General features: G+C 50.2%; 2 protein-coding genes and 1 pseudogene across 3 annotated transcripts; 2 read left to right on the forward strand and 1 right to left on the reverse strand.

The window, feature by feature from the left end:
• Positions 1-18: 18 nt before the first annotated feature.
• LOC143955165 (basement membrane-specific heparan sulfate proteoglycan core protein-like) lies at positions 19-25430 on the forward strand (the record flags this gene model as incomplete). Its single annotated transcript, XM_077465258.1, is given in 16 exon segments — positions 19-110; positions 344-443; positions 531-640; positions 1603-1711; positions 1795-1893; positions 2020-2241; positions 4241-4485; positions 5259-5430; positions 6974-7096; positions 8869-8922; positions 9340-9415; positions 11726-11804; positions 15201-15271; positions 17807-17890; positions 19914-20017; positions 24423-25430. Coding segments are annotated over 16 exon segments (1913 nt in total), but the record flags the coding sequence as incomplete, so codon positions are not given.
• Positions 25431-28342: 2912 nt separating this feature from the next.
• Positions 28343-45778, reverse strand: LDLRAD2 (low density lipoprotein receptor class A domain containing 2). The gene is made up of 5 exons (XM_077465259.1): positions 45188-45778; positions 32708-33181; positions 31208-31372; positions 30213-30371; positions 28343-29394 (listed from the first exon to the last, which is right to left on the reverse strand). The coding sequence occupies exons 1-5, from the start codon at positions 45279-45281 to the stop codon at positions 29153-29155; spliced, it is 1134 nt and encodes a 377-aa protein (XP_077321385.1). The 5' UTR covers positions 45282-45778; the 3' UTR covers positions 28343-29152.
• An 8359-nt stretch (positions 45779-54137) lies between these two features.
• On the forward strand, positions 54138-63916 carry LOC143955164 (ubiquitin carboxyl-terminal hydrolase 48 pseudogene; annotated as a pseudogene). The gene is given in 3 exon segments (XR_013269786.1): positions 54138-54354; positions 63356-63476; positions 63759-63916. The product of XR_013269786.1 is annotated as a ubiquitin carboxyl-terminal hydrolase 48 pseudogene (transcript).
• Positions 63917-64325: the final 409 nt, after the last annotated feature.

Here is a 64325-nt window from a genome sequence, read left to right on the forward strand (position 1 = left end):
ATCCTATACCTCTTAGTCTGGGCGAATTCCATACCATAACCCTCTACAGGAACCTCAACCAAGGATCACTTGTGGTGGACAACCAAACTCCCGTCAATGGAACGTCTCAGGTAACATCATAAAACACAATGTGAACTCCCAATCCGCCACAATGTGAACTCCCAATCCCCACAATGTGAACTCCCAATCCGCCACAATGTGAACTCCCAATCCGCCACAATGTGAACTCCCAATCCGCCACAATGTGAACTCCCAATCCGCCACAATGCCATACTTCTCCTGGTAATGTCTTGTTGGTTTCTCTGGAAATGGATCGTTCTGATTGGATATTCTGCACTTTCAGGGTAAATTCCAGGGTCTGGACTTGAACGAGGAGATTTACCTAGGAGGTTATCCTAATTACGAGGTTGTTTCTAAGACTGGCTTGGGCAAAGGCTTTATTGGTAACTAGAAATCCATCCAATGGTCATATTTGCCACCCTCTGGCTAATGGTCTCTCCCTCACGTGCGCCCTTATTTCTCCCTCGCAGGCTGTGTCCGGCAGCTCATTCTTCAGGGAGAAGAGGTCATCTTCAAGGATCTGGATCTGATCACCACTGGCATCTCTAACTGCCGAACTTGTAGAGACCGACCTTGCAAGGTACGACCAAAGGCAAAGAGCCAGGCCTGCCCAATTAAATCACTGTAACTGATAATAAGTGCGGCTCATATACTTACCACCAACTCGGTGTAAACCAACACATTAAAGGATGAGGCTATCTTCAGAAACATGTTAGATGTTACACCTGTATTTCGGGTAAGACGTACACCATGGTCCAGCTCCTACCCTCCTCCCCCCGATTCCTTTTCTTTATGACAGCATGAGGGGGATCCTCTCCCCGCAGCTGCTGTCACATTTAAAATAGGCACGGCTGTGCGAGGCTCCGCCTGCACTGCAGCATCATTTATTCACTGGGATCTAAAGGCTAAAAGTTTTTTTACCTTCATACATTCTATGCAGGTAAGAAAACCTCCTCTGTGCAGCACCAGCACCCCCCACCCCCCCCCTCAATACTTACAGTACCTGAATCCCATCTTGATCCCTCCTCATTGGCTAAGACAGCAGTGGGAGCTATTGGCTCCCGCTGTTGTCAATCACAGCCAGTGAGTAGAGAGGGGGGCAGGGCCAAACCGTGGCTCTGTGTTTGAATGGACACTTAGAGCCGCGGCTCGGGAATGAGCCTGCTTGGGTGCCCCCATTGCCAGCTGCTTGCTCTGAGGGCACTTGACAGGAGCCAGGAGCGACGGTGACGGACCTGAGAAGAGGAGGATGCAGGCTGCTCTGTGCAAAACCATTACAGAGGAGGTGAGTATGAAATGTTTGTTATTAGGAAATAAAAAGCCTTTAATATCACTTTAAAGCTACAACCTATTTTACAGGATGTATCGGTTTGTGGTGTGGTTTGGCCCATCATTGTGCGGTCCTTTGGTTGAATCTGATTCTCCTGTTGAGCTGTCTTTGGCCTTGAAGTGTTTTTCATCCTCACTCTTGTTTAGTACCTGAAGCTCTTAACAAGTCTTCTCAGTCACTTTCCTCCTGACGATGTCCGTTCCATCTTCTAGAACCGTGGAATCTGTCGGGATTCAGAGAGCAGCAGTTATGTGTGTGAATGTCTTCCTGGCTTTGCCGGCAGTAACTGTGAGCACTCCCGGGCCTTGCACTGCCACCCAGGTACTTCCTGTGAAATGAAAAGTCACGCTTTGTACTTCCAGCGCTACATGGCCCCTCTCAGCACTTTCCACTTTTCCCCACAGATGCCTGTGGACCTGAAGCTACTTGCATCAATCAAGCTGATGGGTTGGGGTACACCTGCCGCTGCCAACTGGGCAAATCTGGAGACAAATGCATGGATGGTATGTGACTTGCTGGCCCAATGCAGACACTCATCATCAATGTATTGTACATAGAAAGCTACAAGGCTTCGTCTGTTAGAAATGAACGATTAGCTTTGCCATAAAGATGTCCACTCTTCCCAACAGGAGTCATGGTGAACACCCCGTCCTTCAATGGAGAAACCTCTTACATCTCCTACCCACCCCTCACCAACATCCATAATGACCTGCGGGTGGATCTGGAGTTTAAGCCCCTCTCCCCAGATGGTCTCATCTTCTTCAGTGCCGGAAAAGGAGCTCCTGTGGAAGACTTTGTGTCTCTGGCCATGGCCCAAGGCCATCTGGAGTTCCGCTATGAGCTAGGATCAGGTAAGCACTCGGGCTGGATAATATGCAAGGATAATAATCTGTTCTTTATTATTTACAAGGCGCTCTGGTAACATAGAGGGGTTTATTGGGTTAAGGAAAGTCACAACGTAATAATGACGGTCAGAAGTACTAGAGCCAAGCTGACTGGGAAAAGACACATTCCCACCGCGGCAAAAACAGATGTTCAGCACAGACCAAACCCATGTTCCATCTTGGACCATTCCCCCATGCCTCAATGAGTGTGGAAGACAGTATATGGTATACAGACCAAACCCCACCCTGGACCATTCCCCCATGCCTCATTGAGTGTAATGTACAGTATATGGTATACAGACCAAACCCATATCCCGGACCATTCCCCCATGCCTCATTGAGTGTAATGTACAGTATATGGTATACAGACCAAACCCCATCCCGGACCATTCCCCCATGCCTCAATGAGTGTAATGTACAGTATATGGTATACAGACCAAACCCATATCCCGGACCATTCCCCCATGCCTCATTGAGTGTAATGTACAGTATATGGTATACAGACCAAACCCCATCCCGGACCATTCCCCCATGCCTCATTGAGTGTAATGTACAGTATATGGTATACAGACCAAAACCATATCCCATCCCGGACCATTCCCCTATGCCTCAATGAGTGTGGAAGACAGTATATGGTATACAGACCAAACCCATATCCCATCCCAGACCATTCCCCCATGCCTCATTGAGTGTAATGTACAGTATATGGTATACAGACCAAACCCCATCCCGGACCATTCCCCCATGCCTCATTGAGTGTAATGTACAGTATATGGTATACAGACCAAACCCCATCACAGACCATTCCCCGATGCCTCATTGAGTGTAATGTACAGTATATGGTATACAGACCCAACCCATATCCCATCCCGGACCATTCCCCCATGCCTCATTGAGTGTCATGTACAGTATATGGTATACAGACCAAACCCCATCCCAGACCATTCCCCGATGCCTCATTGAGTGTAATGTACAGTATATGGTATACAGACCAAACCCCATCCCTGGAACCATTCCCCGATGCCTCATTGAGTGTAATGTACAGTATATGGTATACAGACCAAACCCCATCACAGACCATTCCCCGATGCCTCATTGAGTGTAATGTACAGTATATGGTATACAGACCAAACCCATATCCCATCCTGGACCATTCCCCCATGCCTCATTGAGTCTAATGTACAGTATATGGTATACAGACCAAACCCATATCCCGGACCATTCCCCCAGTGCATCATTGAGTGTAATGTACAGTATATGGTATACAGACCAAACCCCATCCCGGACCATTCCCCAGTGCCTCATTGAATCTAGTGTACAGTACATATTATACAGACCAAAACCATGTCCCACCCCAGACCATTCCACCACGCCTCATCAAGTCTAGTGTACAGTACATATTATATAGACCAAAAGATGTCCCACCCGGACCATTCCCCCATGCCTCTGAGTCTAATGTACAGTATATGGTATACAGACCATATCCCACCCCAGACCATTCCCCCATGCCTCATTGAGTGTAGTGTACAATACATGGTATACAGACCAAACCCATATATGATCCTGGACCATTCCCTTATGCCGCATCGAGTATTGTGGACAGTATATGGTATACAAAGACACTGCATTGGGGAAACTTTACACAGGAATACATCAAGGCTGGTTTAAAATGAATAACACAAAACAACACAGTAGTGGGACAGCGTTCCCTCCAACTGGACCGCAACATGTGAAAGAAATCATAAGGAGAACAACTCCCGGCCTGAACAAGAGAGAGAAATCATCTCAGATTAGACTGAGGACAGGGAATGTGGCCGGGTCACCAGTGGGAGGGTCACCAGTGGGAGGGTCACCAGTGGGAGGGTCACCGGTGGGAGGGTCACCAGTGGGAGATTCCGTTCAGCATTCACTAAGTATCATAGTTATATGATGGGGATCGGTAACCTTTCTCTGGTTTTGTCTTTAGGTTTAGCAATCCTAAGAAGTGCCGACCCCATCCCCCTCGGACAATGGCACAAGGCGTCTGCAGAGAGAGTCAATAAGGACGGAACTCTCCAGGTTAATGGCGGTCCACCGGTGAAGAGGTCTTCTCCAGGGAAAAGTCAAGGCCTCAACTTGAAGACACAGATGTACCTCGGGGGTGTGGACAGCACTGCGGAGCTTCCATCTGCGGTCAACGTCACTCAGCCGTACCAGGGCTGCATCGGAGAGGTGGGTTCCCTGACCACGCCGGGCGCTTCCATCAAATGGCAAAACTACGCGTTTCTAGATACAATGTCAGAAGATGATTAGACACTGATTGATTAGAAGATGATTGTTAGAAGGTGATTGATTAGAAGATGATTGATTAGAAGATGATTAGACACTGATTGATTAGAAGATGATTGTTAGAAGGTGATTGATTAGAAGATGATTAGAAGATGATTGATTAGAAGATGATTGATTAGAAGATGATTGATTAGAAGATGATTAGAAGATGATTAGAAGATGATTGATTAGATGATGATTAGAAGATGATTGATTAGAAGATGATTGATTAGAAGATGATTATAAGATGATTGATTATAAGATGATTGATTAGAAGATGATTGATTAGAAGATTATAAGATGATTGATTAGAAGATGATTATAAGACGATTGATTTGAAGGTGATTGATTAGAAGATGATTAGAAGATGATTGATTAGAAGATGATTGGAAGCTGCCAGTTCAGAGATGACTTTCAGTGTACTTTGTAGCCAATGAGAAGTTACTTTGCGAAGTAACCGATTTGATTTCTGATAACATGGCATATTGGAAGAGGTGACATATTTCACCATGATAGTATTTTTATTGTCGGGATCACAGCAGTAGTATATAAAGTCTCAGTAAGGTATCCCCGATTGCCATGATAGGGGTAGTCCACATTACGGTTTACGATCAGTTGTAGTTGATTAGGTTCAGGTTGGAGTTGGATCTCTGAACTAACGTCTTTGTTTTATTTAGGTTTCCATCAATAACAAGAAGGTGGACATCTCTTACAGTTTCCTAGAAAGCCATGCAATCAGTCAGTGCTATGACAGCTCTCCGTGTGACCGCATGCCATGCCTGCATGGGGGAAGATGTATGCCCACCGGGGAGTACGAGTACCAATGCCTGTGCCGTGATGGCTTCAAAGGTGCACATAAATTCTCTTCTATCATGAACGAATCCTAATGGTGTCTAATGCCGTGTGCACACGACCAGACTTTTCGAGGGACTAGGTCCGGCGGTCTTTCCGACGGAGTTTCGGCGGAGTTCTGACAGACTTTCCGAATGAGTGGACTTGGCCACTGTAACGGCTCCCCTAATATAAAGGGGGTTAACGCCGTTTACGATGTTCCTAGGCACACATCCACTCGCTACCAATATCCACAGCTAAACGACCCTTTCCTATAGGAGCCGACCCCTCTGGCAAAAAGACGAGACGCACTCTGTCTCTTCTGTAGTAGGAATGTCTTTATTAAAGAGCAACATTGTAACTTTATACACAATTCAAGGCACATGCTTTAACATGAACAAGGGCCCAGCTCCACCCACACATCCCAAGACTCAACACCTCATCCTGACGTCTGCTAGGCTTCAAACGATCCCACCCAATACACATCTTTTCACAAAGGGTTGGCAGCCAGTCTGTCTGGCACTTTACAATACACAGAAGGACAGACTTAAATGAACAATAGAAATGCAAAACAACTTAATTCCTCACAGCAATGATACTTAACCTCCATGTACAGTATACATCCAATCTATATACAATGTATATACAGCCTTGAATATGGCTATCACAGACCATATCGGGGGATTCTTTTATTCACCCTGTGTCCAAAGTGACCCCACTGTCACAGCCACACACAATCACACCAAAGTCCGACGGATTGGAACGTGATGACGCACGACCGGACTAGAATAAGGAAGTTCATAGCCAGTAGCCAATAGCTGCCCTAGCGTCGGTTTTTGTCCGTCGGACCAGCACACACACGAGCGGATTTCTCGTTCCGGTGGAAAAATTGGAAACATGTTCTATTTCTAAAGTCCACCGGATTTTCGGCAAGCAAAGGTCCGATGGAGCCCCACACAAGATCGAATTGTCCGACGGACTCGTTCCGTTGGACCTTTGCTGTCAAAAAGTGCGGTCGTGTGTACGCGGCATTCTTGGGTATAAGGTTTTCCTCCTAGTTACCAATCCACTTCTCCCTTTGTATTCTCATATTTGATATAGAAGGTAGCCGATTCGGACACCTCGTAGGCGTCTCCTCTATGGCTGCCATTGGCTTGTATAGTCCAGCTACACTTTGCACATGGAGTGTATGACCAACAATCCATACATGACCCATCTTTGTAGCAGTGAAATAATAAGCTGTCGGTAGGGTAGTATTTTCAGAATATGAGAAACCCCTCAGAAAAGAATAAAATAGATCCCCCCCAGACATGGGGAACCTTGAAAAATCCATGCAGGCCGAGTCTTAGGGGGTATAGAATCCGGACGAGATGAGGAACCTTACCCAACCAAGTTTCATCATCAACATCAATCCAGGAAAGTCCTCCTTGGGGCTTCTAAAGGTTTTTCAGGTAGTCTGAACCCCGATGTGAGCCGAGGAGGAGACTTCATTGGCTAAATATGGGTCTTGGTGTCTCAGGCCAGAAGCTGACCACAAATGGTGATGTTTTCCATCTTTCAGGCGATCGATGTGAATCTCACGAAGATCGATGTCAGATACAAAATCCTTGTATAAATGGGGGCACCTGCAAGGACAACCGATGTCACTGCCCAGAGGGCTTCTCTGGAACATACTGCGAAGCAGGTGAGAACCCGGGAAGGACGTTCGCTCTGAGGGAAGGTGGGGGCCATACATGCTGGGATTTCACAGGCACTGCAACTGACACCAGTACGGCTTGCTGCAATCTGGCGGCATTGGCCTCCTTAATGAGCAGTGTATGTGCCGGCTGCTTCTCACACGTTTGTCTCTGCAATCACCGTTCCCTCTATGTGGCGCCATACTCTGAACACGCATATCGCGCTTGTGGTAACCGGCGGAGTTCTCATCTTGTGGTGTTGTGGATGAAGATTGGCTCTGTGTATGGCACTTGCCTCTGGGGGGCCCCATACCTAGTGGCCGGCCTGATGCATTCTGAATACAGGAGGTTGTCCGCTGGGCATGGTGGCCATTCAGAGAATGATTTCCATTTTTGAGTAAAAGCAAAATGTTCCGATTGGTTGAGATGGGGCTATGACATCATGCTCTCCACCTTGTCCAATCAGAGAATGCTTTTTATTCATTCAGAAAGTGGAAAGCGTTCTCTGAATGGCAAATTGTGCGAAGCAGCCGACGACCTGTTATGACAACGAATGCGGCCGGCCGCTCAGCACAGGACCCGGAAGCAAGTGGAGATCACTGTAGTAGCAATGTAGTAGCGGTGTCCAGTTCAGTGATTTCAAGCTTCCAGGAACATTGGTCTAGTGGGGTATACCTTGTTATATTACCCCAAGCTTGACCAATGTAATTATGTATAAAATATACCGTGCCTGGAATCCATCTTTAATGGTTGCCCCCCTTACAGCCCCTTCATGAAGTTCATTGTCTATTCATAGTACCCCCAGCAGACTCCAGTAAAGTGTCGCTTGTATTCTGGAGTCTTCTCTGAGATCTCGGCCAAATATGATGCAGAACATTCTCCACAGGGGCTCATGGGAAGGGTGCCAATATGAAGAGAAGTCTTGTATTGTCCTCTACTTCTGCCAAGGGGGTAGATTTTGCACCCCTAGGTGGTTGTGATACGTGGGGGGTGGTAGTCCCAGCCATCTCATGGTGCCCCATATGAAGAGAAGTCTTGTATTGTCCTCTACCTCTGCCAAGGGGGTAGATTTTGCACCCCTAGGTGGTTGTGATACGTGGGGGGTGGTAGTCCCAGCCATCTCATGGTGCCCCATATGAAGAGAAGTCTTGTATTGTCCTCTACCTCTGCCAAAGGGGTAGATTTTGCACCCCTAGGTGGTTGTGATACTTGGGAGGTGGTAGTCCCGGTCATCTCATGGTGCCCCATATGAAGAGAAGTCTTGTATTGTCCTCTACCTCTGCCAAGGGGGTAGATTTTGCACCCCTAGGTGGTTGTGATACGTGGGGGGTGGTATTCATGGCCATCTCTTGGTGCCCCATATGAAGAGAAGTCTTGTATTGTCCTCTACCTCTGCCAAGGGGGTAGATTTTGTACCCCTAGGTGGTTGTGATACGTGGGGGGTGGTATTCATGGCCATCTCTTGGTGCCCCATATGAAGAGAAGTCTTGTATTGTCCTCTACCTCTGCCAAGGGGGTAGATTTTGCACCCCTAGGTGGTTGTGATACGTGGGGGGGTGGTAGTCTTGGCCATCTCTTGGTGCCCCATATGAAGAGAAGTCTTGTATTGTCCTCTACCTCTGCCAAGGGGGTAGATTTTGCACCCCTAGGTGGTTGTGATATGCGGGGGGTGGCGGGGGGGTGGTAGTCCCGGAGATCTCATGGTGCCCGCTCTGTGCTCTGTAGATTAGCAGCTTTGCCAAGTCCGTGTGTTAACAAGCTTATTTGCACATTTGTACAGGAGCAGCTTCTACACACCTGGAGGACGGAGTTCACGAAGGGAGTGGGGGGAACGGTATTGTATCCCCAATTTATTTTATCTTCTTTTATTTCTTGGGAGAGGGCGCTGTCTGCAATCATTCTGTAATACGGCGGGAATGGGTGGAGGGGGGCAGAGGGGGGCGATGGGTATTTTCAGGGAGTCATTGTACCAGTGACACTCTGGCCATGATGAGGGACTCGGTGGAATGTTCCATTGTTTCTATGTAACTTCACCCAATAATCAGACCCCGACCTCCACACAACCCCCATATATCAGCCTCTCCCTCTGCTAACATCTCTCCTGGACCAGTTGTGTTTCTTCCTTCCATCTCGGGGTGACGGTCCCTCGCCTTTAAACCTTTCCACATGGAGCCCCCCAGTGATTGGGTCATCAAGGTCCCATGTCGCCATTTCCACCGATCTCTCACTTTCCATGTTTTGTCTTCTATAGATGCCCCGGGAGTCTACGGCTCCTACTTCTCCGATGACTCTTACATCGCTCTACCCAGGCAGATGTTCCCTCGCAGGTAAGTGGCCCCCCGCCTGTCCCCCTCTACAAAGCATGTTGTCTTCACATACAGATCCCGGGGCTCCACCAGATTCCGGGGCTCCACCAGATCCCGGGGCTCCACCAGATCCCGGAACTCCACCAGATCCTGGGGCTCCACCAGATCCCGGAACTCCACCAGATCCCGGGGCTCCACCAGATCCCGGGGCTCCACCAGATTCCGGGGCTCCACCAGATCATGGGGCTCCACCAGATCACGGGGCTCCACCAGATCCCGGGGCCCCACCAGATCCCAGGGCTCCACCAGATCCCGTGGCTCCACCAGATTCTGGGTCTCCACCAGATCCCGGTGAGGGCCATTTACACTTCACTTCGACTCCAACATTAAAGTGCCGACCTCTTCAGTGTCCTTGTCTGATGTGTTCCTGATGCTTTGCTGAGGCTTTTCAAGCTCTAAGAAGCTTGGCAAATGCCCCGTCTGTGTGTGTGGATTTTCAATTTGTTTTAAAGGGGCACAGTAGAACCCCAGCTCACTAGGACCCCCACTCAGCAGATCCCCAGCTCATTAATACTTCTTCTGTTCGGCAGATCCCCAGGTCATTAATACTTCTTCTGTTCGGCAGATCCCCAGGTCATTAGTATCCCCACTCGGCAGATCCCCAGCTCATTAGGACCCCCACTCAGCAGATCCCCAGGTCATTAGAACCCCCACTCAGCAGATCCCCAGCTCATTAATACTCCTGTTCGGCAGATCCCCAGGTCATTAGGACCTCCATTCAGCAGATCCCCAAGTCATTAGTACCACCACTTGGCAGATCCCCAGGTCATTAATACTCCTGTTCGGCAGATCCCCAGGTCATTTGTACCCCCACTCGCCAGATTCCCAGGTTATTAATACCCCCGCTTAGCATATGACCAGCTCATTAATACTCACGTTCAGCAGATCCCCAGGTCATTAATACCCCCACTCGGCAGATCCCCAGGTCATTAATACCCCCACTCGGCAGATCCCCAGGTCATTAATACCCCCACTCGGCAGATCCCCAGGTCATTAATACCCCCACTCGGCAGATCCCCAGGTCATTAATACCCCCGCTCGGCAGATCCCCGAGTCATTAATACTCCCATTCTGCAGATCCCCAGGTCATTAGTACCCCCACTCAGCAGATCCCCAGCTCATTAATACTCTCGTTTGGCAGATCCCCAGCTCATTAGTACACTTGTTCAGCATATCCCCCGTTTCAGTACTCTAGTGCAGCAGATCCCCTGCTCAGTAGTACCACCTAGCTCTGCTGATCCCCCATTCAGTAGTAACCCCTAGCTCTGCTGATCCCCCCCCTCTGTCTCTCTCTCCAGTTCTTGCTCACCTCCCGCTATATAGCTCTGACACTGTGCACCACCTGTGACATTGCCAGCTTCTCCTGCTCCGGTCCCCCAGCTCTGCTGATCCTCTGCCGCTCGGTCCTTTCTCTACAGTCCCCGCTCACCTTCTGTTATAGTGTTCCCATGTTGCACACCACGCGCGCTATCTGCAGACCAACATCTTTCCGGTTCATTTGTTGGTTTCCCAGGGCATCCTGGGATCTCTCATGCCTCCAAAGCTAAGCGAAGGCAACGCTGAATAAAAGCCTCTCAAAAGCTTCAGGGTCTGTTAGCTAGTAATGTCACAGACTTCTATGGAGGCTTTGGAGATGCTTTGAAGCACCTAGAAAGTGACACGGGGGATAATTATTGAAGCGAAGGCAAACGCACCATGTGGCCAGGACTGCAGGGTGACCATTTTATTTATTTAATGACAGGAGCTTTGATTGGTGGGATTCAGGGCGCTTTATAAGTGGGTTTCCAATGGCACATTGTGAAGTGAGTGTGACCGACCCCCGAGGGTTCAGAATACTCTTCAGGAACGGCTTCTTATGCTATGGAAACATTTGTCATGATGGAGATTTTCTGAGAAAAATATGGTCAGAAAGATTAGGCGGTCCTTCCATGCAATCTCTAATGCCCCCCCCCCTGTGCAGTTCCAGGAAAGTCTATGGCGCCATCTGGTGGTGGAGTACAACAATGCAGCCCCTCCAGTTACACATACAAACCTATGGCCATATTACATGCGGCAGCTCCTTCATTAATATGCAGAACCATAGGGGCCCCTCGCTGAGGCTTACTGTGGGGGAGGGGATTAAATGGCAATATCCAGGTGGTTGCTCTTCTTTAACTCTAATGTCATATCATCATAAAACGTTTGTCTCTTTATATTGTTCTCATTATTATTCCACTCACATGTAGACGTATTTGTAGATCAGGAATGCGACTAAAATCCAATCTATTTCAGCCGACCAGACGCACCGGAGACCATCGAGCTGGAGATCCGAACAGCGTCCACCGACGGCGTCATCTTCTGGCAGGGAATGGTAAGTTTTTTTAATTTCTTTTTGTTACTTTGTAACATGGATAGGCAGGCAATCACCGGCTCTTTATAGGATAGGCAGCATGCTCAACGTTCCATCATGGGGGCTCAACGTTCCATCATGGGGGCTCAACGTTCCATCATGGGGGCTCAACGTTCCATCATGGGGGCTCAACATTCCATCATGGGGGCTCAACGTTCCATCATGGGGGCTCAACGTTCCATCATGGGGGCTCAACGTTCTATCATGGGGGCTCAAAGTTCCATCATGGGGGCTCAAAGTTCCATCATGGGGGCTCAACGTTCCATCATGGGGGCTCAACGTTCCATCATGGGGGCTCAACGTTCCATCATGGGGGCTCAACATTCCGTCATGGGGGCTCAACGTTCCGTCATGGGGGCTCAACGTTCCGTCATGGGGGCTCAACGTTCCGTCATGGGGGCGCAACATTCCGTCATGGCGGCTCAACGTTCCGTCATGGGGGCTCAACGTTCCATCATGGGGGCTCAACGTTCCATCATGGGGGCTCAACGTTCCATCATGGGGGCGCAACGTTCCATCATGGGGGCGCAACGTTCCATCATGGGGGCTCAACGTTCCATCATGGGGGCTCAACCTGTGGCCATCCAACTGTCGCAGAACTACAAGTCCCATGAGGCCTTGCAAAGCTGTCGGTTAAACAAGAAGTATGACTTCCAAAGGCCGAGTCATGATGGGACCCATGTTTAGGGTGGGGCGCATGCTCAGGCGTATGTTCTCCCCTCCCCCCCCCCCCCCCCCGATCCACCAAACTGAACTTGGCTTTCATAGAAGCTTCCATTACAGATCCTCTTCTCTTCTCCTCCATCTATATTTATCCCAACCCCCCCCCCCCCCCACGTTTGTACTCAGGTACTGTCAGCAATGTGTCTGCAATAAGAACTGTCTGCATTGCTGTAGAGGAGCAAGTCCTATCCCTACTTCCAGTCTCCATATTATATGCCAGTGAGGGGGGGGAGGGGGTTGAAGTTCCTCTGAATCGTTTTGGGGGAGACCCAGATTCTGGATGTTCTGTCCTTTGGTTGCGGCGGAGCTCGTCTTGTTGGCGATGGGCAGCGCCATTTTGTTGGTTTGGTATGCAGAGCGATGTTCTCCATTGTCCATAAGGAAGGATAGAAGCTTCTGAGCCAGGTGAAGTATACAGATGAGGAGTCGCTTCTTATATGTTTGTTCCGGGTCAGTACCTGAAAACACATGGAAGTAGTGGAGAGACACGCCTCATCCACGCAGCAGTACATTACAAGGAAGAGACACGCCACATCCACGCCGCAGTACATTACATGGGAGAGACACGCCTCATCCACGCAGCAGTACAATGCAAGGGAGAGACACGCCTCATCCACGCAGCAGTACATTACATGGGAGAGACACGCCACATCCACGCAGCAGTACATTACAAGGAAGAGACACGCCACATCCACGCCGCAGTACATTACATGGGAGAGACACGCCTCATCCACGCAGCAGTACAATGCAAGGGAGAGACACGCCACATCCACGCAGCAGTACATTACATGGGAGAGACACGCCACATCCACGCAGCAGTACATTACATGGGAGAGACACGCCTCATCCACGCAGCAGTACATTACATGGGGGAGACACGCCACATCCACGCAGCAGTACATTACATGGGAGAGACACGCCACATCCACGCAGCAGTACATTACAAGGGAGAGACACGCCACATCCACGCAGCAGTACATTACAAGGGAGAGACACGCCACATCCACGCAGCAGTACTTTACAAGGAAGAGACACGCCACATCCACGCAGCAGTACATTACATGGGAGAGACACGCCTCATCCACGCAGCAGTACATTACATGGGAGAGACACGCCACATCCACGCAGCAGTACATTACATGGGAGAGACACGCCTCATCCACGCAGCAGTACATTACATGGGAGAGACACGCCACATCCACGCAGCAGTACATTACAAGGAAGAGACACGCCACATCCACGCAGCAGTACATTAGAAGGAAGAGACACGCCACATCCACGCAGCAGTACATTACATGGGAGAGACACGCCACATCCACGCAGCAGTACATTACATGGGAGAGACACGCCACATCCACGCAGCAGTACATTACATGGGAGAGACACGCCTCATCCACGCAGCAGTACATTACATGGGGGAGACACGCCACATCCACGCAGCAGTACATTACATGGGAGAGACACGCCACATCCACGCAGCAGTACATTACAAGGGAGAGACACGCCACATCCACGCAGCAGTACATTACAAGGGAGAGACACGCCACATCCACGCAGCAGTACTTTACAAGGAAGAGACACGCCACATCCACGCAGCAGTACATTACATGGGAGAGACACGACACATCCACACAGCAGTACAATACAAGGGGGAGACACGCCTCATCCACGCAGCAGTACAATACAAGGGGGAGACACGCCTAATCCACGCAGCAGTACAATACAAGGGAGAGACTCGCCACATCCACGCAGGAGTACAATACAAGGGAGAGACACGCCACATCCACGCAGCAGTACATTACAAGGGAGAGACACGCCACATCCACGCAGCAGTACATTACAAGGGAGAGACACGCCACATCCACGCAGCAGTACTTTACAAGGAAGAGACACGCCACATCCACGCAGCAGTACATTACATGGGAGAGACACGCCACATCCACACAGCAGTACATTACATGGGAGAGACACGCCACATCCACACAGCAGTACAATACAAGGGGGAGACACGCCACATCCACGCAGCAGTACAATACAAGGGGGAGACACGCCTCATCCACGCAGCAGTACAATACATGGGATAGACAGGTGCATCTGCGCTGCAGTACAAGTCAAAGGAGAGACACGTCACATCCGTGTAGTAGTACAATAGAAGCTGCCATCAATATAACTGGCTGCATGCTGCCATGATTAAAGCCTCTATTTCCATCTCTCATCATGTCCCCCCCCCAACCCCCCCCCAGGAAGCCAATACCAACTAATCAGGTACTTCAGTCTTTTTATGGGTCAATAATACTGACCAATCAAAGCTCGCTGCTCCTAAACAATGGCTTATGTAATGAGGCCAAGTGCACCAACACATACAAGCCAATCAGAAGTCAGAAGACTGCAATGCACTGAGTTTCCGCACCACCTCCCCTCCTTGCATGGCCTCATTACATAATCCTGAGGACACGATTCTGTGCATAATAGTCTCCCCCCCCCCGACTGCAGGACTAACACCCCTCTATGTGGGACATCTCCCGGCTCCCGTGTCTGTAGGAATATGCAGAACTGGCCAATAGGAAGTGTTCAGTCCCTTCTCCTGAGTCCCAGGTGTCTCTTCAGATGGTTGAGTCAATGTTTGTCTTGCAGGAGGTAAGAGAAGAAGGCCGGGAGAGGGATTTCATCAGTCTGGGCCTGAAGGACGGTCACCTCCTCTTCAGGTAAGAACTACCATGACCCTCGTTCTATGAATGGTCCTCATGTGGAGGAAGAAATAGTTGGCTGCACACCGAGAGGACAAGAAAGTCCCTTCATTCCTTTTCAATAAAACGTGATGTAACACCACAGGATAGCAGCAAATACGGGTACAGGCAGACGCGTTTCACCCAGTCACACTGTGCTTCTTCATCACCCCGCCGTGTTCCACCGACCTTCCTTAAATAGGACCTCCCCCTGTGTGATAGGACCTCCCCCTGTGTGATAGGACCTCCCTCCGTGTGATAGGACCTCCCTCCGTGTGATAGGACCTCCCCCGTGTGATAGGACCTCCCCCCGTGTGATAGGACCTCCCCCTGTGTGATAGGACCTCCCCCCGTGTGATAGGACCTCCCCCGTGTGATAGGACCTCCCCCGTGTGATAGGACCTCCCCCCGTGTGATAGGACCTCCCCTGTGTGATAGGACGACCTCCCCCTGTGTGATAGGACTTCCTCCCCGTGTGTGATAGGACCTCCTCCCCGTGTGATAGGACCTCCTCCCTGTGTGATAGGACCTCCTCCCCGTGTGATAGGACCTCCTCCCTGTGTGATAGGACCTCCCCCCATGTGATAGGGCCTTCCCCTGTGTGATAGGACCTCCCCCATGTGATAGGACCTCCCCCATGTGATAGGACCTCCCTCCGTTTGTTAGGACCTCTCCCATGTGATAGGACCTCCCCCCATGTGATAGGACCTCCCTCCGTTTGATAGGACCTCCCCCTGTGTGATAGGACTTCCCTTCGTGTGATAGAACCTGCCACATGTGATAGGACTTCCCCCATGTGATAGGACTTCCCCCGTGTGATAGGACTTCCCCCCTGTGTGATAGGACCTACCCCCGTGTGATAGGACCTCCTCCCGTGTGATAGGACTTCCCCCCTGTGTGATAGGACCTCCTCCGTGTGATAGGACCTCCCCTGTGTGATAGGACTTCCCCCATGTGATAGGACCTCCCTCCGTTTGTTAGGACCTCTCCCGTGTGATAGGACCTCCCCCCATGTGATAGGACCTCCCTCCGTTTGATAGGACCTCCCCCTGTGTGATAGGACTTCCCTTCGTGTGATAGAACCTGCCACATGTGATAGGACTTCCCCCATGTGATAGGACTTCCCCCGTGTGATAGGACTTCCCCCCTGTGTGATAGGACCTACCCCCGTGTGATAGGACCTCCTCCCATGTGATAGGACTTCCCCCCATGTGATAGGACTTCCCCCCTGTGTGATAGGACCTCCCTCCGTGTGATAGGACCTCCCTCCGTGTGATAGGACTTCCCCCATGTGATAGGACCTCCCTTTCCATGTGATAGGACCTCCCCCATGTGATAGGACCTCCCCGTGTGATAGGACCTCCCCCTGTGTGATAGGAAGGACCTCCCCCTGTATGATAGGAAGGACCTCCCCCGTGTGATAGGACCTCCCCCTGTGTGATAGGAAGGACCTCCCCCTGTGTGATAGGAAGGACCTCCCCATGTGTGATAGGAACTCCGCCTGTGTGATAGCACCTCCCCCGTGTGATAGAACCTCCCCACATGTTATAAGACCTCCTCCCATGTGATAGGACCTCCCCCATGTGATAGGACCACTGGCCTCATTCAAAGTCCCATTCCTATCTCCCTTTTTCTCTAGTTTATATATATATATATATATATATACGGTATGTGTAGGGATGGAGGCTTGTTTGGTGTATAGTTCCAGGCTGGGACGGGTCGCTCTCTGTATACATTATAACACAGCAGTTGGGCCTTTGTGCAATCAGTGCTCCGATCCAGAGAGCCGTTCTAGCATTACATAATTCAGACTTCAGAGTGGAATCCACCATCCCCCCATGTATAGGAAAGGAGGAAGGGCGACCCTCCAATAGTGACAGATTGCTTTTAAAAGATTTATTTCAAAACTTGGGCAATCATGAAATGTGAGCCGAGGCATGCACACATGGGGGGAGTCCTTTCCCCAACTCACCTGGAATCACTCACCTGGAATCACTCACCTGGAATCACTCACCTGGAATCACTCGGAATCACTGACCTGGAATCGCCTGGAATCACCTGGAATCCCCTGGGGCGGAGTTCCCTTCTCCTATTGTTTGTATTGGCTCAGCTCCGGTGCTGCCCCACCCATGAGGGCCATTACAAAGTGCAGGAAAGGAGAAGGGTTGTCCATAGCGGACTCCTCCCACCCATCCATGCACATTGCTGTGAGATCTCCTCAGAGAATGTCAGTTCCCCGAAGTAGCATCTCCAAATAGACACCCGCCGGTCCCATGAAGACCCCCCACCACCACTCCTGAAGGGGACTGGCGGGGTCGGACTCCAGGGGATGTGGTACTGTTGGTGCAATGAAAAGCTTTGGTCAGTCTGAAGCCTCTTCTAATCCTTTCATTTATTTTTTACCTAAAACACAAATACTGAAATCTGATTGGTTGTTAGGGACCACCTATATCTGCATTGCTGTGTTGCCAGTCCTTGGGGTTTAATACCACTCTGGTCTTTTCTACTCCTTAGTTATCAGCTGGGCAGCGGAGAAGCCAAAATTATGACAGAAGATCCAATCAATGATGGTGAATGGCACAAAGTCACCGCCATCCGGTAAGTGGAGGCAACTTTCATGATGACATTACCCCACTGAGCACTCCGGGATAGCCGATCTCAGGACCACAGCCAAGCTGTATGTGTCTCTATAGTCTTCACAAGGTATCCGAACACTGCCCACTCCCCTTCTAGTAATACAGACCCCTATATATCCCTCAACATCTGTCTGTAATACACAGACCCCTATATATCCCCCAACATCTGTCTGTAATACAGACCCCTATATATCCCTCAACATCTGTCTGTAATACAGACCCCTATATATCCCTCAACATCTGTCTGTAATACACAGACCCCTATATATCCCCCAACATCTGTCTGTAATACAGACCCCTATATATCCCTCAACATCTGTCTGTAATACACACCCCTATATATCCCTCAACATCCGTCATTAATACAGACCCCTATACATCCCTCAACATCTGTCTGTAATACAGACCCCTATATATCCCCCAACATCTGTCTGTAATACAGACCCCTATACATCCCTCAACATCTGTCTGTAATACAGACCCCTATATATCCCTCAACATCTGTCTGTAATACAGACCCCTATATATCCCTCAACATCTGTCTGTAATACACAGACCCCTATATATCCCCCAGCATCTGTCTGTAATACAGACCCCTATATATCCCCCAACATCTGTCTGTAATACAGACCCCTATATATCCCCCAACATCTGTCTGTAATACAGACCCCTATATATCCCCCAACATCTGTCTGTAATACAGCCCCCTATATATCCCCCAACATCTGTCTGTAATACAGCCCCCTATATATCCCCCAACATCTGTCTGTAATACAGCCCCCTATATATCCCCCAACATCTGTCTGTAATACAGACCCCTATATATCCCTCAACATCTGTCTGTAATACAGACCCCTATATATCCCTCAACATCCGTCATTAATACAGACCCCTATATATCCCCCAACATCTGTCTGTAATACAGACCTCTATATATCCCCCAACATCTGTCTGTAATACAGACCCCTATATATCCCCCAACATCTGTCTGTAATACAGCCCCCTATATATCCCCCAACATTTGTCTGTAATACAGACCCTTATATATCCCTCAACATCTGTCTGTAATACACAGACCCCTATATATCCCCCAACATCTGTCTGTAATACAGACCCCTATATATCCCTCAACATCTGTCTGTAATACAGACCCCTATATATCCCCCAACATCCATCAGTAATATCGGGCCCTATACTGTATGTCTCACAACGTCCGTCATTAATACAGACCCCTATATATCTCACAACGTCCCTCATTAATACAGACCCCTATATATCTCACAACCTCCATCATTAATACAGACCCCTATATATCTCACAATGTCCTTTATTAATACAGACCCCTATATATCTCACAACGTCCGTCATTAATACAGACCCCTATATATCTCACAACCTCCGTCATTAATACCAGGCCCTATATATCTCACAATGTCCGTCATTAATACAGACCCCTATATATCTCACAACATCCGTCAGTAATACAGACCCCTATATATCTTGCAACATTCGTCCCCTATATATCTCACAACATCTGTCATTAATACAGACCCCTATATATCTCACAACGTCAGATAGTGATACCAGGCCCTATACTGTATGTCTCACATTGTCAGTCAGTAATACAGACCCCTGCACCACCCAATGACCATCTCACCTCTAGTAATACAGACCCCTGCACCACCCAATGACCATCTCACCTCTAGTAATACAGACCCCTGCACCACCCAATGACCATCTCACCTCTAGTAATACAGACCCCTGCACCACCCAATGACCATCTCACCTCTAGTAATACAGACCCCTGCACCACCCAATGGCCATCTCACCTCTGGTAATACAGACTGCTGTGCATTACGGTTCAATCAGATCTTGACTTTTATCACTACTGAAGTCTGGAATAAACACGGCTGCCTCCTCAGGAACAGCAGACCCTTCCTCCAGATACATAGCTGTGAGGTATAACCCACCTTTCTTCTCCACAGGGAAGGAAAGTCCGGATCCATACAGGTGGATGGTGAGGAAGTCGTCTCTGGAAGTTCACCCGGTAAAAACATCATGGTGGATACCAAGGCAAGCATTTACATTGGTAAGTTCTCCATGACCGATCACCAGACCATCAATTCCTTCTCTACCTATAACATTACAGACCAGGGCCTCACCCTGCCCCACGATTCTGTGGGAGGATCATTCTCCATGTAGACAGGCACAATCCACGTATCCTTTCATCCTCCATGTAGACAGGCACAATCCACGTATCCTTTCATCCTCCATGTAGACAGGCACAATCCACGTATCCTTTCATCCTCCATGTAGACAGGCACAATCCACGTATCATTTCATCCTCCATGTAGACGGTCACAATCCACGTATCATTTCATCCTCCATGTAGACAGGTACAATCCACGTATCCTTTCATCCTCCATGTAGATAGGCACAATCCACGTATCATTTCATTCTCCATGTAGACGGTCACAATCCACGTATCATTTCATCCTCCATGTAGACAGGCACAATCCACGTATCCTTTCATCCTCCATGTAGACAGGCACAATCCACGTATCATTTCATCCTCCATGTAGACAGGCACAATCCACGTATCCTTTCATCCTCCATGTAGACAGGCACAATCCACGTATCATTTCATCCTCCATGTAGACGGTCACAATCCACGTATCCTTTCATCCTCCATGTAGACAGGCACAATCCACGTATCCTTTCATCCTCCATGTAGACAGGCACAATCCACGTATCATTTCATCCTCCATGTAGACAGGCACAATCCACGTATCCTTTCATCCTCCATGTAGACAGGCACAATCCACGTATCATTTCATCCTCCATGTAGACGGTCACAATCCACGTATCCTTTCATTCTCCATGTAGACAGGCACAATCCACGTATCATTTCATCCTCCATGTAGACAGGCACAATCCACGTATCATTTCATCCTCCATGTAGACAGGCACAATCCACGTATCCTTTCATCCTCCATGTAGACAGGCACAATCCACGTATCATTTCATCCTCCATGTAGACAGGCACAATCCACGTATCCTTTCATCCTCCATGTAGACAGGCACAATCCACGTATCATTTCATCCTCCATGTAGACAGGCACAATCCACGTATCCTTTCATTCTCCATGTAGACAGGCACAATCCACGTATCATTTCATCCTCCATGTAGATAGGCACAATCCACGTATCCTTTCATCCTCCATGTAGACAGGCACAATCCACGTATCCTTTCATCCTCCATGTAGACGGTCACAATCCACGTATCCTTTCATTCTCCATGTAGACAGGCACAATCCACGTATCCTTTCATTCTCCATGTAGACAGGCACAATCCACGTATCATTTCATTCTCCATGTAGACAGGCACAATCCACGTATCATTTCATCCTCCATGTAGACAGGCACAATCCACGTATCATTTCATTCTCCATGTAGACAGGCACAATCCACGTATCCTTTCATCCTCCATGTAGACAGGCACAATCCACGTATCCTTTCATCCTCCATGTAGACAGGCACAATCCACGTATCCTTTCATCCTCCATGTAGATAGGCACAATCCACGTATCATTTCATCCTCCATGTAGACAGGCACAATCCACGTATCCTTTCATCCTCCATGTAGACAGGCACAATCCACGTATCCTTTCATCCTCCATGTAGACAGGCACAATCCACGTATCCTTTCATTCTCCATGTAGACAGGCACAATCCACGTATCATTTCATCCTCCATGTAGATAGGCACAATCCACGTATCATTTCATCCTCCATGTAGATAGGCACAATCCACGTATCCTTTCATCCTCCATGTAGACAGGCACAATCCACGTATCATTTCATCCTCCATGTAGACAGGCACAATCCACGTATCCTTTCATCCTCCATGTAGATAGGCACAATCCACGTATCATTTCATCCTCCATGTAGACAGGCACAATCCACGTATCCTTTCATCCTCCATGTAGACAGGAACAATCCACGTATCCTTTCATCCTCCATGTAGATAGGCACAATCCACGTATCCTTTCATCCTCCATGTAGACAGGCACAATCCACGTATCATTTCATCCTCCATGTAGACAGGCACAATCCACGTATCCTTTCATTCTCCATGTAGACAGGCACAATCCACGTATCATTTCATCCTCCATGTAGACAGGCACAATCCACGTATCCTTTCATCCTCCATTTAGACAGGCACAATCCACGTATCCTTTCATCCTCCATGTAGACAGGCACAATCCACGTATCCTTTCATCCTCCATGTAGACGGTCACAATCCACGTATCCTTTCATTCTCCATGTAGACAGGCACAATCCACGTATCATTTCATCCTCCATGTAGACAGGCACAATCCACGTATCCTTTCATTCTCCATGTAGACAGGCACAATCCACGTATCATTTCATCCTCCATGTAGACAGGCACAATCCACGTATCATTTCATTCTCCATGTAGACAGGCACAATCCATGTATCCTTTCATCCTCCATGTAGATAGGCACAATCCACGTATCATTTCATCCTCCATGTAGACAGGCACAATCCACGTATCCTTTCATCCTCCATGTAGACAGGCACAATCCACGTATCCTTTCATCCTCCATGTAGACAGGCACAATCCACGTATCCTTTCATTCTCCATGTAGATAGGCACAATCCACGTATCATTTCATCCTCCATGTAGACAGGCACAATCCACGTATCCTTTCATCCTCCATGTAGATAGGCACAATCCACGTATCATTTCATCCTCCATGTAGACAGGCACAATCCACGTATCCTTTCATCCTCCATTTAGACAGGCACAATCCACGTATACTTTCATCCTCCATGTAGACAGGCACAATCCACGTATCCTTTCATTCTCCATGTAGACAGGCACAATCCACGTATCCTTTCATTCTCCATGTAGACAGGCACAATCCACGTATCATTTCATCCTCCATGTAGACAGGCACAATCCACGTATCCTTTCATCCTCCATGTAGACAGGCACAATCCACGTATCCTTTCATCCTCCATGTAGATAGGCACAATCCACGTATCCTTTCATCCTCCATGTAGACAGGCACAATCCACGTATCCTTTCATCCTCCATGTAGACAGGCACAATCCACGTATCCTTTCATCCTCCATATAGATAGGCACAATCCACGTATCATTTCATTCTCCATGTAGACAGGCACAATCCACGTATCCTTTCATCCTCCATGTAGATAGGCACAATCCACGTATCCTTTCATCCTCCATGTAGACAGGCACAATCCACGTATCATTTCATCCTCCATGTAGACAGGCACAATCCACGTATCCTTTCATCCTCCATGTAGATAGGCACAATCCACGTATCCTTTCATCCTCCATGTAGACAGGCACAATCTACGTATCCTTTCATCCTCCATGTAGACAGGCACAATCCACGTATCCTTTCATCCTCCATGTAGATAGGCACAATCCACGTATCCTTTCATCCTCCATGTAGACAGGCACAATCTACGTATCCTTTCATCCTCCATGTAGATAGGCACAATCCACGTATCCTTTCATCCTCCCACTGTGATGCCAAAGCTCCACATGTAATGGTGTTACTCCAATAAACAATACAACACCAGACCATTTATTTGAATGATAGAATCTGGGTGCACACACCACCTCCTCATAAAAGGTTGGAACAGAGAGAAAATATCTCTCATGTTTTTAATTATTGCCCACCACATCCAAAACTTAACAAAGTGGCTAGAGTGGTGACACTGTCACTTCTCCCATAAAAATCCTCCTTCCATGTCACATGGTGGTCAGTGAGGAGGCCCAGTAATAGCCCCTCTTACATTGATGGACAGTGGAAAGCTCTTCTTACATTGGTGGTCAGGGGGGATCCCCAGTAACATCATCTCTCACAAAGGTGGTCAGTGGTGATCTCCAGTAACATCCCCTCTCTCACACTGGTGGTCGGTGGGGAGCACCTCCTAAACATTGATGGTCATTAAGTCCCTTATTGTAGTATTAGTAAGTAACCCCATTGCCACCATCATGTCCCTTGTCAGAATCCCCCCCCCGCCCCGCCCCAATATACAGAGTGCCTGCTGATCCGCCTTGGTGACATCACATACAAGCACCCGGGATGGGCATAAGAGGAGGATTGTGGGGACCAATACCCCAGAACAGGTAGCTATGTTCCAGCACTGCTTCCTTGCTCCACTCTACGTATGTAAGAAATAACCTGTGATGAAGGGTTGGCATGGCAGGGATATGATCTGCCCATATCATAGTGCTGATGGAAGGGTAGATGATGACTGACCCCCTATTGTAGAGAACACAAGGGCCATGCAATGAGTATGTCTCTGGTATAAATAAATGCCACAATACATAGTCAGTGAACGAACCTTCTGCCCAGACAGTAACCATATAAAGGAGAACTCCTCCTGTCTTACCTGTACAACGTCTGACTTCCTTCTCTTCTTGCGGCAGGCGGGGCCCCCGAAGTGCAGCAGATGACGGCTGGAAAGTTCTTGAATGGAATCACTGGATGTATCAAGAACCTGGTGATCCTGAATGCAAGACCCTCCGACCAGCTCCACCAGCCCATCGACTTGAAGCACAGTGCTGAGTCAGGTCATAACACCAAAGAGTGCCCCTCGTAGGCAGAGACTGTGCCCCCCCCAGCCCCGCCCCCCTCCACTGGCCGCGCCAGGGCAATCCACAGACTATTCTTTATTGTTCTTCAAGAGACAATGACAAACCGAGAATCATTGTAAATGGTGCTTCTGCTGCTACCAAAAAACGAAACCAGAGGTGGTGCTAAAGAAAAAAAGTATTTGGATTGCGCATCTTTGTATTACCTACACCGGATTTTCTTCTTTTTAATTATTATTATTATTATTATTGTTATTTTTTTTTAATGTCTTCAGATTTCCACGTGTTTTACAGCTGGATGAAGGAAATATGTATGTATTGAAACAGATGTATGTTTTTTAAAAAGAACCCCTAACCAAACCCCCCCCCCCCCAAAAGCTAACAAAACCACGCTGTATGTTTAATGTCAGCTGTGCCGGAAGACCCCTTTATTCTGTATATAGGAATGGCCACTCGCTGGACAGCGGCTGAAGCCCCAGACCAGGTCTTGGTCCGGTAGTGTTGGCCCCATGTTCTCTTTGGCTGAGATTTGGGATATGTGGTCTGGAGAGGGTTCCAGAATGTTCAGGTTGGAGGAGAAGGTGCCCCGGGGGGCTTCATCCCTCGTTCTCAGAGCCCTCATAGGCAGAGACCGGGCGAAATTAAAGGGGACAATCGGTCCTCTTTGGAAAGGGGTCTGCACTATTCTTCTTATACATCTCATTAGGTCTACTGCCGGCAGCTGGCTTCTTACTTGGAACCATATTTATGTTATTTAGCTAACAGACACGAGTGTATTATAAAGGTGCATCGACTCTTAGTTCAAGTCAGATACAAGATTTCCAATAAAATCATTCCTCTCCATCGGTCTTTTGTTGCCCTCTTTCTATCATCTCTATTCATACAAGGATGTTGGCAAACCCCTTCTTAACGTTTGAGGGACCAACATAGAGACAGACACCGGGGGGGGGGGGGGGGGCCCCTTGTCAGGAGCTGCCCCATTGACTTTCTGTTATCCTGTGAAGATGTACCAGGACACATTTGACCCCCCCACCTACATGAGACTCCATAGCTGAATAGATCACCAGGCTTACAATCTGTAGGGTAATGAGTGGTTTTAACCTTCGACCTAAGAGTGTATGCACCTTTCTGAGCGGGACAAGTGCTGCACACCTGTATGGGAATAGAGATGGTTCCCGGGATTTGGCAGGAACCAATCCTGGGCTCCCATGTTTAGAATTTAAGGACGATAGACTACTGATGACTCCACAGCACTCTAGTGTGAATAGGGACTGCTATACTGCATATAGGATGTGGAGGAGGGATCAACCACTGACAGGGGGGGGGGGCATTGGGGAGGTCGCAGGTCAGCTGACATAGACAAAGGACAAGCTGTGGTCCTCCTAGAATTTAGTAGTTCAGACACTAGTTTCCTCACCTTCATTAGATATAAAGTCAACAAGGTAGAAACCTAAGACTCCATCCTAAACCAGACCGAGCGTAATGGAGGGGAGCGAGCACACCACCAGGATGGGCCGCATCTACACCAGTCCATCTGTATCCCAGTAATAGATTTACATATTATGGCACAGTAATATGCATGCAGTCTGGTTTGTACAACAGAACTCCAATTCCCTCAGAACCAGCATGTCAGACGGCTGACCCCTTCCATCCCTTCCACTCCACCAGCTATCACCCCGGCCGGATCTCATTACCTGACAACTTCACAGCTGAATGGTTTGGAAACATTTTCCAGAAACATTGATGAGGGTTACATTGGTGCAGTTATGTAACACACAAATTGCAGATATTACTGCCCCCCCCCCCCTTCTTAAATTAACAAGTCTTACCACCAGCCCCCCCCCCCCCCCTGGATGTGGTGACACTATTTGTTTCATCCCATTATGATTTGGTTTAGAAAGCTGAAAATACACAACCAGCCAGAGCAACCATTCTCAACCAATAACCTCAGAGGGACCCTTCAAATTATTTTCAGCCCTTTGGGAACCCCTGCTAAAACCAATTCATTGGTGGTCAATATGAAGAATGTCCCTCACGTTGGCGGTCGGTGGGAAGAATGTCCCTCACATTGGCGGTTGGTGGGAAGAATGTCCCTTACATTGGCAGTCAGGGGGAAGAATGTCCCTTACATTGGCGGTCAGGGGGAAGAATGTCCCTTACGTTGGTTCTTGGGAAGAATGTCCCTTACGTTGGCGGTCAGTGGGAAGAATGTCCCTTACATTGGCAGTCGGTGGGAAGAATGATCCTTACATTGCTCTTTGGGAAGAATGTCCCTTACGTTAGGGGGTCAGTGGGAAGAATGTCCCTTACGTTGGCGGTCAGTGGAGGTCCCTTACCTATTACCTTACATTGGAGGTCCCTTACCTCTTTGGGAAGAAAGACCCTTTACGTTAGGGGTCATTGGGAAGAATGTCCCTTACGTTGGCGGTCATTGGGAAGAATGTCCCTTATGTTGGCGGTCATTGGGAAGAAAGACCCTTTACGTTAGGGGTTATTGGGAAGAATGTCCCTTACGTTGGCGGTCATTGGGAAGAATGTCCCTTATGTTGGCGGTCATTGGGAAGAATGTCCCTTACGTTAGGGGTCAGTGGGAAGAATGTCCCTTATGTTGGCGGTCAGTGGGAAGAGTAACCTTTACATTGGCAGTAAGTGGGAAGAATTCCCCTATACGTTGGCGGACGGTGGGAAGAATGACCTTTACGTTGGTCTTTGGGAAGAATGTCCCTTATGTTGGCGGCTGGTGAGAAGAATGTCCCTTACGTTGGTCTTTGGGAGGACTATTTCTTATGTTGGTGGTCGGTGGAAAGAATGACGTTTACGTTGGCAGTAAGTGGGAAGAATGCTCCTTACATTGGTGGTCAGTGGGAAGAATGACCCTTACGTTGGCGGTCATTGGGAAGAATGACCCTTTCATTGGCAGTAAGTGGGAAGAATGCCCCTCATGTTGGCGGTTGGTGGGAAGAATGTTCCTTCCAATGGTTGTCATGAATACCCCCTTTACAGATTGCTACCCCCTACAGACTAATAAAAAGATCACTGGTATCATGCAGCTTGCTCTGCCAAGTGGCATGGGCTCCAGAACCAGGCAGGCACCATCAGATGTGAGGTCAATCAGCCAAAACTCACAGAAACCCTAACAACCTCTAGAGGAACTTTGGCAGAGAATGGCTCATCTGAACTACAGCTTACAAGCAAAGACATTCATAGATGTGGGGCCCATTCACAGCTAATTACAAAAATAAATTCTGATGGTCCACAAGGCTGACTGGAGATTAGAGATGGACAGGCCTTGCTCATCTATATAGTATTTACTGGCAGCTACCCAACATACAGAGTGTCAGGAAGGGGCTGTATATGAATGGTACATTTTCTATATAGTTTGTAGTAAATGAACGGACTGCCGACCTTTCACCCCACTATACCAGAGGGGATATCATTGTGGGCTCACAGGAACCAAATATAAACCTTTTTTCATTTTCTAACCTGCACTGAGTGGTGACAATGAGGACCACAGACACCTATACACCATGGCCTATGTGGCTGGGTATAGAGTACACAGAGGGGCCTATTTATTGCTTCCTAGTTCCTGACAATGGAGGGGGGGAGGGGGTTAGGCTTCCCAGCACTTAGTTCTGTCATCACTTTGCCTCGAGTTTCACAACTAACCAATAAACCACAAGTTGTAACACCGAATGTCGCGTGGTCTCGTGATGTCACAGGCACAACACAGCAAACCAATAATCATGCAGGCTCCATGAAGGTGTATATTCTATATTTACAGAAGAAACAATTTGTACACAAAGCTAATAAATATAAAAGGCCAGGTGGATGCCATCATCTTGTTGTCTGACAAGTCAGAGATCCGTGTCTGATGATAATCTGAGTGATTGTGATTGGATAGAGGTAGACGTGTGCTCACAATCTCCAGCAAGAGTTCCCACTTCTCCATGTGAGCCACTAAGTGTTTCCGACAGAACAGGACCCGGGAACAAGCCATGTTTTGGTAATCATATGGCACGGGAACCGGGAACAAGCCATGTTTTGGTAATCATATGGCACGGGAACCGGGAACAAGCCATGTTTTGGTAATCATATGGCACGGGAACCGGGAACAAGCCATGTTTTGGTCCATCTTATGGCACAGGAATTGGGAACGGGCCATGTTGGGTCATTAAAATTTGGCACAGGAATTGGGAACAGGCCATGCTGGGTGGAACACATGGCACAGGAATTGGGAACAGGCCATGCTGGGTCCATCACATAGCAAAGGAAATGGGAACAAGCCATGTTTTGGTCCATCTTATTGCACAGAAATTGGGAACAGGCCATGTTGGGTCCATAATTTGGCACATGAATTGGGAACAGGCCATGCCGGGTTGGTCACATGGCGCAGAATTGGGAAGAGGCCATGTTGGGTCCATAATGTGGCACAGGAATTGGGAACGGGCCATGTTGGGTTGGTCACATGGCACAGGAACTGGGAACGGGCCATGTTGGGTCCATCATATGGCGCAGAATTGGGAACGGGCCATGTTGGTCCAGTCACGTGGCACAGAGGTGAATGATCACACGGGCACAGTCGATGCCGTGCTCTGAGGCGTCACTTTACTAGGCCGACTTTTGTCCCTCAGAAGGCAGCTGCGTGTGCAGAGGTGGCAGGAGGCGCAGAAAGAGTTACAGCAAGGGATGAAGCGGCAGACGCTGATCCTCCATATAAACCAGCCCGGTGACCAGCAACACCAAAATAAGAGAGCCACGCCGACCACTAAGCCCAGGATGACGTACAAGTAGAGGAACGATCTTCTTTCTGAAACAAGAATACATGAAAGAGGGTTGATTACCATTAAGTACACCACATTCCCCACACTACGCACAGCACTGTGTATACAAGGGTAATGTACGGGGGGGGGATGTTTCACAAAAGAGGAAATATTGTTATGCCAAAGAGGACCACAAACATGAGACAACCCATCCATGCTCTGTGTGACGTCAGGATCCAGAGAACAGCTCATGTGGGGAGGACACTATAGACAGGAGACACCCAAGAACATTCCTCCTCTGTGCTCCCCAAACCCGGAGTACATTAAGTATGCAAATACTGACTTTACTCCAAGTCTGATCTGAGCCACCCCCCTCCCTCCTGGATCCCTTAATGCAGGTTGCTATGATGGTCTGTGGGATGAAGGGTGGCGTGTAAGAGCTCCAACTATCGCCTCCAATCACGTCATACTGGAGAAGCCTGAACTCACACATTGCCCCCTTATATCAGTTCCCCTGTATCCAGTGCCGAGACAAGGTCATCCAGCGTCCAGGGCAAAGACGCCAAATTGGGCCCCCCTTTCCCTTAGGGTTAGGGTCAGGGTGCCCCCTACCCCTGCAATAAACCATTGCGCCAGGGGCAGCCTCCCCTCCTGCCCACCCCTTGTCCCGGCCCTGCCTGTATCTTCTCCTGACAAGGTCACCTGAAAGCCACGGGTAGCCTCGTCTGTAGAACACACAGGTTCCCCTGACCTGATAGAAGTCTATGGGGACAGAGACAGACAATCCATCCATAAGGCTGGCATTATGTGTCTATCCTCTCTCTAGAGAACACCTATAGGATAGAGGAGAGGGTGAGGGGGGTACCTGTGTTTGATCCATGAGGCTGGACACTTTCTGGAAGAAGCAGTTTGCGGTTCCCGTCCCTCCCGCAGCTCAGGTTAGAAGAGGAGGTGGCCTGCAGGACGGTGGAAGTGGCTGGGCTGGTGGCCATGGCCTCTATGGGGGTCCTGGATTCCACCATTCCTGCAAAGTACAATCATACAACACACAGCTATCAGTGGCTTTCTAGGTAGAAGCACATGGTGTAATAAATATGTATGGTGTCCTGAATGATGTCCCCGGAGTCAGGACAAACCAAGATGAAGCTGGCCGGACAGAAATGAACTTTCCATGACTGAATATTCTATGTATCCCATCAATGGATGCAGAACTGACCAATGATATGGTGGGAAGTGACATCATAGGGGTCTTTGACCTGACTCGGTGACACTGAAGGTATAAATGGCAGGCATTACAGGTACATAAAACCAAACGTAACAGAAACACCATGGGGTGGATGTACTGAAGCTCCATTTACACTCGTACAACGTGTATTAGGTGCTGGGTATGGGGTCATGGTGGCCTGTGCTGGGTATGGGGTCATGGCGGCCTGTGCTGGGTATGGGGTCATGGCGGCCTGTGCTGGGTATGGGGTCATGGCGGCCTGTGCTGGTTATGGGGTCATGGCGGCCTGTGCTGGTTATGGGGTCATGGCGGCCTGTGCTGGGTATGGGGTCATGGCGGCCTGTGCTGGGTATGGGGTCATGGCGGCCTGTGCTGAGTATGGGGTCATGGCGGCCTGTGCTGGGTATGGGGTCATGGCGGCCTGTGCTGGGTATGGGGTCATGGCGGCCTGTGCTGGGTATGGGGTCATGGCGGCCTGTGCTGGTTATGGGGTCATGGCGGCCTGTGCTGGTTATGGGGTCATGGCGGCCTGTGCTGGTTATGGGGTCATGGCGGCCTGTGCTGGGCATGGGGTCATGGCGGCCACTTGGATCCCAATCAGACATGGATACTGGAATTAGAGGCGGAGCACTTACCCCTCCCCCCGTCTCGCTGGCAGTTTGCGGGAGGACTGGCGGACTGGTCGCTGCCGTCACCGCAGTTATCGATGTCCCGTTCATCACACACCAGGCTGGAGGGGATACACTTCCCATTGTGGCAGTAGAAGTACGGCTCCGGTCTGCACTCGGAGGTGTTGAATCCTGCGGGGAGGGGGAAGGGGGGAAGGATAGGTTATAAGGAGGGGAGTCCGGGGGGGGGCTTCACCAATATCTATGATTAGTCCTGGTATACCCCCTTCCACGTCCCGGAGCAACGCTGCACTTGGTGGTTATGCCGGCGTCGCCCCAGTACTGTTTTTTTTTTAGAGCAGGCGGTCGGCTTTTTCGTAATATAAATCCTAACCATTAACTAACCTACCCCCCCTTCCCCCACCACCACCTCCCGCGGCTTCCTTGGGCTCTCCCATTCCACCAGAAGACCAGAGCGACCAGCTGGCACCCCCACCTGACAAATCCCGGATCGGCTGTCTGCTATGGTAACCCAGAAGCGATGACCTGACATCACCTGCGGTTTCCCCGGATGTCAATGGCGCCATTTTCACCGTGTAGCGCTCGCTTTTGTTCCGGTGTCCTGTCAGAAAGCCGCTACCCATCAGAATATGCAACCGAAGCGACCATCTTGGGACACCCGCGCTCGTCCTCGTTAGAAGTTGGCAAGCGGACATCTTGCTTTTCACATTCATTTTTACCAGTAAACTCAGCTTATACGGCGACATACAAGGATTTAGAAGTCCATAACCCCGTTTTACGTTTAATTGTAAAATCAGCGGTGTTCTGTCACATTAGCAAACAGGTGAGATCAGCAGGCTCACCGCTGCTTTTATAATTCAACATCAAAACAGTGTGACGGATTTCTAAATCCTGTATTTGACCAGATAAGCTGAGTTTACTGTTCAAAATAACTGTGGAAAGCAAGACTGCCGTGGGTGTAGCAAGATGTCCGCTTGCCGACTTCTAACTCTCGGCTTACTGCGGACGAGTGCGGGGTGTACCAAGATGACCACAACGCAACGTCGATTCGGTTCCATATTCTGATGGGTAGCAGCTTTCTGATGGAACACCAGAGTTTCATCAGATTTGGGGACCCATCAGAATTTGTAATGGAAGTGATGTTCTGTCACCGCCATCTTGCTACACCCAGCACTCATCCACAGAAAGGATACACCGAGAAGGGGGCAAGCGGCCATCTTGTTACACCCACCGGAGTTTTGCATTTCACACTTATTTTTAACAGTAAACTGAGCTTATCTAGTGAAATACAGGATTCAGAAATCTGTCGGGCTGTTTCCATGTTGAATTATAAAAGCAGCGGTGTTCTGTCTGATTAGTAACCTGTGAGATCAGCAGGCTCGCCACCGCTTTTAAAATTCAACATCTAAACAGTCCGACAGGTTTCTAAATTCTACAGAAACAGGCTTCCTCTTCTCTGATTGTAAAGTATGAAATCCCCCCGGGGGGGGGGGGGGGGGTCCTTACCGATCCGGAAGGAGGTGAAGTCTCCCACAAAGTCCACTCTGGGTTGCTGGCCCCGGGTGACCAGGCGAAGGGTCAGGTAGTTGCCGGTGGACAGGACCGGCCGGGGGAGGGTCTTTCCACATAGCGGGGTGCCCAGAGGTTCCGCATGGAGGTCTTTTCCGTCATAGAACTGGACGTAGGAGCCGGCATTACAGGGGTCACTGACAGATCCAGGGGGGCCGGGGGTCTCCAGAGAGGGCGGAGCGTGGGCACTGCTGTTCTGCCCCGGGCTCCTCATATTGGACATTCGCAGGAGGCTGTACACCAGGAAGAACCGGAACTGGAACTGGACCTTGTCCTTCGGAGTGGCAGCTTCCATGGTGAGCCGGCAGTCCGTCCCCACCGACACAAAGTAATATTTCCTGGAGTCCGCGTGAGAATTCACTATCATCCCGTCCCCTTTAATTATCTGACCGCAGAAATCCACCATATTCCCTGCCAGAGAGAAAGGAAACCGGTCATACCTGCACCACAGGAGCTTACACTCTAATGTCCCCTCCCCCACAGTCACACACTATTATTATTATACATTTATATAGCTCTGACATATACCTCAGCGCTGTACAGAGATCACTGAGCCAATCACATCTGTCTCTGTACCAGAGGAGATTACACTCTAATGTCCCCTCCCCCACAGTCACACACTATTATTATTATACATTTATATAGCTCTGACATATACCGCAGTGCTGTACCGAGATCACTGAGCCAATCACATCAGTCTCTGTACCAGAGGAGATTACACTCTAATGTCCCCTCCCCCCACAGTCACATCAGTCTCTGTACAGAGGAGCTTACACTCTAATGTCCCCTCTCCCCACAGTCACATCAGTCTCTGTACAGAGGAGCTTACACTCTAATGTCCCCTCCCCCCACAGTCACATCAGTCTCTGTACAGAGGAGCTTACACTCTAATGTCCCCTTCCCCCACAGTCACATCAGTCTCTGTACAGAGGAGCTTACACTCTAATGTCCCCTTCCCCCACAGTCACATCAGTCTCTGTACAGAGGAGCTTACACTCTAATGTCCCCCCCCACAGTCACATCAGTCTCTGTACAGAGGAGCTTACACTCTAATGTCCCCTCCCCCACAGTTACATCAGTCTCTGTACAGAGGAGCTTACACTCTAATGTCCCCTCCCCCCACAGTCACATCAGTCTCTGTACAGAGGAGCTTACACTCTAATGTCCCCTCCCCCACAGTCACATCAGTCTCTGTACAGAGGAGCTTACACTCTAATGTCCCCTCCCCCACAGTCACATCAGTCTCTGTACAGAGGAGCTTACACTCTAATGTCCCCTCCCCCCACAGTCACATCAGTCTCTGTACAGAGGAGCTTACACTCTAATGTCCCCTCCACCGCACAGTCACATCAGTCTCTGTACAGAGGAGCTTACACTCTAATGTCCCCTCCCCCCACAATCACATCAGTCTCTGTACAGAGGAGCTTACACTCTAATGTCCCCTCCCCCCACAGTCACATCAGTCTCTGTACAGAGGAGCTTACACTCTAATGTCCCCTCCCCCCACAATCACATCAGTCTCTGTACAGAGGAGCTTACACTCTAATGTCCCCTCCCCCCACAGTCACACACTATTATTATTATACATTTACAGTATCTGACAAAAGTGAGTACACCCCTCAGTCACATTTTATCCAGATACACCACATCCACAGACATTTCCTTATTAAAGCAGGTGAGTGTTGGAGACTGTTGAGGTGGAGATCACGTCTGGTGAAAGATCTTGAATGTCATCAGTGGAGATGATATCCTATGGTTGAAGGGAGAGAGGTGTACAGGATGCAAAGAGCTTTTAGTAGGCCAAGTGAAAGACTAATTTAGTTTGGTGACAAGCCTACCTATCGTCTGAGGCCATGGCTTTGAGGTTATGCTGATATCGTCACCAGCAAAGAGTCGTGAGTTCAAATCCTCAGAGGACCACCCTTCAGACTTCTTTATTGAACATGTATGCAGCAGTTAAGATTGTACCCAGTGGTTCAAGAGAATGGCCGGGTAAAACTCAATTTTTTGCAGATGGGAATTATTTATCAGAGGGGAATATTTATCCACTAGTCACATGGTATTCCATGAAATTAAAGGTGTAATTCTGAGGCACCACTTCCATCTGAGGCACCACTTCCATCTGAGGCAGTAGCTTTGTATGTAAGACACTGCACTAGCGAGTAACACAGTTGTAAGTTCAAATCCCTAGGTGACCGTCCTTTCAGATTCATTTATGAAACTTATGGACTTATCCTTTCCTATTAATCACTATGGATTATTGAACAGTTGCGTGCTCCGTGGTTCATGGCAGTGGACATTTGAAAGTACAGTTTTACTAAATTGGAATTTCCCGTAGAGTGTAGACCAAGTGGCAGACTAGTCTAGGGTCTGATGTTTGCAATTTAGTAAAATATTCAAATATTAAGCTCCTAGTCGTGTGCTATTTCATGATATTAAAGCTCTCGTTTTAATCCACACCCCCCCACTATGACGATGGTCCGGCATGTATGTCGCTGATCTCACAAACCACGAGGATGCAGGTTCAAATCCTCCAGCAGCCGCCTCTTCATTATTCATTTATTGAAGTTAGGAAATCCGAAGAAGCCCATAATAACCAATAAACTTTCAGACTAGGTATTATTACCTTGTGGTTGCTTTAGGTTATTGTACTTTGCAAGCAGCAATGAAGATAATGATTCAGGTAACGTATTCTTGAAAATAGAGTTTTATCAGATTGGAATATCCTTTGGAAGGTTAACTGGGCGATTCATTTTTGTTAGATGATGGCAATTTAGTACAATATTTGAACTTTAATACACTGATCATATTTTATGTCCTGATATTACAACTCTGGTTTGGGGGACAACCCCCTCATCTGAGACTATAGCCTTGCAGGTATGTGGGTTGATCTCTCAAACAACGTGGCTGTGAGTTCAAATCCAGAGGTGGTCAGCTTTCCAGATTTATTTATTAAAGTTGTACAAACTGCTGAAACCAATAGCAACCAATCTTCTTTTGAATCCTCTGCATATCGGTTGCTATGGGTTACTACACTTTGCAGGGTGAATCTTGGTTGAATTTAGGGTGTATAAGCACTGCTGGCAGACTTGTACATCCAGGTCTGTGGTGCAGTATGTAGGGCAACGTGTGTGGAATTTGAAGGCCGTGGGTTTGATTCCCAAAGCAGACCAAACCGGTGTCTACTCAGAGCTGTTTGGGGTGGAACAGCATCTTGGTGGCAAAGAGGTGTCCCTGTGTGATGAGAGGTCGAGGAGCAGACCTTCTCACTATGTAACAAGCAACCATGTGAATGAAGCCTCCATAAGATCCAGCCATGTGACCTTGGCACCACAATGAAATGCATTCCAGCTATGTAACCATCAAGTGGGCAACCTTGACCATGAATGAAGTCTCAACACCATGAGCACCAGCCATGTAACCATCAAGTGGGCAACCTTGACCATGAATGAAGTCTCAACACCATGAGCACCAGCCATGTAACCATCAAGTGGGTGACCTTGGCACCATGTAAGCAATGCCTCGGTGAAAAGCATTCCAGCCATGTAGTGGGTGACCTTGACACCATGTGAAAGAAGCCTCAATGGACCATCAAATGGGTGTCCATGAAAGCTTGGGAACAAAGGGGTACTTGAAGAAAGAAAGCACAGGAGTGGGTACAATGGGTGGTGGAAGAAGCTCAAAGATTACCAAGGAAACCAATTTTTTTTTTTGACACTTTAGCAATGAATCTCACATTTTTTAACAACATGCCCTTCTCCTTCACAGTATTCCTGCCCCAGGTCTTGGTATCACAGGCTCACTCAAGTCCAACCAATGGTGGTCCGCACCACCAACTTAATCAAGTCCTGACCACTTCATTGCAGTACAATTTCATCCACACAACCCCCAAGGTCTTGGGGCTATCTTTGCTCACTCATGGGAATCGAACCTACAGCCCTCTGATTCAACCATTCAGGAGCTTACATGCTGCGCCACGGAACCTGCAGACAGCAGAAGAAGTTGCTAATGCCCCTATATCATGGATCTACACTCTCTAAGCCTTTGAAACCTAAAACTAGGAGCAGATCAGAGATTCAAACCAAGAAATCCAGGGCTGGCCACATTCCACAGCAGCACACCAACACCACGCACCACACCAACACCACGCACCACAGGCTCTAGCCGACAATGCGGCTTCTCTGCGGAACTATATACTGAAGATAACAGGATGAGAACAACAGAAACAAATTTAGTGGCCCACAAAACACTTTATAGTTACCACATAAAATTCGAACTAAGAAAACCAGGGCTTTCAGCATTCAACAGCAACACACCAACACCACGCGCCACACCACGCCAACACCACGCGCCACAGGCTCTGCCCAGCAATCCAGCTTCTCTGTAGAACTATATACCAAATACGACATTGATGAGAACAATTGAAAAACATTTGGTGGCTCGTGAAACACAGAAGTGGGGTATCCTGCATGAAGATTTGAACACACGACCTTTAAGCTACAAGACAAGCGCTCTACAGATTGAGCTACAACAAGAGCGCACAGTCATATGTTCTGGAGACCTTCCTATATTCCGGGACGTCATAAATGCCGCACTCATTTTATTGGGCACATATCAGTGCTGGGTTAGAGATTCACTAAGGTAAGGGTTACAGCCTCCAAAATTAGACGCCAGTGGTGACCACCATTTCTTTTTATTCTGCCAGGTTATCTTTATGGGTACAGGATCAGTTAGAAGGCATCTACATGGGCATTGGCTGCAAAGCACATCCAGAAGCTGAGTTGATTTTGGCCAACCAGACTGAGTTTCTATTGCTCCCCTGGCAGAAAGCTATTGGCACAAGTGCCGAGCCCAGGCCAATAAATGTACCGTATGTGACGTTCAGATGAACACAGCACTCTGCAATGTCTGAGGAACATATAGGCTATCCAATCTGACGCTCTGTGCTTTGCAAGCGCTGAGAAGTTAACCCCTTCAATATCCGGCACTTTAACCCCCTTCCTGCCCAGGCCAATTTTTAGTTTTCAGAGATGTCACACTTTGAATGACAATTGCGCGGTCATGTGACAATGTACCCATATGACATTTTTTTTTCTGGGTGGGATGAACAGAAAATCGTCCCTTCAGATCATACCTGTAAGCCCCCCCCTGGAGTGTGTCCCCCCAGATCATACTTGTAAGCTCCCCTGGAGTGTGTCCCCCCAGAACATACCTGTAAGCCCCCCGGAGTGGGATAAACAGGAAAGTGTCCCCTCAGATCATACCTGTAAGCCCCCCCCTGGAGTGTGTCCCCTCAGATCATACTTGTAAGCTCCCCTGGAGTGTGTCCCCCCAGAACATACCTGTAAGCCCCCCCAGAGTGTGTCCCCCCAGATCATACTTGTAAGCTCCCCTGGAGTGTGTCCCCTCAGATCATACCTGTAAGCCCCCCGGAGTGAGATGAACAGGAAAGTGTCCCCCCAGATCATACCTTTAAGCCTCACTGGAGTGGGATGAATAGGAAATTGCCCCCCAGATGATACCTGTAAGCCCCCTGGACTGGGATGAGCAGAAAAAAATTGTCCCCCCAGATCATACCTGTAAGCCCCCCGGAGTGGGATGAACAAAAAAAGGTCCTCTCAAGATCATACCTGTAAGCCCCCCCCCCCCCGAGTGAGATGAACAGGAAAGTGTCCCCCCCAGATCATACCTGTAAGCCCCCCAGAAAGTGTCCCCTCAGATCATACCTTTAAGCCCCCCGGAGTGTGTCCCCTCAGATCATACTGGTAAGCCCCCCCCGGAGTGTGTCCCCTCAGATCATATTGGTAAGCCCCCCCGGAGTGTGTCCCCGCAGATCATACCTGTAAGCCCCCCCGGAGTGTGTCCCCTCAGATCATACCTTTAAGCCCCCCGGAGTGTGTCCCCGCAGATCATACCTGTAAGCCCCCCCGGAGTGTGTCCCCTTTAGATCATATCGGTAAGCCCCCCGGAGTGTGTCCCCTCAGCTCATACCTGTAAGCCCCCTCCGGAGTGTGTCCCCTCAGATCATACCTGTAAGCCCCCCCGGAGTGTGTCCCCTCAGATCATACCTGTAAGCCCCCCCGGAGTGTGTCCCCTCAGATCATACCGGTAAGCCCCCCACAGTGAGTCCCCTCAGATCATACCTGTAAGCCCCCCCGGAGTGTGTCCCCTCAGATCATACCTGTAAGCCCCCCCGGAGTGTGTCCCCTCAGATCATACCGGTAAGCCCCCCACAGTGAGTCCCCTCAGATCATACCTGTAAGCCCCCCCCGGAGTGTGTCCCCTCAGATCATACCTGTAAGCCCCCCCGGAGTGTGTCCCCTCAGATCATACCTGTAAGCCCCCCCGGAGTGTGTCCCCTCAGATCATACCTGTAAGCCCCCCCGGAGTGTGTCCCCTCAGATCATACCGGTAAGCCCCCCACAGTGAGTCCCCTCAGATCATACCTGTAAGCCCCCCCCGGAGTGTGTCCCCTCAGATCATACCTGTAAGCCCCCCGGAGTGTGTCCCCTCAGATCATACCTGTAAGCCCCCCACAGTGAGTCCCCTCAGATCATACCTGTAAGCCTCCCGGAGTGTGTCCCCTCAGATCATACCGGTAAGCCCCCCGGAGTGTGTCCCCTCAGATCATACCAGTAAGCCCCCCCCCCCGGAGTGTGTCCCCGCCGATCATACCTGTAATCCCCCCCGGAGTGTGTCCCCTCAGATCATACCTGTAAGCCCCCCCTGGAGTGTGTCCCCTCAGATCATACCGGTAAGCCCCCCGGAGTGTGTCCCCGCAGATCATACCTGTAATCCCCCCCCCCCAGAGTGTGTCCCCTCAGATCATACTGGTAAGCCCCCCCCGGAGTGTGTCCCCTCAGATCATACTGGTAAGCCCCCCCGGAGTGTGTCCCCTCAGATCATACCTTTAAGCCCCCCGGAGTGTGTCCCCGCAGATCATACCTGTAAGCCCCCCCGGAGTGTGTCCCCTCAGATCATACCTGTAAGCCCCCTCCGGAGTGTGTCCCCTCAGATCATACCTGTAAGCCCCCCCGGAGTGTGTCCCCTCAGATCATACCTGTAAGCCCCCCCGGAGTGTGTCCCCTCAGATCATACCGGTAAGCCCCCCACAGTGAGTCCCCTCAGATCATACCTGTAAGCCCCCCCCCGGAGTGTGTCCCCTCAGATCATACCTGTAAGCCCCCCCGGAGTGTGTCCCCTCAGATCATACCGGTAAGCCCCCCACAGTGAGTCCCCTCAGATCATACCTGTAAGCCCCCCCCCCGGAGTGTGTCCCCTCAGATCATACCTGTAAGCCCCCCGGAGTGTGTCCCCTCAGATCATACCTGTAAGCCCCCCCGGAGTGTGTCCCCTCAGATCATACCTGTAAGCCCCCTCCGGAGTGTGTCCCCTCAGATCATACCTGTAAGCCCCCCCGGAGTGTGTCCCCTCAGATCATACCTGTAAGCCCCCCCGGAGTGTGTCCCCTCAGATCATACCGGTAAGCCCCCCACAGTGAGTCCCCTCAGATCATACCTGTAAGCCCCCCCCCGGAGTGTGTCCCCTCAGATCATACCTGTAAGCCCCCCCGGAGTGTGTCCCCTCAGATCATACCGGTAAGCCCCCCACAGTGAGTCCCCTCAGATCATACCTGTAAGCCCCCCCCCCGGAGTGTGTCCCCTCAGATCATACCTGTAAGCCCCCCGGAGTGTGTCCCCTCAGATCATACCTGTAAGCCCCCCGGAGTGTGTCCCCTCAGATCATACCGGTAAGCCCCCCACAGTGAGTCCCCTCAGATCATACCTGTAAGCCCCCCCCCCGGAGTGTGTCCCCTCAGATCATACCTGTAAGCCCCCCGGAGTGTGTCCCCTCAGATCATACCTGTAAGCCTCCCACAGTGAGTCCCCTCAGATCATACCTGTAAGCCCCCCACAGTGAGTCCCCTCAGATCATACCTGTAAGCCCCCCGGAGTGTGTCCCCTCAGATCATACCGGTAAGCCCCCCGGAGTATACAAAAGGGGCTCCTGCGCTCTATGGCAAAAAAAATGGAAGATAGCAAAAGGAATGTTCTAGCAGGAGCAGCAAACACTCTATGAGTGAACTCTCAATATTAAAGACAAAAAGCAGGGGAGGAGGGGTGTGTTGCGCTTCCTAAGTACCAACAAAACGCTTACAATAAATATAAATCACATAGTATAAAAAACTTATAAATAATTCATAAAGTGTTCAGTGAGCAGTGCTTAAAACTTAAAGGGTGTATTAGATTAAACAACTAATGTATAGTGTTCATATGTATTATTCCTGTGTCCTAAAATAAGCAGAAACAGTGCTTAAGACCATAAAGTGCATGAATTAAAGTAAAATAGACATCTGTGATATCAATGCAGCAAAGTAATAGAAAGGGTATATGTGATAATTTAAGTGATCAAAAAACATATAAACACATAAAATCGGTGATCTAAAATGTGTAGAGAAAACACAAGGAATGTCTCAATTACATTCCTTAAAAAAATTAAAATTAGCAGCAAAAAACGTGAATTTCAATAAAGTGTCCCATACACAGTTCAATCATGCAATTTTCGATGTGATTTCACAACCGCAAAAAAAGTGCAATGTGCCGGGGCAACTCTCCTCCAACGGTGTTCCGTGCCAGTGCTGGTTATATTAAACAATTACCTTGCAGCTGCAAGGTATGCAGCAAAACAGCAAATATTGCAGGGAAGACTCAGGGGGGTCAGCGGGGCTGTGGATTGGAGCTTCTAACGATGCCGTTCACCCTTGTAGTTGTGGCCAGTGTAGCAATGCTCAAAACAACAAGTAAAGGAGAGCCTCCATGGTGTAGTATTTCAGTCAAATATTTTATTAAAATAGCTAAAATTACTCACATAGAGGAACGAGTAAACGAACACACAGCTTAACAGATCTGAACGATTTCCTTAGATACAGACGTCACTTCCGTTCTCCTACGCGTTACGTCTCGTATGGACTTCAACTGGGATACTTGTGAAAGGGACGGAAGTGCTTTTAAGTGTACTGGGCGGACATACGTCCGCCCACAATTAGCATAACTAAACGTACGATCAAGGAAGATGGGGAACGCACGTCCGCCCACTATTTACATAACTGGACGTACGATCGAGAAAGACGGGGAAACAGTCGGAACGCCCATTATTGGCATGGTTAGGGCATGTGTTAGAGGAGCGAGCCAATTGCGCGGGTGTATCCGACTTTATGTTTAACACTACAGTCCGTTCGAAATGTTTCATTAGAGCGGATCCATGTAGTGTAGATAAGGGAAAAAACCGAACGGCCAGACATAGATTACTTAGAGAAAAACGGTCTAATTATATGGAGCCCCTAATTAAAACGTGCTTTGGGAGGAACGATATATGTGCAAACACGATGTCCCTCCACATCCAATATTGGAAAACGGAACATGTGCTCTATATTCACATATATAAATAACAGCCATTTTCTCAAAGCCCTCGGATAGCAATGAGGAGCGGCCATTGTTTTGATGGCAACTTAATACTAGCACGGGGTGCGGCCTTAAATTTGATTATATAGGAATGTTTCTTACTTTATAGAATGCCAGAAAACATCACACCTGGCAGTAGTAAGTTTCTTACTTTTTAAGATGCCGGAGGACATCACAGATGGCAGTAACAAGTCGTTAGTGTCCGACAATCATTTCTAGACACCCAAATATGTGCATATGTACACCTAGATGGGGCAATTATGTATATATATGTATATATATATATATGCATATGTACATATGTAAAAATATGCATACATATAAATAAACACAATTAAGCGATAAAGACCAGAGAAAATATACCAAACCAATAAAATTAGTTAAAAAAACTAGTTAAAAAAACAGACTTTTAAAAGAGGCACAGTCCCATATTAAAAAATATATATATACATATAAAAAATATATATATATCTATAGATAAAAGGATCGCGGAAATGACGTGTGTATTGACAACATAATCAGCTAGAAGTATCTAAACACTAAGTCAATATCTATAGAAGTTAAATTTAATATAAAACGAAGTTACGCGAATTGAAACTAAAAAATAGATAAAAGTCGAGATTTCAAAAATTAGTTAAAATTCAGTGAACAAAACGGGAGGTGGAATAAAAGGCACTAAAAATTACTGATAAAACAGTTCAGGTCGAACTCAATATTCAATCCTCTAGGGGCAAAAGTATCAAGGGTGAATATCCACTTTGACTCTATTTGGCTCAAAGTCCTTACTTTATGTCCACCCCTCCAATGTTTGACATAAGGGGTGATGCCCCAGAATTTTAAATCTTTGGGGTCTTTTTTGTGGTGAACAGCAAAGTGCTTGGAGACACTATGCTTATCATAACCCTTTTGAATGTTCTGTATATGCTCCTTGAGCCTAATCCTTAAAGGTCTCTTTGTGCGGCCAACATATTGTAGGCCGCAGCTACATTCAAGAGCGTATACAGCACCTTCCGTATTACAGCATATAAAGTCTCTAATTTTGTATGCGTTACCAGTACTTGTGGACGAAAATTCGAAGACTTTTGTAGGTTTACTTGCCCTTGTGCATGCATAGCACCTCTTACATGGGTAAAACCCCTTACCCGTGAAAAACGTGTAGTTATTCCCGGGGGGGTCTGGTATATTTTTTACCAACATATCCCTTAGGGTTGGGGCACGTCTATATGTGAAATGTGGTCTTGAAGGTAAAACTTCATGTAAGTCCTTATCATTCAATAGAATGTGCCAATGTCTTTTTATTATTTTTTCTATACTTTTATATTGGCTGTTATAGTCAAGAATTATTCTTCCTTCTTTCGATTTCTTGTTTTTACTTTTATCTAGTTCAATACTCTTTTCTTTCTCTTTGAGGAGGTTCCGGCGATCCATATTCTTAACTTCTGTTATTTTTTCCAGGATTACGTTCTTGTCATAGCCTTTATCGCAGAATCTCTGACCCATAGAGCTAGCCTGCTCCAAGAATACATCTTCTTTACTGCAATTTCTCCTCAGTCTCATAAACTGGCCTTTAGGAATGTTAAAAAGCCAGTTATGATGGTGACAACTTGTGACTGGGAGATAACTGTTTTTGTCGACGCTTTTGAAGTGCGTTTTAGTCTGCAGTTTGCCATCTTCTTGTATAATTGTCAGGTCCAGGAACGTTATTTCTTTTTCGTCTGTGTTCCACGTCAACGTTATATTTAAATCGTTGAGGTTCAGCCTCTGTTGAAATTCGTTCAGACTAGCGCTACTTCCTTTCCACAGCACTATTATGTCGTCGATGTATCGTCTGTACATTATCAGTTCACACGGTGTGTCAGAGAAAACTGCGTTTTCCTCCCATTTCGCCATAAACAATCCGGCGACACTCGGGGCAAACTTTGCGCCCATTGCGACGCCTGTCGCTTGGTGGTAAAACTTTCGATCGAACCAGAAATAGTTGTTCTTTAAACAAAAATCAAGGCATTTGACTATAAACTTTCTTTGAAAGCAGGCAAGTTGGGAATGTCTTCTTAGGCCCCATTTCACACCTTCACAAGCCTCGTGGTGGGGGATTATGGTATAAAGCGAGGTCACATCTGCAGTCGCTAAAATAAACGGGCCGTCATTCGAAAATTCTCCCAAGATTTGTAAAACATGTTTTGTATCTTGAAGCCCCCCGGAGTGTGTCCCCTCAGATCATACCAGTAAGCCCCCCCCCCGGAGTGTGTCCCCGCCGATCATACCTGTAATCCCCCCCGGAGTGTGTCCCCTCAGATCATACATGTAAGCCCCCCCTGGAGTGTGTCCCCTCAGATCATACATGTAAGCCCCCCCTGGAGTGTGTCCCCTCAGATCATACCGGTAAGCCCCCCGGAGTGTGTCCCCGCAGATCATACCTGTAATCCCCCCCCCCCAGAGTGTGTCCCCTCAGATCATACCTGTAAGCCCCCCGGAGTGTGTCCCCTCAGATCATACCTGTAATCCCCCCGGAGTGTGTCCCCTCAGATCATACCTGTAAGCCCCCCCGGAGTGTGTCCCCTCAGATCATACCTGTAATCCCCCCCCCCAGAGTGTGTCCCCTCAGATCATACCTGTAAGCCCCCCCGGAGTGTGTCCCCTCAGATCATACCGGTAAGCCCCCCCGGAGTGTGTCCCCTCAGATCATACCAGTAAGCCCCCCCCGGAGTGGGATGAAGAGACAATACAAGTGAATGACTCCACCAAGGAAACACACTAAAGACCAGACAAACCTTCCCAAAGCCGGAGGAGAACCATGAATAGAAATCGGATGGGAAGATCCGATGAACACAATCCTGCAACCTCCAGAATGAGCGGCGGCTCCGCACAGCCTCAAATATTAAATACGGCCCGACAACAACATATCATCAATCACCCCCCCCCCATCCCCCAACCCGGCTCAGTTCCAGTCACCTACCTGTTTCTAGGGGGTAGGCTGCCCCGACCATTAAACTCATGACTACAAACACTGGTGACAGCGGTCGTAAAGTCTTCCCCTTCCTCACAGCCATGTCTACATTCCTTTCTCAGTGCCGGTGATCTGCGGCGGAGGATCAGGACCCCTCCGGTATTGGGGGGTAACAGCTGGGCGTTGGGGGGGCGCTCTGACACCCTTCACTTCCAGTAAGTAAACTTTGTGTCTCCTCGGCGCCCCTCACCACTTCTCTGGATGAAGGTTTCTGTTGGTCTTGTGTCCACAATGACTTGTCGAGGTCGGCTATTGTCTGTGGCCGGGGCGGCTTTGTGTCTCCCGGTATCCATGACGACGATGAGAGTTTGATGGAGCGCAGGGTGATAAACAATGTACCACCCTATTTAGGAGCGGGGGTCTGTCATCCTTTCATTACTTCTGTCTTCTGACTGCTGTCTGATAGGAGACGGGATGAATCATCTCCAGACGGGCCGAGGGGATCGGAATTCTCCGGATGGGCCGAGGGGATCGGGATTCTCCGGACGGGCCGAGGGGATCGGGATTCTCCGGACGGGCCGAGGGGATCGGGATTCTCCGGACGGGCCGAGGGGATCGGAATTCTCCGGATGGGCCGAGGGGATCGGAATTCTCCCGATGGGCCGAGGGGATCGGGATTCTCCGGATGGGCCGAGGGGATCGGAATTCTCCGGACGGGCCGAGGGGATCGGAATTCTCCGGACGGGCCGAGGGGATCGAAATTCTCCGGACAGGCCGACGGGATCGAAATTCTCCGGACGGGCCGACGGGATCGAAATTCTCCGGACGGGCCGACGGGATCGAAATTCTCCGGACGGGCCGACGGGATCGAAATTCTCCGGATGGGCCGAGGGGATCGGAATTCTCCGGACAGGCCGAGGGGATCGAAATTCTCCGGATGGGCCGAGGGGATCGGAATTCTCCGGATGGGCCGAGGGGATCGGAATTCTCCGGACGGGCCGAGGGGAATCGGAATTCTCCGGACAGGCCGAGGGGATCGGAATTCTCCGGACAGGCCGAGGGGATCGGAATTCTCCGGACAGGCCGAGGGGATCGAAATTCTCCGGATGGGCCGAGGGGATCGGAATTCTCCGGACGGGCCGAGGGGAATCGGAATTCTCCGGATGGGCCGAGGGGATCGGAATTCTCCGGATGGGCCGAGGGGATCGGAATTCTCCGGACGGGCCGAGGGGATCGGAATTCTCCGGATGGGCCGAGGGGATCGGAATTCTCCGGAATTCGCCGAGGGGATCGGAATTCTCCGGATGGGCCGAGGGGATCGAAATTCTCCGGATGGGCCGAGGGGATCGGAATTCTCTGAATGGGCCGAGGGGATCAGAATTCTCCGGACAGGCCGAGGGGAATCGGAATATAACGGCACGATGCTGGTGAAGGTCCCCGCTGACCGGTGACACAAACAAGACCGCTGTATACTAGGGATGCACCGATCTATATCGACCTCTCATGCGAGTCGAAAACCGCATCAAAAATGCAACACGGTGCGTTTTTAATTTGTTTCAATGGGGAGGCGCTTTTTTTTTTTGAACTGACCAAATAGGCACCAAAAAATGTGGCAAGCAGGATTTTTAACATCGCAACGGACCATTCTGAAGATATACTGTATATCACAGAAGTAAGTACACCCCTCAGTGACATTTCTTCTCTCTTTTCATGTGACAACACTGAAGAAATGACACTTGTCTACAATGTAAAGTAGTGAGTGTACAGCTTGTATAACAGTGTAAATTTCCTGTCCCCTCAAAATAACTCAACACACAGCCATTAATGTCTAAACCGCTGGCAACAAAAGTCAGGACACCCCTAAGGGAAAATCTCCAAATTGGGCCCAATTAGCCATTTTCCCTCCCCGGTGTCATGTGACTCGTTAGTGTTACAAGGTCTCAGGTGTGAATGGGGAGCAGGTGTTTTAAATTTGATGTTATCACTCTCACTCTCTCATACTGGTCACTGGAAGTACAACATGGCACCTCATGGCAAAGAACTCTCTGAGGATCTGAAGATAAGAATTGTTGCTCTACATAAAGATGGCCTAGGCTATAAGAAGATTGCCAAGACCCTGAAACTGAGCTGCAGCACGGTGGCCAAGACCATACAGCGGTATAACAGGACAGGTTCCCCTCAGAACAGGCCTCGCCATGGTCCACCAAAGAAGTTGAGGTCACGTGCTCAGCGTCATATCCAGAGGTTGTCTTTGGGAAATAGACGTATGAGTGCTGCCAGCATTGCTGCAGAGGTTGTAGGGGTGGGGGGGGGGGGGGTCAGCCTGTCAGTGCTCAGACCATACACCGCACACTGCATCAAATTGGTCTGCATGGCTGTCATCCCAGAAGGAAGCCTCTTCTAAAGATGATGCACAAGAAAGACCACAAACAGTTTGCTGAAGACAAGCAGACTAAGGAGATGGATTACTGGAACCATATCCTGTGGTCTGATGAGACCAAGATAAAGGTATTTGGTGTCAGATGGTGTCAGGCGTGTGTGGGGGCAACCAGGTGAGGAGGACAAAGACAAGTGTGTCTTGTCTACAGTCAGGCATGGTGGTGGGGGTGTCATGGTCTGGGGCTGCATGAGTGCTGCTGGCACTGGGGAGCTACAGATCATTGAGGGGACCATGAATGCCAACATGTACTGTGACATACTGAAGCAGAGCATGATCCCCTCCCTTCAGAGACTGGACCGCAGGGCAGTATTCCAACATGATAACCACCCCAAACACACCTCCAACACCACCACTGCCTTGCTAAAGAAGCTGAGGGTAAAGGTGATGGACTGGCCAAGCATGTCTCCAGACCTAAACCCTATTGATCATCTGTGGGGGATCCTCAGAGGGAAGGTGGAGGAGGGGAAGGTCTCCAACATCCATCAGCTCCGTGATGTCATCATGGGGGAGGGGAACTCCAGTGGTGACCTGTGAAGCTCTGCTGACCTCCATGCCCAAGAGGGTGAAGGCAGTGCTGGAAAATAATGGCGGCCACACAAAATATTGACACTTTGGGCCCAATCTGGACATTTTCACTTAGGGGTGTACTGACTTTTGTTGCCAGCGGTTTAGACATTAATGGCTGTGTGTTGAGTTATTTTGAGGGGACAGGAAATTTACACTGTTATACAAGCTGTACACTCACTACTTTACATTGTAGACAAGTGTCATTTCTTCAGTGTTGACACATGAAAAGATGGAAGAAAAGATTTACACAAATGTGATGGAGGGGTGTACTTACTTTTGTCAGATACTGTACATTGAATTAAAAGGAATGCATTTTTCTTCAGCTTTTCCTGCGCTTTTTTTAAATTTAATGCAAAAGTGCTTTAAAAACTGCTCAGTGAAAAAGTAGCTTATTGGGAAAAAAAATGTTTCATTTAAATACATGATATTAACCACTTTCCCTCCAGAAGATTTACCCCCCCCCCCCTTAATGACCAGACCATTTTTTGCAATACAGTACTGCATTACTTCAATTGACAATTACGCAGTCATGCAACTCTGTACCCAAATAACATTGATGTCCTTTTTCCCCCCACGAATAGATATATATATATATATAAATAAAATAATATATTATTTTACTTTCTGCTATAAAACATCAAATTTAAAAAAAATGAAATTCTTCATCAATTTAGGTGAATATGTATTTTGGGTAAGAAATAAAAAATAATCTCAATAAGCGTGTTGATTGGTTTGTGCACAATTATGTCTATAAACTATGGGATATCTTTATTTTATTTTTTTTCGCAGTAATGGCGGCAATCAGGGACTTAAAGTCCCTGCTCTGTGGTAATACAATGATCTAAGGCCCCGTTCTGTGGTAATACAATGATCTAAGGCCTCGTTCTGTGGTAATATAATGATCTAAGGCCCCGTTCTGTGGTAATATAATGATCTAAGGCCTCGTTCTGTGGTAATATAATGATCTAAGGCCCCGTTCTGTGGTAATACAATGATCTAAGGCCCCCGTTCTGTGGTAATAGAATGATCTAAGGCCTCGTTCCGTGGTAATACAATGATCTAAGGCCCCGTTCTGTGGTAATATAATGATCTAAGGCCTCGTTCTGTGGTAATACAATGATCTAAGGCCTCGTTCTGTGGTAATATAATGATCTAAGGCCCCGTTCTGTGGTAATATAATGATCTAAGGCCCCCGTTCTGTGGTAATAGAATGATCTAAGGCCCCGTTCTGTGGTAATACAATGATCTAAGGCCCCGTTCTGTGGTAATACAATGATCTAAGGCCTCGTTCTGTGGTAATATAATGATCTAAGGCCCCGTTCTGTGGTAATATAATGATCTAAGGCCTCGTTCTGTGGTAATATAATGATCTAAGGCCCCGTTCTGTGGTAATACAATGATCTAAGGCCCCCGTTCTGTGGTAATAGAATGATCTAAGGCCCCGTTCTGTGGTAATACAATGATCTAAGGCCTCGTTCTGTGGTAATACAATGATCTAAGGCCTCGTTCTGTGGTAATACAATGATCTAAGGCCTCGTTCTGTGGTAATATAATGATCTAAGGCCCCGTTCTGTGGTAATATAATGATCTAAGGCCTCGTTCTGTGGTAATATAATGATCTAAGGCCCCGTTCTGTGGTAATACAATGATCTAAGGCCCCCGTTCTGTGGTAATAGAATGATCTAAGGCCTCGTTCCGTGGTAATACAATGATCTAAGGCCCCGTTCTGTGGTAATATAATGATCTAAGGCCTCGTTCTGTGGTAATACAATGATCTAAGGCCTCGTTCTGTGGTAATATAATGATCTAAGGCCCCGTTCTGTGGTAATGCAATGATCTAAGGCCCCCGTTCTGTGGTAATAGAATGATCTAAGGCCCCGTTCTGTGGTAATACAATGATCTAAGGCCTCGTTCTGTGGTAATACAATGATCTAAGGCCTCGTTCTGTGGTAATATAATGATCTAAGGCCTCGTTCTGTGGTAATATAATGATCTAAGGCCCCGTTCTGTGGTAATACAATGATCTAAGGCCCCGTTCTGTGGTAATACAATGATCTAAGGCCCCGTTCTGTGGTAATACAATGATCTAAGGCCCCCGTTCTGTGGTAATAGAATGATCTAAGGCCTCGTTCCGTGGTAATACAATGATCTAAGGCCCCGTTCTGTGGTAATAGTGATCTAAGGCCCCGTTCTGTGGTAATATAATGATCTAAGGCCCCGTTCCGTGGTAATACAATGATCTAAGGCCCCGTTTTGTGGTAATACAATGACCTAAGGTCCCATTCTGTGGTAATACAATGATCTAAGGCCCCGTTTTGTGGTAATACAATGACCCAAGGTCCCATTCTGTGGTAATATAATGATCTAAGGCCCCGTTCTGTGGTAATACAATGACCTAAGTCGGGGTACCCAAACTTTTTAAACAAAGGACCAGTTTACCGTCTTTTAGACTTTAGGGGGGACAGAATTTGGCCAGCGGGAATGGAAATGTTCCTGGCATCAGTGGAAGCAAACACCATTGCCACATTTGGTATTAGAAGGAAGAATAGTGATCGTTGTATGATTGGGAGTAATAGTGCCCCATTGTTGGTGTAAGTGGGTGAAATGGTGCCCCATTGTTGTAATTTGGCAGAATAGTGTCTCGTATCAGTGGGAGGAATAGTGCCCCATTGTTTGTGTCAGTGGGAGAAATGGTGCCCCTTTATTGATGTCAATGGGAGAAATGGTGCCCCGTTGTTGGTGTATCAGTAGGATAAATGGTGCCCCATTGTTGGCAGAATAGTGTCTTGTATCATTGGGAGTAATAGTTTCCCATTATTGGTGTCAGTGGGAGGAACAGTGCCCCACTGTTGATGTCAGTAGAAGAAATGGTGCCCCCTTATTAATGTCAGTGTGAGAAATGGTGCCCTTTTGTTGCTGTCAGTAGGAGAAATGGTGCCTCATTGTTGTCAGTTGGCAGAATAGTGTCTCGTTTCAGTGGGAGGAATAGTGCCTCAATGGCCAGATAAAGACAAGCAAAGGGCCACATGAGGCCACAGTTTGGAGACCACTGATCTAAGTCCTTGTTCTGTGGCAATACAATGATCACTGCAGTCAGTATCAGTACTGTCAGTCAGTGTATACAGTTCAGTGTCAGTCCGTGCCAGTATTGTCAGTCAGTGTCAGTATGTGCCCATATTGTCAGTCAGTCAGTGCCAGTAATGTCAGCCAGTGGCAGTATTGTCAGTCAGTACCAGTACCGGTCAGTCAGTCAGTGCCAGTACTGGTCAGTCAGTGCCAGTATTGTCAGTCGGTGTATATAGTTGGTCAGTAACTGTGTGATGGAGGCAAATCAAGGTAGGTAGGCAGCGATGTGGCACAGTGGGGGTAGTCAGGCAGAAAATTGAGAACAGCGGAGTAGGTAAGCAGCGATGTGGCACAGCTGGGGTAGTTAGGCAGAAATTTGAGAACAGCGGGGTAGGTAAGCAGCGATGTGGCACAGTTTGGGTAGATGGGCAGAAATTTGGGCACAGCGGGGTACGTATTTAGCTATGTGGCACAGCGGGGATAGGTAAGCAGAAATTTGGGCACAGCGGGGTAGGTAGGCAGCGATGTGGCACAACAAGCATTAGGTTCAGTACATGGCAGCAGTCCAGGTACAGCAGGGGTCAGGTGATTCCCCATCTGACAGCAAGCTCAGCCAAGGGGATCCAGGTAGGGTGACAGGGAGAGGAGGTCCAGAGGATAAAGGTCCTTCACAGGTTGAAAGTTCATCCTCAGAGGACAGAGGTCCTTCACAGGTTGAAAGTTCATCCTCAGAGGACAGAGGTCCTTCACAGGCTGAAGGTGGGTCCTCAGAGGTTCTTCGCGGGGTGATGGCGGGTCCTCAGAGGTCCTTTGCGGGGTGATGCTGGGTCCTCAGAGGTTCTTCGCGGGGTGATGGCGGGTCCTCAGAGGTCCTTTGCGGGGTGATGGTGGGTCCTCAGAGGTTCTTCGCGGGGTGATGGCGGGTCCTCAGAGGTTCTTCGCGGGGTGATGGTGGGTCCTCAGAGGTTCTTCGCGGGGTGATGGTGGGTCCTCAGAGGACAGTGGTCCTTCACAGGGTGATGGAGGGTCCTCAGAGGTCCTTTGCAGGGTGATGGCGGGTCCTCAGAGGTCCTTTGCAGGGTGATGCTGGGTCCTCAGAGGTTCTTCGCGGGGTGATGGAGGGTCCTCAGAGGTCCTTTGCGGGGTGATGGAGGGTCCTCAGAGGTCCTTTGCGGGGTGATGCTGGGTCCTCAGAGGTCCTTTGCGGGGTGATGGAGGGTCCTCAGAGGTCCTTTGCGGGGTGATGCTGGGTCCTCAGAGGTCCTTTGCGGGGTGATGCTGGGTCCTCAGAGGTCCTTTGCGGGGTGATGGAGGGTTCTCAGAGGTTCTTCGCGGGGTGATGGAGGGTCCTCAGAGGTTCTTCGCGGGGTGATGGAGGGTCCTCAGAGGTTCTTCGCGGGGTGATGGAGGGTCCTCGGCGGGGTAATGGCGGGTCCTCAGCGGGGTGATGGCGGGTCCTCAGAGGTCCTTTGCGGGGTGATGGAGGGTCCTCAGAGGTCCTTTGCGGGGTGATGGTGGGTCCTCAGAGGTCCTTTGCGGGGTGATGGAGGGTCCTCAGAGGTCCTTTGCGGGGTGATGGTGGGTCCTCAGAGGTCCTTTGCGGGGTGATGGAGGGTCCTCAGAGGTCCTTTGCGGGGTGATGCTGGGTCCTCAGAGGTCCTTTGCGGGGTGATGGAGGGTCCTCAGAGGTTCTTCGCGGGGTGATGGAGGGTCCTCAGAGGTTCTTCGCGGGGTGATGGAGGGTCCTCAGAGGTTCTTCGCGGGGTGATGGAGGGTCCTCAGAGGTTCTTCGCGGGGTGATGGAGGGTCCTCGGCGGGGTGATGGCGGGTCCTCAGCGGGGTGATGGCGGGTCCTCAGCGGGGTGATGGAGGGTCCTCAGAGGTTCTTCGCGGGGTGATGGAGGGTCCTCAGAGGTTCTTCGCGGGGTGATGGAGGGTCCTCGGCGGGGTGATGGCGGGTCCTCAGAGGTTCTTCGCGGGGTGATGGAGGGTCCTCGGCGGGGTGATGGAGGGTCCTCAGAGGTTCTTCGCGGGGTGATGGAGGGTCCTCAGAGGTTCTTCGCGGGGTGATGGAGGGTCCTCGGCGGGGTGATGGTGGGTCCTCAGAGGTCCTTTGCGGGTGATGGAGGGTCCTCAGAGGTCCTTTGCGGGGTGATGGAGGGTCCTCAGAGGTCCTTTGCGGGGTGATGGAGGGTTCTCAGAGGTTCTTCGCGGGGTGATGGAGGGTCCTCGGCGGGGTGATGGCGGGTCCTCGGCGGGGTGATCTCAGGAAGGTGGGATCAGCCCATGTCGGTTGAGGAGGAACCTCCGGACGATCACTGGGGGGCGCTCTGACCCTCTTCTCCTGGCACAGGATGAATTTTGGTCATTGGAATGCAGACCACCGCCCCAAATGTTCCTCAGCCAGGTACAGAGGTGAAGAGCCTCATCCCCTCTATAGGGACCGATGGAAACTACAATTCCCATCATCCCTCTACCACGGGAGCCATGTTTTCACTGTCACAGGCGTGCAATGCCTCATGGGACTTGTAGTTCCTCTGCTGGTGGAGATCTCACGTTGGTTACCGTTGTTATAGACCAAAGTATGGAAATAAGAAGAGACCCCGCCCATTACAAGTCGTCCGCAGAGACAGAAAGTCCCGTATAATGACCACAGGACACCGTGATTGGACAGCCAGTGTCTCAGGACACACCCACTCCGAGCCCCGACCCGCCCCTTCCTCCTCTGTCACTCCCCGCCCTATACTCATTCACTCTGAGCCCCGCCCCTTCCCCTGTCATTCTCCGCCCTATACTCATCCACTCTGAGCCCCCGCCCCGTTTTCTCGGCGCGCTCAGTCAGACTTCCCAACTCGCTAGTGGGCGGGGTCAGCACATCCCGCGCTCTCCTGCGATTGGCCGCGACGTCCGTACGTCATGACGCCGCCTGGTTGGTGCGTGTGAGGCGCCGCCGTCGTCTGTCAGGCCGCTATGGCTCCCGGCTCCAGCTGGAGAAGGCGGCCTGGAGATGGACCGACTCCGTCCGCCCGGAGGAGGTGACCCGGGAACACATAGAGACCGCCTACCGAGTCCTCCTAGAGCCGTGTGTGCGGGGGGTGTGCCGGTGAGAGAGGGGGAGGGGAGAAAGAGAGAGGGGGAGGGGAGGGGAGAGAGGGGCTTCCCGCCTTCTACTGTGTGTGCAACTGCCATTCCTCCCCTCCCCCCCCCCCCCATCATCCTCTGTGTGTGCATCTACCATTCCTCCCCTCCCCCATCATCCTCTGTGTGTGCAACTGCCATTCCTCCCCTCCCCCCATCATCCTCTGTGTGTGCAACTGCCATTCCTCCCTCCCCCCCCCCATCCTCTGTGTGTGCAACTGCCATTCCCCCCCCCCATCATCATCCTCTGTGTGTGCAACTGCCATTCCTCCCTCCCCCCCCCATCCTCTGTGTGTGCAACTACCATTCCTCCCCTCCCCCATCATCCTCTGTGTGTGCAACTGCCATTCCTCCCCTCCCCCCATCATCCTCTGTGTGTGTGCAACTGCCATTCCTCCCCTCCCCCCATCATCCTCTGTGTGTGTGCAACTGCCATTCCTCCCTCCCCCATCATCCTCTGTGTGTGCAACTGCCATTCCTCCCCTCCCCCATCATCCTCTGTGTGTGCAACTGCCATTCCTCCCCTCCCCCCATCATCCTCTGTGTGTGCAACTACCATTCCTCCCCTCCCCCATCATCCTCTGTGTGTGCAACTGCCATTCCTCCCCTCCCCCCATCATCCTCTGTGTGTGCAACTGCCATTCCTCCCCTCCCCCATCATCCTCTGTGTGTGCAACTACCATTCCTCCCCTCCCCCATCATCTGTGTGTGCAACTGCCATTCCTCCCTCCCCCCCCCATCCTCTGTGTGTGCAACTGCCATTCCCCCCCCCCATCATCATCCTCTGTGTGTGCAACTGCCATTCCTCCCTCCCCCCCCCATCCTCTGTGTGTGCAACTACCATTCCTCCCCTCCCCCATCATCCTCTGTGTGTGCAACTGCCATTCCTCCCCTCCCCCCATCATCCTCTGTGTGTGTGCAACTGCCATTCCTCCCCTCCCCCATCATCCTCTGTGTGTGCAACTACCATTCCTCCCCTCCCCCATCATCTGTGTGTGCAACTGCCATTCCTCCCTCCCCCCCCCATCCTCTGTGTGTGCAACTGCCATTCCCCCCCCCCCATCATCATCCTCTGTGTGTGCAACTGCCATTCCTCCCTCCCCCCCCCATCCTCTGTGTGTGCAACTACCATTCCTCCCCTCCCCCATCATCCTCTGTGTGTGCAACTGCCATTCCTCCCCTCCCCCCATCATCCTCTGTGTGTGTGCAACTGCCATTCCTCCCCTCCCCCATCATCCTCTGTGTGTGCAACTGCCATTCCTCCCCTCCCCCCATCATCCTCTGTGTGTGCAACTGCCATTCCTCCCCTCCCCCCATCATCCTCTGTGTGTGCAACTACCATTCCTCCCCTCCCCCATCATCCTCTGTGTGTGCAACTGCCATTCCTCCCCTCCCCCCCATCATCCTCTGTGTGTGCAACTGCCATTCCTCCCCTCCCCCATCATCCTCTGTGTGTGCAACTACCATTCCTCCCCTCCCCCATCATCCTCTGTGTGTGCAACTGCCATTCCTCCCCTCCCCCCATCATCCTCTGTGTGTGTGCAACTGCCATTCCTCCCCTCCCCCATCATCCTCTGTGTGTGCAACTGCCATTCCTCCCCTCCCCCCATCATCCTCTGTGTGTGTGCAACTGCCATTCCTCCCCTCCCCCCATCATCCTCTGTGTGTGCAACTACCATTCCTCCCCTCCCCCATCATCCTCTGTGTGTGCAACTACCATTCCTCCCCTCCCCCATCATCCTCTGTGTGTGCAACTGCCATTCCTCCCCTCCCCCCCATCATCCTCTGTGTGTGCAACTGCCATTCCTCCCTCCCCCCCCATCCTCTGTGTGTGCAACTGCCATTCCCCCCCCCCCCCCATCATCATCCTCTGTGTGTGCAACTGCCATTCCTCCCTCCCCCCCCCATCCTCTGTGTGTGCAACTACCATTCCTCCCCTCCCCCATCATCCTCTGTGTGTGCAACTGCCATTCCTCCCCTCCCCCCATCATCCTCTGTGTGTGCAACTGCCATTCCTCCCCTCCCCCATCATCCTCTGTGTGTGCAACTGCCATTCCTCCCCTCCCCCCATCATCCTCTGTGTGTGTGCAACTGCCATTCCTCCCCTCCCCCCATCATCCTCTGTGTGTGCAACTGCCATTCCTCCCTCCCCCCCCCATCCTCTGTGTGTGCAACTACCATTCCTCCCCTCCCCCATCATCCTCTGTGTGTGCAACTGCCATTCCTCCCCTCCCCCATCATCCTCTGTGTGTGCAACTGCCATTCCCCCCCCATCATCATCCTCTGTGTGTGCAACTGCCATTCCTCCCCTCCCCCCATCATCCTCTGTGTGTGCAACTGCCATTCCTCCCCCCATCATCAACCTCTGTGTGTGCAACTGCCATTCATCCCCTCCCCCCATCCTCTGTGTGTGCAACTACCATTCCTCCCCTCCCCCATCATCCTCTGTGTGTGCAACTGCCATTCCTCCCCTCCCCCATCATCCTCTGTGTGTGCAACTGCCATCCCCCCCCATCATCATCCTCTGTGTGTGCAACTGCCATTCCTCCCCTCCCCCCATCATCCTCTGTGTGTGCAACTGCCATTCCTCCCCCCCATCATCAACCTCTGTGTGTGCAACTGCCATTCATCCCCTCCCCCCCCATCCTCTGTGTGTGCAACTACCATTCCTCCCCTCCCCCATCATCCTCTGTGTGTGCAACTGCCATTCCTCCCCTCCCCCCATCATCCTCTGTGTGTGTGCAACTGCCATTCCTCCCCTCCCCCCATCATCCTCTGTGTGTGCAACTGCCATTCCTCCCCCCCATCATCAACCTCTGTGTGTGCAACTGCCATTCATCCCCTCCCCCATCATCATCATCTGTGTGTGCAACTGCCATTCCTCCCCCATCATCATCCTCTGTGTGTGCAACTGCCATTCCTCCCCCATCATCATCCTCTGTGTGTGCAACTGCCATTCCTCCCCCCCCCCATCATCCTCTGTGTGTGCAACTGCCATTCCTCCCCTCCCCCCATCATCCTCTGTGTGTGTGCAACTGCCATTCCTCCCTCCCCCCATCATCCTCTGTGTGTGCAACTGCCATTCCTCCCCCCCATCATCAACCTCTGTGTGTGCAACTGCCATTCCCCTCCCCCATCATCATCATCTGTGTGTGCAACTGCCATTCCTCCCCTCCCCCCATCATCCTCTGTGTGTGCAACTGCCATTCCCCTCCCCCATCATCATCCTCTGTGTGTGCAACTACCATTCCTCCCCTCCCCCTCATCATCCTCTGTGTGTGCAACTGCCATTCCTCCCCCCCCCATCATCAACCTCTGTGTGTGCAACTGCCATTCCTCCCCTCCCCCATCATCTCCTCTGTGTGTGCAACTGCCATTCCTCCCCCATCATCATCCTCTGTGTGTGCAACTGCCATTCCCTCCCCCATCATCATCCTCTGTGTGTGCAACTGCCATTCCTCCCCCCCCCATCATCCCAACCCTCTGTGTGTGCAACTGCCATTCCTCCCCTCCCCCTCATCATCCTCTGTGTGTGCAACTGCCATTCCTCCCCCATCATCAGACTCTGTGTGTGCAACTGCCATTCCTCCCCTCCCCATCATCATCATCCTCTGTGTGTGCAACTGCCATTCCTCCCCTCCCCCATCATCATCATCCTCTGTGTGTGCAACTGCCATTCCTCCCCTCCCCCATCATCAACCTCTGTGTGTGCAACTGCCATTCCTCCCCTCCCCCATCATCAACCTCTGTGTGTGCAACTGCCATTCCTCCCCTCCCCCCATCATCCTCTGTGTGTGTGCAACTGCCATTCCTCCCCTCCCCCATCATCAACCTCTGTGTGTGCAACTGCCATTCCTCCCCTCCCCCCATCATCCTCTGTGTGTGTGCAACTGCCATTCCTCCCCTCCCCCATCATCAACCTCTGTGTGTGCAACTGCCATTCCTCCCCTCCCCCATCATCATCATCTGTGTGTGCAACTGCCATTCCTCCCCTCCCCCATCATCATCATCTGTGTGTGCAACTGCCATTCCTCCCCTCCCCCATCATCATCATCCTGTGTGTGTGCAACTGCCATTCCTCCCCTCCCCCATCATCATCATCTGTGTGTGCAACTGCCATTCCTCCCCCCCCCATCATCATCATCTGTGTGTGCAACTGCCATTCCTCCCCCCTGTATATAGTGACGCCCCCCCCCTTTATATAGTAATGTCTCCCACACCCCGTATATAGTGACATCTCTCTTCCCCCCCTCTCTGTATATAGTGACGTCTCTCTCTCCCCCCTCTCTGTATATAGTGACGTCTCTCTCCCCCCCTCTCTGTATATAGTGACATCTCTCTCTCCCCCCTCTCTGTATATAGTGACGTCTCTCCCCCCCTCTCTGTATATAGTGACGTCTCTCTCCCCCCCTCTCTGTATATAGTGACGTCTCTCCCCCCTCTCTGTATATAGTGACGTCTCTCTCCCCCCCTCTCTGTATATAGTGACGTCTCTCTCTCCCCCCTCTCTGTATATAGTGACATCTCTCTCTCCCCCCTCTCTGTATATAGTGACATCTCTCTCTCCCCCCTCTCTGTATATAGTGACGTCTCTCTCTCCCCCCTCTCTGTATATAGTGACGTCTCTCTCTCCCCCCCTCTCTGTATATAGTGACGTCTCTCTCTCCCCCCTCTCTGTATATAGTGACGTCTCTCTCTCCCCCCCTCTCTGTATATAGTGACGTCTCTCCCCCCCCCTCTGTATATAGTGACGTCTCTCCCCCCCCCCCTCTGTATATAGTGACGTCCCCCCCCCTCTGTATATAGTGACGTCTCCCCCCCCCCTCTGTATATAGTGACGTCTCTCTCCCCCCCTCTGTATATAGTGACGTCTCTCTCCCCCCCCTCTGTATATAGTGACGTCTCTCTCCCCCCCCTCTGTATATAGTGACGTCTCTCTCCCCCCCCCTCTGTATATAGTGACGTCTCCCCCCCCTCTGTATATAGTGACGTCTCCCCCCCCTCTCTGTATATAGTGACGTCTCCCCCCCTCTCTGTATATAGTGACGTCTCCCCCCCTCTCTGTATATAGTGACGTCTCCCCCCCTCTCTGTATATAGTGACGTCTCTCTCCCCCCCCCCCCCCTCTGTATATAGTGACGTCTCTCTCTCCCCCCCCCTCTGTATATAGTGACGTCTCTCTCTCCCCCCCCTCTGTATATAGTGACGTCTCTCCCCCCCCCTCTGTATATAGTGACGTCTCTCCCCCCCCTCTCTGTATATAGTGACGTCTCTCCCCCCCCCTCTGTATATAGTGACGTCTCTCCCCCCCTCTCTGTATATAGTGACGTCTCTCCCCCCCTCTGTATATAGTGACGTCTCTCCCCCCCCCCCTCTGTATATAGTGACGTCTCTCCCCCCTCTCTGTATATAGTGACGTCTCTCCCCCCCTCTCTGTATATAGTGACGTCTCTCCCCCCCTCTCTGTATATAGTGACGTCTCTCCCCCCCCCCTCTGTATATAGTGACGTCTCTCCCCCCCCTGTATATAGTGACGTCTCTCCCCCCCTCTCTGTATATAGTGACGTCTCTCCCCCCCCCTCTGTATATAGTGACGTCTCTCCCCCCCCCTGTATATAGTGACGTCTCCCCCCCCCTCCTCTGTATATAGTGACGTCTCCCCCCCCCCCCCCCTCTGTATATAGTGACGTCTCCCCCCCCCCCCTCTGTATATAGTGACGTCTCTCTCCCCCCCCCCTCTGTATATAGTGACGTCTCTCTCCCCCCCCCCCTCTGTATATAGTGACGTCTCTCTCCCCCCCCTCTGTATATAGTGACGTCTCTCTCCCCCCCTCTGTATATAGTGACGTCTCTCTCCCCCCCTCTGTATATAGTGACGTCTCTCTCCCCCCCCTCTGTATATAGTGACGTCTCTCCCCCCCTCTCTGTATATAGTGACGTCTCTCTCCCCCCCCCCCTCTGTATATAGTGACGTCTCTCCCCCCCCTCTCTGTATATAGTGACGTCTCTCCCCCCCCTCTCTGTATATAGTGACGTCTCTCTCCCCCCCTCTCTGTATATAGTGACGTCTCTCCCCCCCCCCCTTTCTGTATATAGTGACGTCTCTCCCCCCCCCTTTCTGTATATAGTGACGTCTCTCCCCCCCCTCTGTATATAGTGACGTCTCTCCCCCCCCTCTCTGTATATAGTGACGTCTCTCCCCCCCTCTCTGTATATAGTGACGTCTCTCTCCCCCCCTCTCTGTATATAGTGACGTCTCTCCCCCCCTTTCTGTATATAGTGACGTCTCTCCCCCCCCCCCCTTTCTGTATATAGTGACGTCTCTCCCCCCCCTCTGTATATAGTGATGTCTCTCCCCCCCTCTCTCTGTATATAGTGACGTCTCTCTCCCTCCCCTCTCTGTATATAGTGACGTCTCTCCCCCCCCCCTCTCTGTATATAGTGACGTCTCTCCCCCCCCCTCTCTGTATATAGTGACGTCTCTCTCCCCCCTCTCTGTATATAGTGACGTCTCTCTCCCCCCTCTCTGTATATAGTGATGTCTCTCCCCCCCTCTCTGTATATAGTGACGTCTCTCCCCCCCCCCCCTCTGTATATAGTGACGTCTCTCTCCCCCCCCCCCTCTGTATATAGTGACGTCTCTCTCCCCCCCTCTCTGTATATAGTGATGTCTCTCCCCCCTCTCTGTATATAGTGACGTCTCTCTCCCTCCCCTCTCTGTATATAGTGATGTCTCTCCCCCCCCCTCTGTATATAGTGACGTCTCCCCCCCCCCTCTGTATATAGTGATGTCTCTTCCCCCCCCCTCTGTATATAGTGACGTCTCCCCCCCCCCCTCTGTATATAGTGACGTCTCTCTCCCCCCCTCTCTGTATATAGTGACGTCTCTCTCCCCCCCCTCTCTGTATATAGTGACGTCTCTCCCCCCCCTCTCTGTATATAGTGACGTCTCTCTCCCCCCCTCTCTGTATATAGTGATGTCTCTCCCCCCCTCTCTCTGTATATAGTGACGTCTCTCTCCCTCCCCTCTCTGTATATAGTGACGTCTCTCCCCCCCCCTCTCTGTATATAGTGACGTCTCTCCCCCCCCTCTCTGTATATAGTGACGTCTCTGTCCCCCCCTCTCTGTATATAGTGACGTCTCTCTCCCCCCCTCTCTGTATATAGTGATGTCTCTCCCCCCCTCTCTGTATATAGTGACGTCTCTCCCCCCCCCTCTGTATATAGTGACGTCTCTCTCCCCCCCCCCTCTGTATATAGTGACGTCTCTCTCCCCCCTCTCTGTATATAGTGATGTCTCTCCCCCCCTCTCTGTATATAGTGACGTCTCTCTCCCTCCCCTCTCTGTATATAGTGATGTCTCTCCCCCCCCCTCTGTATATAGTGACGTCTCCCCCCCCCCTCTGTATATAGTGACGTCTCTCCCCCCCCTCTCTGTATATAGTGACGTCTCTCTCCCCCCCTCTCTGTATATAGTGACGTCTCTCCCCCCCCCTTTCTGTATATAGTGACGTCTCTCCCCCCCCCCCTTTCTGTATATAGTGACGTCTCTCCCCCCCCCCCTTTCTGTATATAGTGACGTCTCTCCCCCCCCTCTCTGTATATAGTGACGTCTCTCCCCCCCCTCTCTGTATATAGTGACGTCTCTCTCCCCCCTCTCTGTATATAGTGACGTCTCTCCCCCCCCTTTCTGTATATAGTGACGTCTCTCCCCCCCCCTTTCTGTATATAGTGACGTCTCTCCCCCCCTCTGTATATAGTGATGTCTCTCCCCCCTCTCTCTGTATATAGTGACGTCTCTCTCCCTCCCCTCTCTGTATATAGTGACGTCTCTCCCCCCCCTCTCTGTATATAGTGACGTCTCTCCCCCCCCTCTCTGTATATAGTGACGTCTCTCTCCCCCCCTCTCTGTATATAGTGACGTCTCTCTCCCCCCCTCTCTGTATATAGTGATGTCTCTCCCCCCCTCTCTGTATATAGTGACGTCTCTCCCCCCCCCCTCTGTATATAGTGACGTCTCTCTCCCCCCCCCCTCTGTATATAGTGACGTCTCTCTCCCCCCCTCTCTGTATATAGTGATGTCTCTCCCCCCCCTCTCTGTATATAGTGACGTCTCTCTCCCTCCCCTCTCTGTATATAGTGATGTCTCTCCCCCCCCTCTGTATATAGTGACGTCTCCCCCCCCCCCTCTGTATATAGTGATGTCTCTCCCCCCCCCTCTGTATATAGTGACGTCTCCCCCCCCCCCTCTGTATATAGTGACGTCTCTCTCTCCCCCCTCTCTGTATATAGTGACGTCTCTCTCCCCCCCCTCTCTGTATATAGTGACGTCTCTCTCCCCCCCTCTCTGTATATAGTGACGTCTCTCTCCCCCCCCTCTCTGTATATAGTGATGTCTCTCCCCCCTCTCTCTGTATATAGTGACGTCTCTCTCCCTCCCCTCTCTGTATATAGTGACGTCTCTCCCCCCCCCTCTCTGTATATAGTGACGTCTCTCCCCCCCCTCTCTGTATATAGTGACGTCTCTGTCCCCCCTCTCTGTATATAGTGACGTCTCTCTCCCCCCCTCTCTGTATATAGTGATGTCTCTCCCCCCTCTCTGTATATAGTGACGTCTCTCCCCCCCCCTCTGTATATAGTGACGTCTCTCTCCCCCCCCCCTCTGTATATAGTGACGTCTCTCTCCCCCCCTCTCTGTATATAGTGATGTCTCTCCCCCCCTCTCTGTATATAGTGACGTCTCTCTCCCTCCCCTCTCTGTATATAGTGATGTCTCTCCCCCCCCTCTGTATATAGTGACGTCTCCCCCCCCCTCTGTATATAGTGATGTCTCTCCCCCCCCCTCTGTATATAGTGATGTCTCTCCCCCCCCCTCTGTATATAGTGACGTCTCCCCCCCCCCTCTGTATATAGTGATGTCTCTCCCCCCCCTCTCTGTATATAGTGACGTCTCTCTTTCTCTATAGGAGGAACTGTAAGGGGAACCCGAATTGTCTGGTTGGAGTCGGGGAACATGTGTGGTTGGGGGAGATCGATGAGAACACTTTCCATAATATCGATGATCCCAACTGTGAGAGACGCAAGAAGGTCAGTGGGGGGGGATGTCACAGGGCCGAGTGTGTGGTGGGGGGGTGGTGTCACGGGGTCGGGTTTGTGTTGGGGGGGGGGGGGTGTCACGAGGCTGGGTCTGTGTTGGGGGGGGGGGGGGGGTGTCACGGGGCCGGGTTTGTGTGTGTGGGGGGGGGGTGTCACGGGGCCGGGTTTGTGTTGGGGGGGGTGTCACGAGGCCGGGTCTGTGTTGGGGGGGGAGGGGTGTAGGGTTGTTGGGTTGTCGCCCCGTTGACCTTCACCATTCTCTCTCTCCTGTAGGACACGTTTGTGGGGTTGACCAATCTGGGGGGCCACATGTTATGTGAACACCTTTGTACAGGTGTGGTTCCTGAACATGGAGCTGCGGAGGGCGCTCTACCTGTACGAGGATTCCTCCAGTGTGGAGAAGGCGGAGGAGTGCATCCTGGAGGACAAAGGTGGGACTGCAGGCTCTGCTCTGGGGGGTGTACAGAGTACAGCACTCAGTCTTGGTGGCTTTCAGGTATCACGTGGCGGAGTTGGCGTCCCCTCCAGGGGTCCCGGTGATGGACCGCTACTATCCCACCACACCAGTCCTGGGAGGAGAGCTGATAATCAGTGCTGCCCGCCAGTGCCCATTAGCGAGATATTTTCTGCAAAAAATAAAAAAATGTTCACAGTGATTAAATGTGTGAGAAATATGATAAAAATATCACATGGATACATTGTAGCATGAAAGTCATTGAAAGTCCCAGCAATGAAAGCTGAAGGTCGGTATTGAAGGGGTTAATAAGACAAGGCAGTCCTGCCGGCCCCTCTGCAAGTGTCTACACTCCCCATTGTTTACTGACAAGGAAAGCTGCTTCT

This window comes from Lithobates pipiens, unplaced genomic scaffold, assembly GCF_037356315.1.
Source record: "Lithobates pipiens isolate NorthernLeopardFrog02 unplaced genomic scaffold, aLitPip1_a1.2 Scaffold_344, whole genome shotgun sequence".
Taxonomy (NCBI): domain Eukaryota; kingdom Metazoa; phylum Chordata; class Amphibia; order Anura; family Ranidae; genus Lithobates; species Lithobates pipiens.

Coding starts and splice junctions, on each gene's coding strand:
- LDLRAD2 (XM_077465259.1), bottom strand. CDS start 45,281: ATGGCTGTGAGGAAGGGGAAGACTTTACGACCGCTGTCACCAGTGTTT. Junction 31,373..32,707: donor CTTCACCTCCTTCCGGATCG/GTAAGGACCCCC, acceptor CCCTCCCCGCAG/GATTCAACACCTCCGAGTGC. Junction 29,395..30,212: donor GCCTCATGGATCAAACACAG/GTACCCCCCTCA, acceptor TTCTTGTTTCAG/AAAGAAGATCGTTCCTCTAC.